Source organism: Triticum urartu, chromosome 7A, assembly GCF_056163025.1.
Source record: "Triticum urartu cultivar PI428250 chromosome 7A, HENAU_Tu73, whole genome shotgun sequence".
Classification (NCBI taxonomy): Eukaryota; Viridiplantae; Streptophyta; class Magnoliopsida; order Poales; family Poaceae; genus Triticum; species Triticum urartu.
This window is the reverse complement of record NC_141879.1, coordinates 196,812,150-196,883,734: the sequence shown is the minus strand read 5'-3', so window position 1 is coordinate 196,883,734 and position 71,585 is coordinate 196,812,150. Positions and strand designations below refer to the sequence as shown.

Below are 71,585 nucleotides of genomic sequence, written 5' to 3'. Positions count from 1 at the left end.
ATTAGGAGAATGATGTGATTGACTTGACCCATTTTGTTAGCTTAGCACTTGATCGTTTAAGTTTACTGATGTTGCTTTCTTCATGACTTATACATGTTCCTATGACTATGAGATTGTGCAACTCCCAAATACGAGAGGAACACTTTGTGTGCTACCAAACGTCACAACGTAACTGGGTGATTATAAAGGTGCTCTACAGGTGTCTCCGATGGTGTTCATGGAGTTGGCATAGATCAAGAATAGGATTTGTCACTCCGATTGTCGGAGAGGTATCTCTGGGCCCTCTCGGTAATGCACAACACTATAAGCCTTGCAAGCAATGTGACTAATGAGGTAGTTGCAGGATGTTGCATTACCGAACGAGTAAAGAGACTTGCCGATAACGAGATTGAACTAGGTATTTGAGATACCGACGATCGAATCTCGGGCAAGTAACATACCGATGACAAAGGGAACAACGTATGTTGTTATGCGATCTGACCGATAAAAGATCTTCGTAGAATATGTAGGAACCAATATAAGCATCTAGGTTCCGCTAAAGGTCAATATATTGGATGACTATGTTCGGACACCGGAAGGGTTCCGGGAGGTTTCGGACATATACCGGAGTACCGGGGGTTACCGGACCCCCCCTTGGGAAGCTATTGGGCCTTATGGGCCTTAGTGGAGAATTGAGAGGGCAGCCAGGAGGTGGCGTGCGGCCCCCCTTGCCCCAATCCGAATTGGACAAGGGGAAGGGGCGGCGGGCCCCCTCTCCTTCCTTGTCTCCACCTCCTCCTTCCCCCTTCTCCTTCTTGGAATAGGAAAGGGAGGGGGCAAACCTACTTGGAGTAGGATTGCCCCCCTTGGGCGCGCCTCTCCCTTGGTCGGCCCTCTCCTCCTCACCCCCTTTATATACGGAGGTAGGTGGCACCCCAAAGACACAATAATTGATCTGTTGATCTCTTAGCTGTGTGCGGTGCCCCCCTCCACCATAATCCACCTCTGTTATATCGTAGCGGTGCTTAGGCGAAGCCCTGCGTCGGTAGCTTCATCAATATCGTCACCACGCCGTCGTGCTGACTAAATTCTTCCCGAGCTCTACTGGATCGTGAGTTCGTGGGACGTCACCGAGCTGAACGTGTGCTGAACACGGAGGTGTCGTACGTTCGGTACTAAAGATCGGTCGATCGTGAAGACGTACGACTACATCAACCGCGTTGTTATAACGCTTCCGCTTAATAGTATACGAGGGTACGTGGACGACATTCTCCCCTCTCGTTTCTATACACCACCACGATCTTGCGTGTGCATAGGAAATTTTTTGAAATTACTACATTCCCCAACAGTGGCTTCCGAGCCAGGTTTATGCGTAGATCTTATATGCATGAGTAGAACACAAGTGAGTTGTGGGTGATACAAGTCATATTTCCTACCAGCATGTCATACTTTGGTTCGGCGGTATTGTTGGATGAAGCGGCCCGGACCGACATTATGTGTACGCTTACGCGAGACTGGTTCTACTGACGTGCTTTGCACACAGGTGGTTGGCGGGTGTCAGTTTCTCCAACTTTAGTTGAACCGAGAGTGCCTACTCCCGGTCCTTGAGAAGATTAAAACAGCACTAACTTGACAAACTATCGTTGTGGTTTTGATGCGTAGGTTAGAACAGTTCTTGCTCAGCCCGTAGCAGCCACGTAAAACTTGCAACAACAAAGTAGAGGACGTCTAACTTGTTTTTGCAGGGCATGTTGTGATGTGATATGGTCAAGGCATGATGCTATATTTTATTGTATGAGATGATCATGTTTTGTAACGGAGTTATCGGCAACTGGCAGGAGCCATATGGTTGTCGCTTTATTGTATGCAATGCAATCTCCATGTAATTGCTTTACTCTATCACTAAGCGGTAGCAATAGTCATAGAAGTAATAGTTGGCAAGACGACAATGATGCTACGATGGAGATCAAGGTGTCGCGCCGGTGACGATGGTGATCATGACGGTTCTTTGAAGATGGACATCAAAGGCACAAGATGATGATGGCCATATCATATCACTTATATTGATTGTGTGTGATGTTTATCCTTTATGCATCTTATTTTGCTTTGTTTGACGGTAGCATTATAAGATGATCTCTCACTAAATTTCAAGGTAAAAGTGTTTTCCCTGAGTATGCACCATTGCCAAAGTTCGTCGTGCCGAGACACCACGTGATGATCGGGTGTGATAAGCTCAACGTTCATCTACAACGGGTGTAAGACAGTTTTACACACGCAGAATACTCGGGTTAAACTTGACGAGCCTAGCATATGCAGATATGGCCTCGGAACACTGAGACCGAAAGGTCGAACGTGAATCATATAGTATATATGATCAACATAGTGATGTTCACCATTGAAAATTACTCCATTTCATGTGATGATCGGTTATGGTTTAGTTGATATGGATCACGTGATCACTTAGATGATTAGAGGGATGTCTATCTAAGTGGGAGTTCTTAAGTAATATGATTAATTGAACTTAAATTTATCATGAACTTAGTACCTGATAGTATTTTGCTTGTCTATGTTATTGTAGATAGATGGCACGTGTTGTTGTTCCGTTGAATTTTAATGTGTTCCTTGAGAAAGCAAAGTTGAAAGATGATGGTAGAAATTACACGGATTGGGTCTGTAACTTGAGGATTATCCTCATTGCTACACAGAAGAATTACATCCTGGAAGCACCGCTGGGTGCCAAACCCGCTGCAGGAGTAACACCAGATGTTATGAACGTCTGGCAGAGCAAAGCTGATGACTACTCAATAGTTTAGTGTGCCATGCTTTACGGCTTAGAACCGGGACTTCAACGACGTTTTGAACGTCATGGAGCATATGAGATGTTCCAGGAGTTGAAGTTAATATTTCAATCAAATGCCTGGATTGAGAGATATGAAGTCTCCAATAAGTTCTACAGCTGCAAGATGGAGGAGAATAGTTCTATCAGTGAACATATACTCAGAATGTCTGGATATCATAACCACTTGACTCGGCTGGGAGTTAATCTTCCAGTTGACAGTGTCATTGACAGAGTTCTTCAATCACTACCACCAAGCTACAAGAGCTTTGTGATGAACTATAATATGCAAGGGATGGATAAGACAATTCCTGAGCTCTTCGCAATGCTAAAGGCTGCGGAGGTAGAAATCAAGAAGGAGCATCAAGTGTTGATGGTCAACAAGACCACCGGTTTCAAGAAAAAGGGTAAAGGGAAGAAGAAAGGGAACTTCAAGAAGAACGGCAAACAAGTTGCTACTCAAGAGAAGAAACCGAAGTCTGGACCTAAGCTTGAGACTGAGTGCTTCTACTGCAAAGGGACTGGTCACTGGAAGCGGAACTGCCCCAAGTATTTGGCGGATAAGAAGGATGGCAAGGTGAACAAAGGTATATGTGATTGCTAATATTTGCAACTCGAAACAGGGACTACGGATTAAGCGAAGACTGGCTAAGGACGAGGTGACGATGCGCGTGCGAAATGGTTCCAAAGTCGATGTGATCGCCGTCGGCACGCTACCTCTACCTTCGAGATTAGTTTTAGACCTAAATAATTGTTATTTGGTGCCAGCGTTGAGCATGAACATTATATCTGGATCTTGTTTGATGCAAGACGGTTATTCATTTAAATCTGAGAATAATGGTTGTTCTATTTATATGAGTAGTATCTTTTATGGTCACGCATCCTTCAAGAGTGGTCTATTTGTGTTAAATCTCAATAGTAGTGATACACATATTCATAATGTTGTAGCCAAAAGATGCAGAGTTGATAATGATAGTGCAACTTACTTGTGGCACTGTCGTTTGGGTCATATTGGTGTAAAGCGCATGAAGAAACTCCATACTGATGGACTTTTGGAATCACATGATTATGAATCACTTGTTACTTGCGAACCATGCCTCATGGCAAGATGACTAAAACGTCGTTCTCCGGAACAATGGAGCGAGCAACAGACTTGTTGGAAATCATACATGCTGATGTATGTGGTCCGATGAATATTGAGGCTTGCGGCAGGTATCGTTATTTTCTCACCTTCACAGATGATTTGAGCAGATATGGGTATATCTACTTAATGAAACATAAGTCTGAAACATTTGAAAAGTTCAAAGAATTTTAGAGTGAAGTGGAAAATCATCGTAACAAGAAAATAAAGTTTATACGATCTGATCGTGGAGGAGAATATTTGAGTTACGAGTTTGGTCAACATTTGAAACAATGTGGAATAGTTTTGCAACTCACGCCACCCAGAACACCACAGTGTAATGGTGTGTCCGAATGTCGTAATCGTACTTTACTAGATATGGTGCGATCTATGATGTCTCCTACTGATTTACCACTATCGTTTTGGGGTTATGCTTTAGAGACGGCTGCATTCACGTTAAATAGGGCACCATCAAAATCCATTGAGACGACACCTTATGAATTGTGGTTTGGCAAGAAACCAAAGTTGTCATTTCTTAAAGTTTGGGGCTGCAATGCTTATGTGAAAAAGCTTCAACCTGATAAGCTCGAACCCAAATTGGAGAAATGTGTCTTCATAGGATACCCAAAGGAGACTATTGGGTACACCTTCTATCACAGATGCGAAGGCAAGACATTTGTTGCTAAGAATGGATCCTTTCTAGAGGAATTTATCTCGAAAGAAGTGAGTGGGAGGAAAGTAGAACTTGATGAGGTAACTATACCTGCTCCCTTATTGGAGAGTAGTTCATCACAGAAACCGGTTCCTGTGACATCTACACCAATTAGTGAGGAAGCTAATGATGATGATCATGAAACTTCAGATCAAGTTACTATCGAACCTCGTAGGTCAACCAGAGTAAGATCTACACCAGAGTGGTACGGTAATCCTGTTCTGGAGGTCATGTTACTTGACCATGACGAGCCTACGAACTATGAGGAAGCGATGATGAGCCCAGATTCCGCAAAATGGCTTGAAGCCATGAAATCTGAGATGGGATCCATGTATGAGAACAAAGTGTGGACTTTGGTTGACTTGCCCGATGATCGGCAAGCCATCGAGAATAAATGGATCTTCAAGAAGAAGACTGACGTTGACGGTGACGTTACTGTCTACAAAGCTCGACTTGTTGCAAAAGGTTTTCGACAAGTTCAAGGAGTTGACTACGATGAGACCTTCTCACCCATAGCGATGCTTAAGTCCGTCTGAATCATGTTAGTAATTGCCGCATTTTATGATTATGAAATTTGGCAAATGGATGTAAAGACTGCATTCCTGAATGGATTTCTGGAAGAAGAGTTGTATATGATGCAACCTGAAGGTTTTGTCGATCCAAAGGGTACTAACAAAGTGTGCAAGCTCCAGCGATCCATTTATGGACTGGTGCAAGCCTCTCGGAGTTGGAATAAAGTTTTGATAGTGTGATCAAAGCATATGGTTTTATACAGACTTTTGGAGAAGCCTGTATTTACAAGAAAGTGAGTGGGAGCTCTGTAGCATTTCTAACATTATATGTGGATGACATATTGTTGATTGGAAATGATATAGAATTTCTGGATAGCATAAAAGGATACTTGAATAAGAGTTTTTCAATGAAAGACCTCGGTGAAGCTGCTTATATATTGGGCATCAAGATCTATAGAGATAGATCAAGACGCTTAATTGGACTTTCACAAAGCACATACCTTGATAAAGTTTTGAAGAAGTTCAAAATGGATCAAGCTAAGAAAGGCTTCTTGCCTGTGTTACAATGTGTGAAGTTGAGTAAGACTCACTGCCCGACCACTGCAAAAGATAGAGAGAAAATGAAAAGTGTTCCCTATGCTTCAGCCATAGGCTCTATCATGTATGCAATGTTGTGTACCAGACATGATGTGTGCCTTGCTATTAGTTTAGCAGGGAGGTACCAAAGTAATCCAGGAGTGGACCACTGGACAGCGGTCAAAAACATCATGAAATACCTGAAAAGGACTAAGGATATGTTTCTCGTTTATGGAGGTGACAAAGAGCTTGTCGTAAATGGTTACGTCGATGCAAGCTTTGACACTGATCTGGACAATTCTAAATCACAAACCGGATACATGTTTCTATTGAACGGTGGAGCTGTCAGTTGGAGCAGTTCTAAACGAAGCGTCGTTGCGGGATCTACGTGTGAAGCGGAATACATAGCTGCTTCAGAAGCAGCAAATGAAGGAGTCTGGATGAAGGAGTTCATATCTGATCTAGGTGTTATACCTAGTGCATCGGGTCCAATGAAAATCTTTTGTGACAATACTGGGGCTATTGCCTTGGCAAAGGAATCCAGATTTCACAAGAGAACCAAGCACATCAAGAGATGCTTCAATTCCATCCGGGATCAAGTCCTGGTGGGAGACATAGAGATTTGCAAGATACATATGGATTTGAATGTAGCAGACCCGTTGACTAAGTCTCTTCCACGAGCAAAACATGATCAGCACCAAGACTCCATGGGTGTTAGAATCATTACTGTGTAATCTAGATTATTGACTCTAGTGCAAGTGGGAGACTGAAGGAAATATGCCCTAGAGGCAATAATAAAGTTATTATTTATTTCCTCGTATCATGATAAATGTTTATTATTCATGCTAGAATTGTATTAACCGGAAACATAATACATGTGTGAATACATAGACAAACATAGTGTCACTAGTATGCCTCTACTTGACTAGCTCGTTGATCAAAGATGGTTGAGTTTCCTAGCCATAGACATGAGTTGTTATTTGATCAACGGGATCACATCATTAGGAGAATGATGTGATTGACTTGACCCATTTCGTTAGCTTAGCACTTGATCGTTTAAGTTTACTGCTATTGCTTTCTTCATGACTTATACATGTTCCTATGACTATGAGATTGTTCAACTCCCGAATACCAGAGGAACACTTTGTGTTCTACCAAACGTCACATCGTAATTGGATGATTATAAAGGTGCTCTACAGGTGTCTCCGATGGTGTTCGTGGAGTTGGCATAGATCAAGAATAGGATTTCTCACTCCGATTGTCGGAGAGGTATCTCTGGGCCCTCTCGGTAATGCACATCACTATAAGCCTTGCAAGCAATGTGACTAATGAGTTAGTTGCGGGATGTTGCATTACCGAACGAGTAAAGAGACTTGCCGGTAACGAGATTGAACTAGGTATTGAGATACCGACGATCGAATCTCAGGCAAGTAACATACAGATGACAAAGGGAACAACGTATGTTGTTATGCGGTTTGACCGATAGAGATCTTCGTAGAATATGTAGGAACCAATATGAGCATGCAGGTTCCGCTATTGGTTATTAACCGGAGACGTGTCTCGATCATGTCTACATAGTTCTTGAACCCGTAGGATCCGCACACTTAAAGTTTTGTGATGATCGGTATTATGAGTTTTTGTGTTTTGATGTACCGAAGGTAGTTCGGAGTCCCGGTATGATCATGGACATGACGAGGAGTCTCGAAATGGTCGAGACGTAAAGATCGATATATTGGATGACTATGTTCGGACACTGGAAGGGTTCCGGCAGGTTTCGGACATATACCGGAGTACTGGGGGTTACCGGAACCACCCCCCCCCCCGAAAGCTATTGGGCCTTATGGGCCTTAGTGGAGAAGAGAGAGGGAAGCCAGGAGGTGGCGCGTGGCCCCCCTTGCCCTAATCCGAATTGGACAAGGGGAAGGGGCGGCGCCCCCCTCTCCTTCCTTCTCTCCACCTCCTCCTTCCCCCTTCTCCTTCTTGGAATAGGAAAGGGAGGGGCAAACCTACTTGGAGTAGGATTGCCCCCCCCCCCTTGGGCACGCCTCTCCCTTGGACGGCCCTCCCCCCCCCCCCCCCCCGCTTTATATACGGAGGTAGGGGGCACCCCCAAAGACACAACAATTGATCTATTGATCTCTTAGCCGTGTGTGGTGCCCCCCTCCACCATAATCCACCTCGGTTATATCGTAGCGGTGCTTAGGTAAATCCCTGCGTCGGTAGCTTCATCAACATCGTCACCACGCCGTCGTGCTGACAAAACTCTTCCCCGAGCTCTACTGGATCGTGAGTTCGTGGGACGTCACCGAGCTGAATGTGTGCTGAACGCGGAGGTGCCGTACGTTCGGTACTGAAGATCGGTCGATCGTGAAGACGTATGACTACATCAACCGCGTTGTTATAGTGCTTCAACTTAACGGTCTACGAGGGTACATGGACGACACTCTCCCCTCTCGTTGCTATACATCACCATGATCTTGCGTGTGCGTAGTTTTTTTTTTGAAATTACTACGTTCCCCAACACAAACCGCCTCCGCGCTCACCTTGTGCACCGCCATCTTCTTGGCCTTCCTCGCCTCGCTGGTCTTGTTGCTGCTGCGCCCGCCCTAGGTCGGAGAACGTGGAGGAGGAAGCTGTGAGGTGTCCACGGACATGGCTAGAGGAGTGCATGCACCGTCCGGCATGACCACATCCTCCAGGTCCGAGAGCCCCTTGTCCACCAAACACACCGGGGAAGAGATCACCGAGCCCAAGTTAGAGCCGTATTGGTTGGGGATCGACAACTCCATCCCGTTGGACTGCCCTTCTTGCAGCGTCGCATCAGCCAAAGCCGCCTGCCGAGGGGGGAGCGCTGCCCCGCCCTTGTTCGTGATGCCAAGCTTCTCCCATGCCGTCATGTCAATGGAATCATCATCGATGCTTGCGTCTTGATACTTGTCACCGTGCCGCCCCTCGCCGCCCTGGTCTGGGCCCTTGCCGTTGTTGGGAGGGGAAGGGTAGGGAAGGGCAGGGCAGGGGCCCCTAGACGAGCCTGGTCGAGCTTCGGCTCCACTGACATGTTGAAACACGCTCCATTGAACCAAATCTGCACTGAGCCCCGAAGCTTGGAAGGATTACGGCAGGCAAAGCACATGCGGACAGGCCCCGGACGGATCAGCGACTCCTCGTCGACCAAGAGAGGCCTGCTGAGCATCGTCGTGGCCGCCATGAGCCGGTCCATCCGCCACTGTTTGAGTGGCACCCCCCACAGCTTGACCCAAACCGCAGGCATAGCCTCTCCCTTTGGCGCCTCACGGATGGCGTCGTGGATGTCCGCCGTGATGTTGTTGAGGGAAAGGAAGAGTTTGCCGTTGCGCGTGGCCATCCGCAGCATGGCTGGGTCCGGAAACACCACCGAGAACGAGCCGCCGTCGAGTTGAGTAATCTGCCAGCCCCATGACCCCTCGAACAGGTGCGGCAGCTCCATCTCCAAGATGGCCTTCGAGAGCGCACCCGGGGCCGCGGATAGCAGGGCCGCGTTGGCCCCAAGAAGGTCCTATGGCTCATCCTCCGAATCTTCAGCATACTGCAGGCAGTAGAATCCTTCACCGGAGATGGCGTGCCCCATGGTCTGGAGCAGCAGCGGCTTCTCGCGGGAAGGGCATTGGGCAGAAGTGTGCCCTCCTGGGTGCACACCACACACAGCGGCTTGAAGGTGCACTCGTTTTGGTAGTGGTCGGCACGGCCGCACTTGAAGCACTCTGGGCCATCTGCTTATTCAACGGGGATCGGCTCCGCTGCCGTGTCCTTGGAGGAGGGCGGCACCTCAGATTTCTGCAGGAGGGGCGGCTTGGAGGCCGCCGCCCCACGGGCTTGAACTTCTGCTTCTTCGTGAATGGATCTCCGGCGCGGTCACCGCGGTGGGGCAGCGGCATCCCCTTGCACTTGAGCTCGAGTCCACGCTTGTTGCACTCCTCCTTCTTCTTCTTTTTCCTTTCCTGCTCCTTGAGCCGCCAAGCAAGCGGTGGCCCCCAGCCTCCCTCCTCGCCGGCATGCTCCGCCCACTGCGCCGAGGGGTGCTGACGCCGCTCACAGTCGTGGTCCTGCGGTGGCTCTATGGCCCGCTTCTCCGCCCGTTGATCTGCCTTGGATCACATCGCCACCACCTCGGCGAAGGAGCGCGCGGGTGGTGGAGGAGAAGGGATGGGGAAGAGAGTGTGGGCGGAATGACTGAAGCGTCGCACCTCCGATCTGGTGGCTGGAAACCCTAGTGAGGCATCTAGGGTTCCCCGGCGCAACCGCAGCCACTTATATGGCTTTGCTGTCGGGCCTGGGCTGGACTAGGCCTGAGGGGCGAGCTCACACGTAGGACCCGCCTCAGGCGCAGGTGTCGGTGTCAAAACCGGCGGATCTCGGGTAGGGGGTCCCGAACTGTGCGTCTAGGATCGATGGTACCAGGAGACGGGGGACACGATGTTTACCCAGGTTCGGGCCCTCTCTATGGAGGTAATACCCTACTTCCTGCTTGATTGATCTTGATGAATACGAGTATTACAAGAGTTGATCTACCACGAGATCGTAATGGCTAAACCCTAGAAGTCTAGCCTATGTGGGTATGGTAATGAGTAAATGTGGTGTCCTTTCCGGACCATCCCCCTCGGTTTATATAGACACCGAGGGAATCTAGGGTTTACATGGAGTCGGTTACATAAGAAGGAATCTTCGGTCGCCAAGCTTGCCTTCCACGCCAAGTAGAGCCCAATCCGGACACGATGCAGTCTTCGGACTTCATGTCTTCACAGCCCATCAGTCCGGCCCATGGATAACAGGTCGGACGCCTGAGGACCCCTTAGTCGAGGACTCGCTCAGTAGCCCCTGAACCAGTCTTCAATAGCGAGGTGCTTAGCACACATATATTGTCTTCGGCATTGCAAGGCGGGTTCCCCCTTCAATGATCTCCAAGTAATGTATTCGGCCATTGATCCAATGTCGCCTCCTTGGCTTCTGCGCATTGAATAATCTTTGTCCTCCACGTGTCGAGTGAATGTGGAAAGTTAGGGTATTTTTGCGAATAACACCCCATCCATGCGAGGAAGAGCGCCTACTTAAAGAGATTGGATCCCAGATCCATTCAGCGCTACATAGAAGAAACCCCCAGAGACTGCTTAGGAGAAACCATTCCAGCATGGCTAGTGCTCCCAGCTCCTCCGCTCGTCCTGGCCCAGAGAAAGGCGAGTGGGAGAGGTGTTCCGTGTCTCATAGCCGATTGACGAAGTTGCAAATGCAGGGATTCCTTCCCCATGCAGATCTAGTCCCTGTTCGATCGGGGCTAGCTTTCTTCAATGAGGGGACTCATGCAGAGGACTTCCCCAATCCGTTCGGGGGAGAGCGAGTGTGTTTTGTCCCCTACCTTCTAAGAGGCGTTGGATTTCCAATCCATCTGTTCCTCCAAGGGCTTCTGGAATACTACGGCCTCCAGCTGCACAACTTCACTCCGGCCTCTATTCTGCACATTGCGGGTTACGTCGCTTTATGCGAACTTTTCCTGGGCGTCGAGGATCATTTCGAATTGTGGAGGAAGTTGTTCTGTCTCGTCCCGCGCAATCACGAAGGGTCAATATTTGAAGTGGGTGGAGCCGAAGTATGGCGCATCGTCGATACCGGATATCCATCCGGCACACCAAGGAAGGCACCCGATGAATGGCCCTCTAAATGGTTTTATATAGAGGACGTTGCGCTTCCCGACCCGATTCAAAAGGGTCTTCCTGAATTTGTGCGCGTCCCGCTGCAGAAACGCCACAGCTGGCATACCCGGAGTCTTTAAGAGGAAGATGGCGCAGAGGTTCGTCAGCTGATGAGCAGGATAAAGGAGCTCACCCAGTCCGGACTCACAGTAATCGAGGTTATGGCGATTTCCATAGCGCGAGGGGTTCAGCCGCTCCAATACAAAGGGCTTCCAATGTGGCACTGTCATGGGGAGGACGATGCCTCTCGCTGCGGCCGGAAAGGTCCTGATACCCCTGCCGCTTTGGCTAAGATATTAGCCGAACTGTTCAAAGGGGAGGAAAAGGAATTTCTCCACATTAAATTTAGGGATGGGTATTCTATGTATAACCCTCTCAGGTGGGTAAGGCCCGACCCCTCTGTTTTTACTCCTTCCATCTCCGAATTGCCTTTGATAAACTTATAGCTTGTTTGCTTATGACAGCACTGGCGAAAGGTCACCGAGGGATTTTATAGTCCCGCCCCACAGCCGGAGGACCACAAGCGGGAGCTCGATCCCGGGTTCGAAGAGGATCCGGACATATTTGTGGTGCTTGCGGAGGGGGTGTTTTACCAGACGAGCTATGACGGCACAGAAGTGGCCATCATCGCCAATTACCCCGGTCTTCTTCCAGCTTCACACGTAAGTGATCTGAACACCCCTTATTCAAAAGAGATCTCTCCTTCCTTCTTACCCACCGCACTGTCTTGTGCTCAAAAGGGGAAGGGTTCGGCGCGCCGTACTACTCCAAGGGTACCTCCGAAGAGAGCGTCCCCCACTCCGGGCGAGCCTTCCAAGAGGAAAGCAAACGAAGATACGGCCGTGCCGTCATCGAAGAGGTGTGAATTCGCCAACCTGCACCTGAGTAGTCACATCCAACCGTGACCTTCCTGTTATCCATGTGTCAGGAGAAAGATGCGCCGGACCATATCCGGAGGTTCAAGCGGCCATACTTCCCGCAGCTAAGATTCAAATCCTGCCATGAAGACGGGGGCTGATGCGGAGGCACAGCCGGACAGTCCTCCGGCCGAGGACTCGGATGATGTATCCGTCACCAACTCGGAAGTGGAGAGTGCGATGAATCATCGGCGCCGCCGGGCCATTTTACAAGACCCTGGTTTTTACAAGAGTCGTTTAACACCTTCAACTTGGCCGATGCGTACATTCGAGCTGCTCGAGATGGGATTAACAGGGCCACAAAGCAACATTTGAAAGATGTGCAGGTAAATTTATTTTGTCTGACTATGATAACCATATGCCAGTAGCCCCGAGACTTAAAGGAGTTGAAACAACTGATTTAAGGATCAATGTATGACCAGGTGCTTACGGAGAAGAACACCCAGCTAGCTCAGGAGCTAGAAAAGTGTCAGCGTCGGCTGCTTGCTGCCAATGCCAAACTAGAGAAATACAAGGCATCTCCCAGTAAAGTTTCCTTCTATCAAAAATTCATAATGATACACTGATAGTGCGAATCTGGGTGCTAATCCTTGTGTTCGATCGTTAGACCAAGTACGAGAGCAGTTGGACGCCGCTCGAAGCGAAGAACACGGAGCCAAAAAGCTACTAGCAGCGGGCGAGCGTGTATTGACAAAAGTCATTCAAGAGAAAAAGAAACTCCAGGACTCGAACTCCAAACTGGGCGAAGAACTGAAAGATGTGCGAGCTCAGCTAGCTGACTCTGTGAAGGAGAACAAGAAGCTGCGAGGCGGCATATTCAGTATGTGGCCACTTTTGTTTTATAACAGATTTGGAGGAAACGGTAGCTGATATAGCTGTAATTGCAGGTGTCTTGACGAACCGCCCCGAAGAGGAGGTGTCCGGATCATCGAGTGATCTTCTGCAAGGGCTGTCGCAGTTGCACGAGCAAGCTCGGCAGGCGATGCGGAGTGTAGCCAAGGCTTTATGGCCATCTGACCCCCCTCCGGGAAGCATGGAGAAGCTGGTAGAGTTGTTCAAGGGAGTGCGGCGGCGTATCCGGCTATGGAAGATATCGGCACGCCGAGAGGGTGCGCGAGAGGCCTAGGCCATGGTGAGGACGCGATATACCAAGCTGGATCCTAATCACATGGCTCGTGTCGGACCGCTAGGGTCGAATGGGGAAGAAATTCCGGTTAGTTTAGTGTATGACCAAGTAGAGGTGGCCGCCAAATATTCCCAACAGGATTGTAAGTTAGACTGCATGTTGGAAGGTGTAGAAGAGGAGGTTTTCGAGCCCAAGTGACTGTGTACTTTCCTCATCTAACTGAATTGTATATCATTTGTCATGGGAGACCTTTTCGCTTCAACCTCCGGTCCCGAAGGTGCGGAGTGTTTCCGAATACCGTCACAGCCGAATAGGCCGGGGTATGCCTGGAAAACTAGGCGTAGGGGTCATAGTTGCTTGAACAGACAAGTTGTATCCGGCTAGCTATGTTATATTACATTGATATCGTAAGAAACATCTTCCGGAGAGAATAGTTCCGTTAAGGGTTCCTTTCCCTGGGTGTGCATGCATTTAATGCGCATGTCCGAATTGTGGTGTGAGCACCACGGCTTGTATAACTTCTGGGGTGCACAATGGAGTGAGTTTAAAAAAAACATCTTTAATTCACCGACCGAATATTCCCTTAAGAACGCTAGCTTTCGGCTTCACCCAGTCTGAGGTACACATCCGGATGACACGGTAGTAACAATCGCAGAGGTGTTCCCTTTATGCCCTAGCCGAACTAACGGGAACGTAGGGCATAAGCACAGGAGCCAGGCAACCCAGCTTGGCCAAAACTTAAGTCATATCGATGCATATAATGGCAAAGAAAAGGTACATATGGAGAAACTCATATGTGAGGAGCTTGATGCTCAAGGAATGGCAAGAACTTCTGTCCGAGAAGCCCCCAGGTACTAGTGGCGTACATGTTTAAAGATGTATGTGCCAATGGTGTGCAGTCTAGCCGCACCAAAGCTTTAAAGCGAGAAAGAAGAAAGTAATCGGAAAAGAGAGAAAAAATAATGGAAACTACAGGGGAGGAGGCGACGAACAAGGGGTTTAGCGCTACGCGTAGAATCTCTGGAGTCTGGCTGCGTTCTAGGGGTTCGGCTCGAGGCGATTATCTGATGCATCGCGAAGACGGTACGCTCCTCCGGCGAGAACTTCGTCAATTATGAAGGGACCCTCCCATTTGGGCTTGAGTTTGTCCTTTTTCTTCTCCGGGAGGCGTAGAACGAGTTCGCCAATGTTGTAAGTCTTGGCCCGTACTTCTCTGCTTTGATATCTTCTAGCCTGCTGTTGGTAAACTGCTGAATGGGCTTTTGCGACATCACATTCCTCCTTCAGGGCATCTAGGCTGTCCTACTGATCGAGCTCGGCTTCTCTCTCTTCGTACATACGCACTCTAGGTGAGTCGTGAATAATATCGCAGGGAAATACGGCCTCTGCACAATACACCATGAAGAAAGGTGTGTACCCGGTAGTACGGTTGGGCGTGGGCCGCAGCCCCCAGAGTACGGAGTCGAGCTCCTCAACCCAGTGCCTGTCTGATTCTTTCAAAGGCCGCACTAGTCTGGGTTTGATGCCGCTCATAATAAGACCATTGGCGTGTTCGACTTGACCGTTGGTTTGTGGGTGGTAGACGGAGGCGTAATCTAGTTTAATGCCCAAATTAGTACAACAGGTTTTTACCTCGTCAGCTGTGAAATTGGAGCCGTTGTCAGTGATGATGTTGTGTGGGACACCATAACGGTGCACAACATCGGATATGAAGTCTATTACCGGGCCGGACTCAGCCGTTTTGATCGGTTTAGCCTCTATCCACTTAGTGAATTTGTCCACCATAACCAGCAGATATTTTTTCTTGTGGCTTCCCCCTTTAAGGGTTCCAACCATGTAGAGTCCCCAGACCACAAAAGGCCAAGTGATGGGGATTGTTTGTAGGGCAGTGGGGGCGTATGGCTTTGATTGGCAAAGAGTTGGCATCCGACGCAACGTTGGACAAGGTCCTGTGCGTCCGCTCGGGCCGTTAGCCAATAAAACCCTATACGGAAGGCCTTGCTAACAAGGGCCCGAGCTAAGGCGTGGTGGCCGCCGAGTCCGGCATGAATTTCAGCCAAGAGTTGCCGCCCCTCTTCCTCGGATATACATTGTTGAAGTACTCCGATGGCGCTTTTCTTGTAGAGATCTCCATCATGAACCTTGTAGGCCTTTGAGCGCCCGACAATGTAGTGGGCCTCATTCTGGTCCTCATGAAGCTCCTTCCTATTAAGGTAGGCCAGGAAGGGTTCGGTCCATGGGGCAATGACTGCCATGATGAGATGCACCGATGGTGTTATGTCGGTGTTTCTGGGATCTGGGGTTATGTTTCATTCCGGACTAGTATTGCCGTTTTCCCCCTGCCACACCACGGATGGCTTAAAGAGCCTTTCCAGGAAGATATTAGGTGGGACGGGGTCGCGCTTAGCGCCAATACGAGCAAGAACATCCGTCGCTTGATTACTTTCTCGAGCCACATGATGGAACTCGAGCCCCTCGAACCGGGCCGACATTTTTATGACTACGTTACGATACGCTGCCATCTTCGGATCTTTAGGTAAAAATCTCCATTTATTTGAGATATTGCAAGGTTTGAGTCCCCGCGCACTTCTAGGCATTGTATGCCCATGGAGACAGCCATCCGGAGACCATGCAATAAGGCCTCGTATTCGGCTGCATTATTGGAGTCTGTGTATAGTATTTGGAGAACGTACTGGACGACGTCTCCGGTAGGGGACGTTAAAACGACACCCACTCCTAACCCTGCCAGCATTTTGGAGCCGTTGAAGTGCATGACCCAATTGGAGTATGTGTCATACTCTTTAGGGAGTTCGGCCTCTGTCCATTCGGCGATGAAGTCGGGCAGTACTTGGGATTTGATAGCTCGACGTGGTTTATATATAATGTCAAATGGCAGGAGCTCAATGGTCCATTTGGCAATCCGGCCCGTAGCATCGCGGTTGTTTATAATGTCGTTGAGTGGTACTTCGGAGGCCACCGTGATCGAACACTCCTGGAAGTAGTGACGGAGCTTTCGGGATGCCATGAAGACCGCGTATGCTATTTTTTGATAATGAGGGTACCGGGATTTGCATGGTGTAAGGACAGTAGATACGTAGTATACTGACTTCTGAAGCGGGAATTTGTGTCCGTCCTGTTCTCGTTCGACGACGAGTACGTCGCTCACCACCTGATGTGTTGCCGATATGTATAATAACATCGGTTTGCCGGCGTTTGGTGCGGCCAAGATTGGATTGCTCGAAAGAAAGGTTTTTATTTCTTCCAGTCTTGCTGTTGTCGCGTTCGTCCACTCGAAGTGGTCGGTTCATCGTAGAAGGCGATAGAGTGGCAGTGCCTTTTCTCCTAATCTGAGATAAAGCGGCTTAGAATTTCCACGCAACCTACGGGTTTTTGAACTTGTTTAAGGTCTGTTGGCTTAGCCAATTGTGACAAAGCTCGGATTTTGGCTGAGTTTGCTTCGATTCCCCTATTGGAGACGATGAAGCCCAGCAGTTTTCCAGCGGGGACGCCGAAGACACACTTTTTCAGGTTGAGTTTGATGTCATACGCCCTGAGGTTGTCGAATGTAAGACGTAAGTCGTCTATTAGTGTTTCCACGTGTCTGGTTTTGATGACGACGTCGTCAACGTAAGCTTCTACTGTTTTGCCAATCTGTTTCTCCAGGCATGTTTGGATCATGCGTTGATATGTGGCGTCGGCGTTCTTGAGCCCAAAGGGCATGGTATTGAAGCAGAATGGCCTGTATGGGGTAATAAATGATGTTGCCGCTTGATCGGATTCCTTCATTTTGATTTGATGGTATCCGGAGTATGCATCGAGGAAACACAGTGAGTCGTGTCCTGCGGTGGCGTCAATGATTTGATCAATGCGGGGAAGGGGAAAAGGGTCCTTAGGGCAAGCCTTGTTGAGATCCTTAAAATCGACACATAGGCGCCAGGATTTATCTTTCTTTGGTACCATTACCAGGTTTGCCAGCCAGTCCGGATGCTTGATTTCTCTGATGAATCCAGCCTCGATGAGCTTGGCCAGCTCCTCCCCCATGGGTTGTCACTTAGGTTTGGAAAAGCGCCGGAGTGTTTGCTTGACTGGTTTAAATCCCTTTAATATGTTGAGGCTATGTTCGGCCAACTTGCGTGGGATCCCTGGCATATCCGAAGTGTGCCAGGAAAATATGTCCCAGTTTTCGCGCAGGAATTCTCGTAGTGCGGCGTCAACTGTTGGGTTCAGCTGAGCTCCGATGATGCTGTCTTCTTCGGGTCCGTTGGGTGGACCTAGAATTTGGTTATTTCTTCTGCCGGTTTGAACGAGGTGGATTTGGGGCGTTTGTCGAGGATCACATCGTCCCTGTCCACTGTGGAGCGTAGTGCGGTTAATTCTTCGGCCGCGAGGGCTTCGGATAGCGCCTCCAGGGCCAGGGATGCGGTTTTGTTTTCAGCGCGGCGTGCTATGTCCGGATCACTGACGAGAGTGATTATACCGTTTGGTCTGGGAATTTTGAGCTTCATATATCTGTAGTGAGGTATAGCTTGGAAGCGTGTAAAAACATCCCGCCCCAACAGGGCGTGATATCCGCTGCTGAAAGGGGCCACTTGGAAGGTTATTTCTTTGGACCGATAGTTCTCTGGTGATCCGAATACCACGTCAAGTGTGATTTTGCCCGCGCACCGCGCCTCCCGACTAGGAATAATTCCCCGGAAGGTTGTGTTACTTTGTTTGATGCGGCTCCTGTCTATTTCCATTTTATGGAGTGTGTCCTCATAAATGAGATTTAATCTGACACCGCCGTCCATGAGGACCTATGTGAGTCGAAACCCATCCACAATGGGGCTGAGGACTAACGCGGCTGGTGCTCGTACTATTTTGTACTTTGGTTCGTCACCGGCATTGAATGTTATAGCCGTGTCGTTCCATGGGTTTATTACAGCGATTTGGCAGACTTCGTTGAGCTCGCGAAGTGCCCTTTTGCGCTTGTTATTTGAAGCGAATGTCTCAAAGACTGTCAATACTCTTGGGTCGTCGTCTTCTGGGGGGTGTTGTTCTAGGGCGTCCTTGATAAGGATGTCCTCGCCGCTCTTGGCTACCTGTCGTAGTATCCAACATGCTCTAAGGCTGTGGGTTGCCACGGTATCTGTTGTTGTATGTATTTTGCATGGGCCATCGAGCCACCCTTCCAGAACAGTGCTGTGTCGTATAGTGGCTTTGTGTTTTTTGACTGTTGGATTGGGCGTGCCACGAGGGTACGCCCTTTTCGCCTGTAGGGGAAGTTGGGTTGGGGCTGGTGGTTCCCAGCGAGCTGCCTGAGTTTCCCAGGTGCTTTCCATCACGCAGTATTTTTGTATGATGGTCGCTAAGTCAGCAAATTTTAGTATTCAGCGGCGATTGATGGCGTTGAGGATTCCTTCGTTCGCATAGTTTTTGCAAAACGCTGATATTGCGTCCTCGTCACGGCAATCTTTTACCTTGTCCTTGACAAGGAGGAATCTGGCCCAAAAGTGGTGGACCTTCTCCTGAGATTGCTGTTTTATGCTCATGAGAGCCTCTATGTCCGGGTGGGTGGGTGGAATTAAATCCGAACCCCGACCTAACCGGTTGTCCGGAGTCCGACGACCTTCCGGACTAGACAGTCCGGGTTTCGGAATATCTTCTGATTGTTTGGAACCGTCGTCCGATGCTATGTTCGGAGGTCTGGTCGCGTCCTTTCGCGGGTGAGTATCCGGTTCTTTATGAACGGTGACCCGAACAAAGTCTGTCTTCAATATAGAAGAAGACTCGCCGTCCTACTCCAGGACTGCCGCGGTCTGGTGGGTGACCGGTGGAGTTTCGTTTTCTCCCTGATCGGTTTTAGGCCCGATCTGATTGTAATCTGTGACGATTCCCAAAGCGGCGATGCGATCTAGGAGTTCGTTTAAGGACGAAAGCTCAACCGGATCCATCTACTTGGAGTGCTCGGAGTAGATGCGAAGGGGATTTTCGATGGTCCGAGAGGTCATCGTCGGCTCCGCGGCCGAACGTGCGATCATAGTGAAGTCGCCCAGCCAGAGGGCTTGGCCCGAGGCCAAAACTACCCCTGCGGTAATGTTGTCTTTAATGACAAGGCGAGCCATCGAGCCTTTCATCGACGGCACAGTGGAACTCTCAATGAAAGCACCAATGTCGGTGTCAAAACCGGCGGATCTCGGGTAGGAGGCCCCGAACTGTGCGTCTAGGATCGATGGTAACATGAGACAGGGGACACGATGTTTACCTAGGTTCGGGCCCTCTCTATGGAGGTAATACCCTACTTCCTGCTTGATTGATCTTGATGAATACGAGTATTACCAGAGTTGATCTACCACGAGATCGTAATGGCTAAACCCTAGAAGTCTAGCCTATGTGGGCATGGTAATGAGTATATGTGGTATCCTTTCCGGACCATCCCCCTCGGTTTATATAGACACCGAGGGAATCTAGGGTTTACATGGAGTCGGTTACATAAGAAGGAATCTTCGGTCGCCAAGCTTGCCTTCCACGCCAAGTAGAGCCCAATCCGAACACGGTGCAGTCTTCGGCCTTCATGTCTTCACAGCCCATCAGTCCGGTCCATGGATAACAGGCCGGACGCCCGAGGACCCCTTAGTCCAGGAATCCCTCAGCAGGCGGTTGTACCACAGCACTTGTAGGCCCCAACGCTAGGCCGCAGCCCACTTGCACGACCGGGCCCACTGGCCCAGCGGGCGTCGCCTCCCCAACCCTAGGCAGGGGAGCCCGAGCTTCCGCCGGCGCCGCCGCCGCCGCGGAACCAACCGTTCCCGGCCAGATCGGCCCCGGGCAAGGGAGGAGAAGCAGGCCAGCCTCCTACAACAGCTCCGGCCGCCCACGCCTGGTCTCCCCCGCCGGCACCGCACGAGGCGCATGACGAGCCACCGCAGCAGCCCTCCTAGGCCCGTGGCCGCCGGGCGGCCGGGCGCGAACGTGCTCCACCGCCCGACCTTGAAGGAGCCCCCAAGCTCCTCCGCCCGCGCCACGAAGTCGCCGACAAAGCACACCGTCCGGCCGCGCTCCGCACTCACCTCAGCACCGCACGCCTCCTCGTCGTCGTCGTTGTCCGAACACTCGTCGGCGAGGGCCCAGAATCTGCTCCTCGGCCAGCCGTGCACGCATGGCGGTGGAGAGCCTTGCTTCATGCCCATCACCGGCTGGACCGCAGTCCACGCGCCCCCCTCGGTGAGGGCACCCGCGGAATGGGCGCACGAGGCGGAGGAGGGCGTGAGATCACCGCCCTGGTCGCCCTGGCCGTCTATCCGTACAGGAGCCGTTGGAAACCTGTAAACTAGCTATTGCAATTCGAATACTGAAGCAATTCCCCTCTCAATCCCCTTTTCTTACACTTTTTGATTTCTCTGTCAGCTCTGCGCGAACTTGTCCTGAAACTCAGATCTTTTATATACTTTTGTTTAATAAAGAAGATGCATGCATTAGTCAGATGTAGAGGACGGGGATAATCCTTCTTTCCTAAAAAAACCGGCAATAGCGATGGCGGCGTTGTCCACCAGAGCACCAGCACCAGAGTTCTCAGCGTCAGCCGGATCCGACCCCTCAGCACGCTCGTCGGCGATAGGAGACACCGCGGCCATGGGCGCCGGTGGGCTAGACACCTCGCCGGTAGAAGCCGACGCCCTAGCACCTGGTGAAGAGAAGACAGCCTGCGAGCTCTTGCTGGCTGGCGCGGCACCAGGCCCGTCGGCGATAGGAAACACCACGGCCATGGGCGCCGGTGGGCTAGACGCCTCGCCGGTAGAAGCCGACGTCCTAGCACCCGGTGAAGAGAAGGCGGCCTGCGAGCTCTTGCTGGCTGGCGCGGCACCAGGCCCGTCGGCGATAGAAAACACCACGGCCATGGGCGCCGGTGGGCTAGACACCTCGCCGGTAGAAGCCGACGCCCTGGCACCCGATGAAGAGAAGGCGGCCTGCGAGCTCTTGCTGGTTGGCGCGGCACCAGGCCCGTCGGCGATAGAAAACACCACGGCCATGGGTGCTGGTGGGCTAGACGCCTCGCCGGTAGAAGCCGACGCCCTAGCATCCGGTGAAGAGAAGGTGGCCTGCGAGCTCTTGCTGGCTGGCGCGGCAGCAGGGCCGGACTTCCTCGACGCCGTGGCAGACGCGGCCTTCTTCGCGACCTCGGGCGCATTGGCAGGAGCGGAGGCTGCGGGCGCCTTCGGCGACTCTGCAGGGGCCTGCGTCGTGCTGGAGGCTGCGACGGCGAGGACAAAGAAGAAGATTGCGACCGCGGCGCGCGCCATTTTGTATGGTTTTTGAAGTGTTGACGGGCGCACCAACGGCGAGGATTGGTGGGGGTCGGGAAGGATGGCTGTGTAGGTGTGTTTCTGGCTTCATTGGGGTGAACTGGAAGGGCGCACGAGGTGAGAGGAATTCATAGGGTGCCATTTCTGCTTGTGAGAGAGAGGACGGGAAGAACTCCCGGAGGGTTCGTGGTCCAGATTGGCATCCTCAGACGTTGGCTGCCCAGCTGTTGCGCGCCGAATTTTGAAACGTTGTGTGTTAGATGGCCGGTTCAGTTTTTGTGAATAGTTCGAGTTCAGCCAAACTGTTCACCAAAACGAACAAATCAAATGTTCGCCGGCACATTTGAATCGTGTCGAGGATATGGATAGAGGAGCCGGCCATCCTACCGGAGTCATTGTATGTCTCTTTTCTCGGAAAAACTGAATAAAAGTAAACCAAATGTCATTCTCCGGTCATTTCGACAAATGCATCTAGATCAATAGCAATTTATCCATACATTTAAATCTAAAACTACCGGGATGTTCAACAACTTTCTAAAATTCATCGACCCGTGACCCGCTCCATGGATTCTGGCAAGTTGTGTCGTGTGTGTTTTTTTATGTGTGTGTGTGTGTTTTCAGGGCTTGTTGAGTTGTGCCCTCAGGTTTAACCCCATTTGATACTCTGTGTGTGTGGACTTTTTGTCTGTGTATGGTGTGAACCTTTGTTGGATGCTTGGCTCGGGTGGTTTGCTTTATATATAAAGCAGGGCGAAAGCCTTTTTTGATAAAAATTCGTCGACCCCAAAAACAAAAGAACCGGTTGTCGAACCAAAGACCACATTGTGCTATTCAAGAGTGGTCTTCATCTCAAGCTTTCTCTTCTCGAAGTTGAACTTCTTCATGGGCACATGTTCTTGATGCAGACACGCTGTTGCTATGCTTATTTGGCTCTGTGTGAAGGGCTTGCCCTTTTGTTATGTGGTAAATCGTGCACGGGCGTTGAGGCTAGACAATGACGTGATCAGCAAGTTGCAACATTGAGCAAAACAATGAAATGGCCAACACATAGAGCAACAAGAAGCAAAACTTACGAGCTCTTCAAGTAGCGTGCCCCTAGGCCACCTTATTTGCAGTTGCGCATACACACCGCAATACTTGTTGATGGTCTTTTGAATGGCGTGTCACCGATAGAGTAGCGACTTTGCACCACGACCATGGATCACTTTCATCTTGTAGGGCACGTAGTGCTTGTGCTCATGAAACCAAACTTGCACATGTTGACGAAGTGCTGCTGCATTTTGCTACATAGCTTGAAACTACACACTCATGGTCAACCACGCCTCACACAACAATTCATCATTCTTCATCGAGAACGTTGCCATCATGTTTGCTTCAAAGTAAACAACGAGAACTTAAAATTTTGGCAATGTCATTTGGCCGAACAGTTGCCGGATGGAGTGTCCGTCATGGACAGCATTGACGGGAGCGGAGGATACCTGGGCTGAGGACCGATCCGGGTTAAACGGCGGCTTAGTCCGGGAGAGCCAGGCGGTGGGTGGGGCAGCATATAGGGTGGTACAGTAGCAGTCTCAACCTTCGAGGGTGCGGATACAGAGCACACCGGGGGAGGGTGACGGAGTGGTGGGAATGGCTCCAGACGGGGTATTTTGGTGGGCCAAGGGTGTTGAAGTCCGACGTGGCGAACGTCCGAACACCCCTATACCTCCCCAGGTTTAGTTCCGGTTAGTGGAATTTTCAACGTCCAGAGCCGTTAGGAAAATTTTGGTGACCGTGGGTGGATGAAAGAAAAGGTCAGGACCGTTCGATCAGGACATGTAGAAGTGATTTGGCGATCCACGTTGGAGTTGCCTCACGAGACAACCATGTGCCATGAGAGACGGGCCTCTGTAATAAATAGGCCACGGAACTTCGAGATGGCACAACCATGCAAGGGAGCTCAACTCAAACCGACACCATGACCGAACCATGGGTTAGAAGAGCACAACGTGGAGGCACAAACTAGCTCGGAAAAGTCGGTCTTCTGAATCACTCACCGATGGACGTTGTCCATCACCAGAGGAGCCCCGTCCGTGCAGCAAAGAACTGATGCCCCAACACCATGCCGGATACACTCCGAGCCGCACAAGCAAGCCCTACCTAACACCACCTGCCGCCGCACGCTGCCCTGGAGGGGAATAGCACACGCCGCCAAGGCCAGGAGCAACGGCCTTAGCCAGATCCCCCACCAGCCGAGCGCCCCCGTGCGAGCTGCTCCACCCACACCTATGTGACGCCACTACATTGCGTCCACACACCTTCACCTAGCCGTCATGCCGTCGTCGGCCGCCAGATCAGGACCACACCCCCATGCGCTTGAGGCCCCATGGCCCAGAAAGACAAGCGGGGGATGAAGACGCCCCGCCGCAGCCGCAGTCACACGGGCTTCGCCCGTCGGCGAGCGCTCGCCGGCGGCGATAGGAAGAAGGAAGGAGAGGGAAGGGAGGGGCATTGGCACTAGGGTTGACGCCCGGGTCACTCGTGGGAGCAACATGGGGCCGAGATTGGAATGGGTCAGATTCATTCTATGCATTCTTGAAAGACATTTGACTTCAGTTGATATGGGACATTTGAAAGACAAGCAACAAAGTGTGCTTCTATGAGGGAGTTCCCGTGGGACCTATCCGACGTCATTCAGTTGATATGTTGCTACATTGATGATTGGACGGGTGTCTAGTCTAGAATGTAAAAGCGACGGTGGTTCTCCAAGGAGGATCCAAAAGATGCATAGTGGCAGTGGCAACTGAGGTGTTTGATCATGCTAAAGGATAGGCACAGGTGGAGTGGCGCATTGCGAGACTACAGACTGTGCATCGTCTTCAACACCTTGAGACCAGAAAAGGTGATCAATACTGTGATATCGTTTTTGGCACAACGCCTAACGATTTGTCCGGCCAAAAAAAACTCTAATGGTCTTGTTAAAGAAAACTTCATAAAAAGAAAAGAAAAAACAGTTACCATTTTACCAGCAAGAATAAAGTTTACATACCCGCAAAAAAAAAAGTTTACATGCTGCCTTCATGCCTGCAAGGCTTCGCGTACGTGTATACAGTCACAGATACGCGTCTCTCTAGTGCTTTTGGTTAGCTTGACGTGAATCACATGCTCGTTCAATAGAGGTTTTTTTCTTTTTGGTAACTTCTCTGTCTGTTTGGCCTTTCATGGAGCGCTCCGCACGGTGGCCTCCACCTCCACGTCCGCGTACTCGCTGCCTCGCTCCCCGTAGAGGGTAATTCACGGCCGGGAGCAGCTCGCGACGTGGGCACCGCCGCGGCCACCGCGCCCGGCTCGTCACGGGTTGGCTGGCTCTCGCGGAGCACGGCCTATAAATCGTGCCCGCTCTCCCTGAACAATACATCAGCAAACACTCGGCGACACAACAACAACAACAAGCAGCACTGCACTAGCAATCATCTTTGCCTGTTGTAGCTTCTGTAGCTTTTTTCTCCTTTCGTGCACCTTCCGTCCGCGGCTGATCCATGGCGACTGTGATGGCCATGAGCTCCTTCGCCGGCGCGGCCGTCGTGCCGCGCGGCCCGGCCGGCCGCCTCGGCGCCAGGTCTCTGCCAGCGCCGGGCCGCCGCGCCCTCGTCGTCAGGGCACAGAGCGAGGGCCCGAGCGCACCACCGCCGAACAAACCCAAGGTACGTACTCCCAAAGCATGACATGTACTGTATAAGCAGCACGGCGCCGTTGCTAGACTCAGCCCGGCGGCAGGTTTCTGATATTTGCTCCTGGCACAGGCGAGCACCTCGATCTGGGACGCGCTGGCCTTCAGCGGCCCCGCACCGGAGCGCATCAACGGGCGCCTCGCCATGGTGGGCTTCGTGACGGCGCTTGCGGTGGAGGCGGGCCGCGGCGACGGGCTCCTCTCCCAGCTCGGCAGCGGCACCGGGCAGGCGTGGTTCGCCTACACCGTGGCAGTGCTGTCCGTGGCGTCACTGGTGCCGCTGCTCCAGGGCGAGAGCGCCGAGGGCAGGGCCGGCGCCATCATGAACGCCAACGCGGAGCTCTGGAACGGCCGCTTCGCCATGCTCGGCCTCGTTGCTCTGGCGGCCACGGAGATCATCACCGGCGCGCCCTTCATCAACGTTTAAAACTGAATTTGGTGTCCACCGGATAACACGTGTACTTAGCTAATAGGACTTGTAAATGATGATCATCCTCGTATTCTTTGTAGCACTGCTAATTAAAGACGGTTCACCTTTCTTTTTCTCACTCGTATTCTTTGTGGCATTCAATTCAGTACTATGATTCAAATCGAGAAGACATGGATTGGAGATCGAAACAGTTCCCAGAACTTGGGCCCAGTAACTGGTTCAAGCAGACTCACATTTGCCAACTTCAGGGGATTATTTATCCTTACTGGAGTTGCTTCAACTCCTCTTTTGCTAGCATTGATAATTTATTTCTACAAAAAGAAGCACGAGTTAACAAAGACTGTTAGACAATGAGAATCGACCAGAGGAAAGTGGAATGAATGAGGAAAATAGTGAGGCCCAATGAGGAAAATAGTGAGTCCCTACCCCCAAGCTCTAGTTTATTGGATCAACCGAGAATGTTAGGTTTTTGGGGGTCCGGTTTTCCTTATAAACTGGACCAACTCTCTTCTTCTTAATGAAATACAGGAACCCCCTGCCCCCGCAAGAGGTTTCTCGAAAAGAAAAAAATACACAACAAGCAGGCCAGGAGGAAAGTGGGCTAGAAGAACAAACCAGTTTAGAAGTAGTATCTGAGAACTGACAGACAAGCATTGTTATGCCCAACAATGGGTCAATGCCGTTTTCAGGTGTAAAAATAAACTAGCCTGCAAGTGGAACTCATCTGAAGTTCAGTACATTTTTAGCTCCCCTGTTATCTCAGCGAACTCACCTCAGCTAATATGTTCAACCCTGGAAATTATCATTATTGAGCTACATGTGTAATATAAATAGTCATTTGCGCCAGGGTTTAAACTTGTAAACAATTAGAACTGCAAAAACTCATTTTATTTGACTGGCTGCCAATCTCCTGTATTTCTCAAGTATAGCTTGGTTATACCCCCAAAGGCAAGCTCATCTAATTGGGTTCATTGTGCATCTCTAAACTGCTTCTTTATGATGCAATTTTAACAATTAATGTATGTAACCGGCGTATGTTTTTATAAGTGATGTGGTGTCATGAGATATTGATTGAATGCCACTCATCCTCTATGAGATTGACAAGTCAATAGCTTATCCAGACAGAACAGGTTATTACAGTGAGATGATAAATGATAGCATGCATCCTAGCTGAAGTAGTAACCTAGTAGATGCATACCTTCTTACAGAAACTTTAACCTTGACAGTTGAAACCTTCTAGCTTGATCAGCATTGAAGATAACAGGTATGCTACGATCAAGCAGGAGTCAGCGGCTTGGCAATCTTCTCTGTTTCTCGAATCCTTATCAGCTTTTCTACCATAACCATCCCCCTCGCTTTCAATGGTCACCTAGTGAGGGCGGAGTCGCTGAGACAATGATCTGATGTCCCAGGAGAGCACCTCCTTGATCAGATCCTGAAACTCTTCTGCTGAGGCGTAGAATGCCTGCTTTTGCTGCAACAAATTAAGTTTGATGAACTTTAAGTCAGAAACTGGATTTACGGTATATTTGACCAAAAGAACAAACAACATTTTGGTAGAGTACACAAAGAAGATAATAAAAATTTCTGAACAACCATAACACTTACTACATGCGCCCAGCAGTGGGAAAGTGAAGAAATGAAGTGCTCAAAAAGGTGGATAGATTCCACAGTTAATGCACCGTCAACCTACTTGGACAACATATCCAGCATTAGTAGATGGCAAATAATCCAGGAGTAAGCCGATTGGAACGTTGCCATAAGAGGTCCACAAGTGACCCTGCCGCCATCAAGGTTATATTGTACCAAATAAACTATATGTGATACTTTGACAAAAGCACAAAAACTGAACTTTGGCCTATAAACGCATAATAAATAAGATACATCTATTGGATTTTCAAGATACTGAGCTTCCTCTAAATAACATCAAAGTGGAGAAGTTTGTAAGATAAGAAAAAAGTGTAAAACTGCCTACAAGGTGAAGAATAAATATTTTCGGTCATGTAGGATGTTTAGGTAAGAGAAATCATCATCTGAATACAGAAGAGTAGCTATAAACATATACAATCTCGAACGCGTACCATCATGTATTTCGACTCATATACAAAATTAGCATGTTCTGAAGAACAAACAGAAAAATAAATGAGCTGTAAAGATCAAGAGAGTAATGAATGGAGTAACACGCCACATAGCATGTACCACTAACCTGGTAACACCCATCACTATGCAGAGTTCCATCCAAACTACGAAGCAAACTACAAAGACTAACCACAAAATACACCAAGACTAGCACAGACCGCTTCAGCGGCAAACATGACCAAAAGACATCCACTTCTCCAGCTTCATCTAGCCTCAGCCAACCCTCGACCCCTGAATCGGTCCTTGGCAGAGACGCAGAAGGTTGACAACATTGTTCTTGAGAATCTCTGCTCCAGCTTTTGCTCTTCAGCTTGCTCCGGCTTCTGCAAACGTGCCCGATAAAACAAAAGCGAACAAGCGGCAAACACAACATCAAAAGGGGACTTGATGATCTTTTTTCTCAAAGGTTGCTTTGTTGTGTGACGTCCATATGGCCCGACATACTGCAGCCGAACCCATAGTACAGAACTTCTCCCCACTCAGGAAAAAAACATAGCACCAAAAGTACACAAGGAATTTGGGAAGCAATCGGTTCCGAAAACAGAACCCACGGTTCTCCATACCACCCGAGCAACAGGACAAGTAAAAAAACAGTGTTGAGCTGTCTCAACCTGATCACAAAACGAACAGATTTGTGGTTGAAAAGAACCTATTCTAGTATCTCCAAATGCCATATTTGAGAGCTGACATTTTTCTTGTTTGAGATTGGGGAGCTGACATTTGAAAGGATCCCTTTTCAGTTTTCACCAATCAATAGCACAAATTGCAGGAGGGTTGCAAGGAACATGACACATACAGCCCCCTTTCTCTCTAACAGTTTCTACATATTTGCATAAATTAAGAGAAGCAGCCGCGATATACACCTAGGATAGCAGATGTGGTTTGAACTTGCCATGGAGCAGCCACGGCTACCTCAGGGAGAGGAGCGTCGGTGCCTGACGAGAAACGGAGATGTGCCCAATGCAATGTTGTGAATACACCCCTACGAGTAAGGTTGAACGCAAAACCACTGTATAGTCTGTAAATACACCGCTTTGTATCTTTTTTTTCTTAGTTAGACGGACAGTCGCCGTTCGTCTCAGCTATATTCTACTTTGAACACCGACCAATGTTTCTTGATACGTTTGACAGGCCATGAGATATGTGACAGGAAGCACCAAGCCTCAAAGCAACTAACGTACTGGGGGTCAATACACAGCCTAATACATATGCTTCAAATAAACTTCACTGAAGGTCGGGATCCCATCTCCCGGAAACGGGGCAGGTCAGCATAGGAAAACCTTCTTCAACACACAGCAGGAACAACAGGTTCCACTTGGTCTATCTTTATTGGCCGCGAACTAAAATGCGTTCCAGTGGCCATCAACCTGGCTTGGAGCTTATGCAAAAAAATCTGAGTAACTGCATACCATTCATGCATGAAAAACTTTTTTGTTTCGAAAAGGAGGATATACCCCTGGCCTCTGCATCAGAAGATGCACACTGCCATATTATTAATTACTGAAACAATGCCAAGCAAATTTAAGCATTGAGGCCGATCAAACCGATCAGAATGAGAAACCGATCAGAAGATGCATGAAAAACTTACACATGCCCAGTATATCATGTCTCCTCGTTCCATGCACCTCAACGAGTCCCAAGTGGTGGCTTCTCATTCTCTTCAAGAGGCTTGTAATCTGAGCACTCGTTAGCGACATGGGGAGCAGATACTTCAGAAATGACGTCGGCCTTATGCTCAACAAAAGAACCGGCAGGAGAGGCCAGATTATTTTCCTCCTCAGGCTGGCTGTTGCTGAGTTTGTAGTAGCCATCACGAATAACTTGGAGTACTCATCCCAAGGGATGTTATTGGGTTTCTTGTATGCAATTTGTGACCCCCATCCATCCTTAAGAAGGCGCTCACATTTAACAGGGCAGAGGAAGGCTTCAAATGGAGGCTGGCCACCACTGCTTCCAGCAAGCATGCTACAACCCTCGATTTCTTGGTCGGTTTGGGGGCAGTGTTCTGTGCTGATTGCAGCTTTAGATCCATCCTATTCTCTCAAGTTCTTGTGAGAACCATCAGGCAGTTCGAATGTTTTAGATTCGCTCGTCTCTTGGTCGCAAATGTTATGTTCATCCCACCCATCAAACCGTCTAAAGCCGTGCATGTCCTCATACGAACCAAAAGTACACACAGCTTGTTTGGTAAACACTCGGGCAGGGGAATGGGAGTTTGCACAAGGGTGTTTATGAAGGGATTAGGCATGGGAAGTAGATTTTTACTCCCATTCCCTTGTTTGACATATGATGGGAATTGGCGTGGGATAGAACTCTGCTCACGAATTAATAGGGTACCCCCTGGGAATAAATTGGTGAGAATTGGCTTCCTAAACTCCCAGACTCCTTCCCACTTAAACTCCCATTACCTCTAATCAAACAGTGGACTTTTAATCTCCTTACCCCTCAACTCCCATTCCCTATCTCTAATTCCCCCGAACCAAACACGTTGACAAGGAATTTGGGCAGCAATCGGTTCCCAAAACCGTGCATCTCCTCGTCATAACTGGAAACATATTCTCCCGTGTCCTCATCCAAATCACGAAATTTATTCACCTTGGCATTTATCTCATGCGCAGCGCTGTTTAGATACTCCTGTCTTGGCATCATAACATCCTGAGGCAAACAACAATGGTACGTAAATCCTAGTTCTTTACACACCTCTTCCACTTTGTCATCAAAATCTCTGGCATCTGGCATGATCACAATTAGAAGTCCCAGCTGTTTTCCATTGAGACATTCGTCGTTGAATTCGTGCATCTCCCGCAATGCCCATTCTATATCGGTCGGAAGAGCACAATCTGCGTGGGCGGATATCGTCTCCACCGTCGTAAAATCCATCCCAATGTCCACACATGTATTTCTCAGATCATTTATAAATATGGCCGTCTCTTCGGGACTGGTTATATTTGAGAACCTTATGCAGGCCCAGCTTCTTTTCACTCTTCCTCTTTTGACCTGTCTCATGGAGATAAAATGCTCAATCTGCTCAATCCCTGCGCTATCAGAAGAGCCACCGATATGACTTGCCTCAGGTTTCTTCTTCTTCTCTTCATGAGTGTCGTGGCTTGCCTCGGGCTCAGGAAGCTTCTTCTCCAGAGGAGTGCCTAACGATGGCAATGAGGAAAATCCAGCCACATAATCATGTTCACCCCGCTCATCAAACAGTTCAAAGTCAATCATGTCCTCAGACGAACAAAACAGACTACCTGATGATATCTCCTCATCAGAACTGGAGACACAATAATCTCCAGTGTCCCCATCCAAATCACAAAATTCTTTGGAGTCACCATCTTCACTTTTCTTCACCTTGGCATTTATCTCATGCGCAGCGCTGTTTAGATACTCCTGTTTTAGCATCACAACATCCTGAGGCAGGCAACAATGGTACGTAAATCCGAGTTCTTTACACACCTCTTCCACTTATCAAAATCTCTGGCATCTGGCATGATCACTATTAGAAGTCCCAGCTGTTTTCCATCAAGACATTTGTCGTTGAATTCGTGCATCTCCCGCAATGCCCATTCTAAGAGCACAATCTGCATGGGCGGATATCGTCTGCACCGTCGTAAAATCCATTCCGAGGTCCACGCATGCATTTCTCAGATCATATATAAATATGTGCGTCTCTTTCGGACTGACTATATTTGAGAACCTTATGCAGGCCCAGGTTATTTTCACTCTTCTTCTTTTGACCTGTCTCGTGGAGATGAGATGTTCAATCTGCTCAATCCCTGCACTATCAGAAGAGCCATAGATGTGATTTGCCTCAGGTTTCTTCTGATTCTGCTCATCGGTGTCGTGGCTTGCCTCAGGCTCAGGAGGCTTCTTCTCCAGTGGAGCACCTAACGATGGCAATGAGGAAAACCCAGCCGGGTAGTGCCTGCCCGTGACACCTCCCCCGTGTACATCCCCACCCCCGTCCCCGCCGGGGGCTTGCATCCCGCACCCGCAAGCAGCACTTGAGCGGTGAGTCAAAGACGCGCTATGGCAGGCGGCCGGAGCGGCGGCGCGTTGATCTGGTGGAGGTCGGAGTGAGCAGCGCTGGGACAGGGCGCGGCGGTCGTGGCCTCGTGCCGGCGGCGCAGTCGGGCAAGGGAAAGTTTAGATGGGCTAGGGTTTCTTTTGGGCCTTCTGAGGTTTTGTCCAAGGCGCGCCTTCTTCTTCTTTTTCTTAGGCTAGCCATGATGGGGTAACTTAAGTAGTAACTTAACATATCTCAAGACAATTTTGCTTATGTGGCAAGTATTTAATAAAGAAAAAGAGGTGCTTGTGGTAACATAATATGTTACTGTAACATAGCGCTTCCCGAGGCAAAATGAGTCTGAGCTAATAAATGAAACTATCTATGACACTACTACTTAGTTATTTTACACTATAAAGATAGTAATTTAGACTAGTGTTATGTGCATGACACTAGTATAAGTTACTCCCCACTATGACCAGCCTTATACGCGAGGAGCTACTCAGCGTGAATCAAGTGGGGTTTTGTGTCGAAAGTGATCATTTGATCCCGAGCTCACATGCTCTCTCATAAATAGTAAAATCCAAAAAAATGGTAAAATTATTTTTTTGTAAACATTAATGAATGTTTTAGCTGCCTGCATATTTGTGTAACGAAATGACATTCGTGGAGGTCTGGACAAAAACTCCATGTCTGTCATGTGTCTTCTTTTTAATGGCACCTTAATTTATGGGGACTCGGCAGTGATGAATCGATTGAGTTGGCGTCATTGCCAATCATTCGATGGTGCGCGAGACAACAATCTCCCGTCGTGTAGCCTTTGCAACAAGGTCTGTTTTGCGCTTAATATGAACCATGTTTCGATAACATATGGACATGGCCTCACGACATCGGACTTGTTGCAGGGCCGCTTGTCTCTGCAGCAAAGCTCTTGTCTGGCAATGAGCCATGCTTATGCACGTGACATCCATCCATGGAGCCGAGGGTCTCCAAATGAAACTCCATCTCCGAGTTGGTCCATGGGATGAGATCTATGTGGGCAGAGAAGAGGGGCGCTGGGGAAGAGGATGCGTCAAGGGATGAGGCGTTGTGGGTCTCCACTCGAGCTCTCCCGCCTGATATCATCCATGGTACTAGCAGGAGGACAAGGTTGAGGAAGAAGGGATGCGGTGGATGAGGACCCGTGAGACACGTTCATCCGATTGAGGCGGTCGACAAGGCATGAGTAATCCGTCAGGTGATTATAAGTGTTCCCCTTAATTCATTTTAACATAACAAAATCTGGAGGGAGGGATACAATCAATTTGGTATAATTATTGTCATGATATATATATATATATATATATATATATATATATATATATATATATATATATATAATACAACAATATTAGCACGTCATAAGCCATTCGGTAGTGACCATTGTGGGGGCACACTGGACGTCCTCGATTGAAAAGCTCATTTGGATTGACACCAGATATGGACATGTTCAGCTTGACCGTGGCTCTGACCCTGTCCAATTTGTAAAGCCAGAAATGGGGATTTGGATTCTTTCTCACTGCATATGCAATCAAGTTTGCTGAGATGAGTGATCCTCCCAACACAGTGGCCAACTCTTCCACTATGGTTAGTAATTGCGGATGGTTCATCGGGTTTGCGCTTCCGAACGCCAGTGCCTTGAACAGGTACTTGTACTCCTCGAATGGGAGACAATTAAAAGAAATAGGTTTGGTGGTTCCAAATTTCTTTAAGTTTTCATTCCGACCTAGGATTATCATCTTGTTTCCTCTGACCATGCTCATAATAGATGAATAAAATGTTGCCCAATCATTATCATCTACATCAGAAACAAATTCGACAACTACCAGTGTCCTCTCTTACAACCGTTCTTGATCTATTGTTTTGAAGAGATCATCTCCATTCATGCTAGAATAAGGTTCTCCCCACCTAGCCCTGGTTCCAGTGGCGCGTCTAGCAGTGTCGGTGGACATGTGGAGGTGTGTCTCCGCCGGATTTATCTTTGGTGGGTTTTCTTGGAACTGGTCGTCATTCATCTACGTTCGTGTCTTTAGGTTGGATCATTCTGATCTACGATACTCTTCATCATTCTGTTGCGCTGGCCCTATGGGGTCTTAGCACGACAACTTCCAAGTTATCTACTAGAACAAGTTTTGTCTAGCTTTAGCAAGGGAGAAGCGATGATAGCTAGGTGATTTACGGAGCTTGATGTAACTTTTATTATTTCTGTCATGATTGAAGATGAATAGATCGAAAGTTTTTCTGCAATAAAAAAAGAACACAACTTCTCATCATCGCATACATGTGCAAGGGCCAGGCATGTAAGGACGTTGCAGCAAGAAGCTGGTGATCTGCTGCTTCTCGACATGCCAACCAAACACGAAGGGGCCGACGTGAAGGTAGGCGTCATAGGGGGGGTCTAGGCAAGATGCGCTCGGCTCGCATCTGCCCAAGAGTATGAAAACTCCTATCAAGGCCCAGGTCAATGACACTGTCCCAAACGCATGAGTTTGCTGAATTTTCAGCAAAAGGGCGCCGAAATAGTCGGTCACTAGCCACACAAGAGATGTGAGGAGCTCCAAGACATGATTTTCTGGAAATTACTAGCATGGATGTGAGGAACTTTATTTTGGTTGCCAGCATAATTAAAATCAACATCGGCCATATCAAAATTATACTACTAGGAGATAAACTGTTGTGTGGCAACTCAGAGTTCTCCAGTTTCATAATCAAATGATGCAAATACTCCAATAAACTGGTACCTGCAGAAGCGCTCAAAGGCTCCATTGGCTTAATGCATCTCTACAGCATACAACCAAACAGAGCTCCACATGCAACAGACTAGGAGAAACATTTTCTTAGCCTTTCAGTGCACTGCTCGTTTCTAGCATAAATTCTTCGTGAAAAATGAAGGTCTCAAGGACCGAATGCAATTCTCTGCACCAGATCTGGCCTTAATGCATCTCTACAGTTTCATAATCAAATGATGCAAATACTCAAATAAACTGGTACCTGCAGAAGCGCTCAAAGGCTCCATTGGCTTAATGCATCTCTACAGCATACAACCAAACAGAGCTCCACATGCAACAGACTACAGGAGAAACATTTTCTTAGCCTTTCAGTGCACTGCTCGTTTCTAGCATAAATTCTTCACGAAAAATGAAGGTCTCAAGGACCGAATGCAATTCTCTGCACCAGATCTGGCCTTCTCTTGCTTGGCATCCGAAGAAGTCCAGTAATTTGGAGCTCAGTGACAGCCCTGCAGAACCGTGCTCTGGAAAATTACGTGTCAAGGATTACCTGGACTGAAATATCAGTAGAAAATTATGGACTGGTATTTGAAAATGAAAACCATGAATTCAGTTTGTCAAACTGTGGTCAATGAAGCAAAAAAAACTATGGTCAAGGATACTGGATCATGGCTCCACTCTGTTGAGGCGTGGCTTTTGATTTCTTTTTTGAGGGAGAACCAACCAATTTGCTTTTCCCTTTTGAATTGATAATTCCATCAAAAGACAGGTACCAGTCATGGAGGTTAATTACGTCACCATATTCTTGGGCTAGGTTGCACCTGCAACATAAAATGGTTTCGCATCAGCTATAAAATGTTGGCCAAGGCTTTGCTTGCCCACGATATGGCGAATGTTTGAGCCTAGGCCTAGCCTGTCAATCATGTATAAATTTACTCCATGGACTTACATTACTAATATGGCATATTATGGTGGTGCCATTCAGATTCCAAGCGTAACAGCTACTTAAATATCAGTCAGAATATTCATATCTTAATGCATGGACTTACATAACTGATGTGTCATGCAAGGATGCTGACACAGCAATTCCATTTCTGCTGCAGCAAGAGCAATTAAGACGGCTCTGTGACTTCAGGAGATCAAGCTGAACCATTCTTCTTGGGTTTCCAATTAGTGCCTAGATATGAGATGAGATGAAATGGAAATCAGAATTGTTATTAGTATATGGATTACTCTTACCATTCTAAATTAATTGAAGTTCTAGCTTTGTCCTAAGTCAAACTTCTCTATATTTGACCAAGTCTTGAAAAATGTGTTAATATCGACAACATCACATATATATAATATGAAAATATTTTTTATGATGAATCTAGTGAAACTAATTTGGTGTTGCAGTTGTTGATGTATTTTTCATTTTTTTTCTATGGTCTTGGTTAAACTTAAAAGAAGTTTGACTTAAGAACTAATTTGGAACAGATGGAGTACACAGTAACAACAATTTTTTATATGAAGGAAAAACTTACAGATTGGAGAACACCAACATTCTTGAAGCAAATGATTTCGTGGAAAGGTAAACACTCGACAGGCACCAAAAAATTTCTGTTGAATATCTAGACATTAGATGCTGAAACTTCAAATGACTTAATAATATTATAAACTGAACAGAGTTAATAGGATAAGTGACTTCTCAGTTCACAGCATAAACTTGACAATCAGTCATGTCAAGATGTTAATTACTAAATCTCATTGTATATCATACCTATTCCTAGAGGGTCTTATGGTATATCATTGTACATCTAGGCTTCATCTGGTATTGTGGTGGATTATGATAAACTGCTGATCACATTTGGCCCAGCTTCGTATATTTGGGTGTCTAGCTAGACGCTTCTCTTAATGAGGATGGAAACAAATATATTACTGTGTTTCAAACTGAGACGAAATGTTAGAGAACAAACACACTGGATAACAAAATTTATCTGATATTAAGCTAATTTACCAACCACAACATGCAAGATCAAACTGGTGCTGAGCTAATATATCCTACCATAACTTTACCTCGTAATATCATCCAATAGCATGGTAGCTTTATCGTTTAATGGCACTGTTCCAATTGCAGTACTATTTGTTGATCTCCTGATACAGCATGAAGTGATGGTCAGCCAGTTTCAGCTAAGCAAAATTTATAATATTGTATTGGAGTTTCATGGATAAGATATTCAGTCACGTCTTGCCAGTTGTCACTATTGCATTGTATGTAAAGTAAATACTATATTAGTCTGACTGGTAGCAGGTGCGTTGAATGAAACACCCCTGCTAATTACTATTCGACATTACAATCATGATCATGATTCAGTATCACAAGTCTTACATATCCATTAATTATAAATAAAAATAACTGCATGGTTATTTTGGCATTCTTAATATTTGTTTTATCAATAGAATTGCACATGAGAGATGATAAAAGGTGGTACAAACCTAGGCCACTTATCCTTTGTGATTGTCACACAATCTTCACTGGTTGTGGTTGACTGAAGCTCTTTGACCTTGGCATTAATCTAGAAAAGAATGAGCATATTCATAACTAGCGCCTCAGTGCAGCCAATACAAATATTGCGATTATTGTCTTTGGGTTTTCTGCTACAAGCCCATAATTAGCTTCTCCAATGTAAAGTGAAATTGCCGAATTTCCAGTCCATTTTGTAAAAAGATAAGTTCAGCAACCACAAGTATTCAGAAGCTACTTTAACACAAAAAACTTCAAACAGAGAACCAAAATAATATGTCCCATTTTCAGAGTATCTATCCAGATTCCATACAAACAACCTAGTACGAAAACTGGTGATGAGAAACTGGATCCACCATTTAGCAAGTGAATAAACTTGACCAAAATGACTTGATGAGAAATAATAAATTTCTCGTTACATGACTTGTACTTCTTTCACCAAAGTGTTCATCATTACAAAATCAGCAGTGAGAATACCTCATTCATTCCTTCTAAATGGATGCTCCAAACTTCAAGAACACGAAATAATGTTTCCATAGGCATGTATCTGATCCAACATAACGGATTCATCAGAATCTAAAAGACCAAATTAAATAAAAGTTTCAAAAAAGGGTATTGCCTTCAGACAAATGAAAAAATCAGCCCTAGTATGTAACCGCTGCAAAAAAAAAAACTTGTCTTTCATGGTAATTGTCAGTTGGCCATATTACTTCCAATACAATAATCATGGCCTAGTGACTCCATTAAAGAGTCTGGAGCTCTCTTAAATTATAAATTAAAGATATAAAGAAGTACGAGGAGAGTGATTGGGGAAATACTGTGCACGATCAAATACCGCAGGGCCGCAGGTTTTATATTAGCTCAACAATGCAATGATAGAAATTACAATCGGTTAGGATCTACATGTGATATACTCCCTCCGTTTCTAAATATAAGCCTTTTTAGATATTTTAATACAGACTACATACAGATATATAGACATATTTTAGACTGTAGATTCACTCATTTTGCTCCATATGTAGTCCATATTGGAATCCCTAAAAAGGCTTAGGAATGGAGAGAGTACAAGATTAGATATGCACAACTATCTATAACAGTAATAAATCAGAGACTTTGTGCATCAAGAAATCTGAAAGCAAATTCGATCATCTTACCTTACTGTATCCAATGCCTGAGCTATACATCTTCTACCAGCACCTGATTTTCCACTTGATAGATTCCCACTTGTCGGTTTAGACAGCAGTTCATTATTTGAATCATTCTGAGTATGCAGATCCGGATTGATTGCCTCGCAGAAAATATCTAGAAGTTGCACTTTGCCATGTCTTCCAGCTTCATACAAGCACTGGATGGTCATAATGTGGGAGACAAATATTCAGTATTATGGACCTACCATATTCACAATTAATCAACTAAAGAAGCTTCTGTAATTTCAAAATTGTATGGATGTGTTTTATACCATATATATACCAATGAGTAAATTACACAGTTACACTTTTCATTAGCTTTTATTTAAGTATCCTTCACATGAAGGTAGACATGTGAGCATGCAATATCTTAAGTGTTTACCACAACGCTCATTTATGTATAATGATGGAGAGCTGTCGTTTTCTCAAAGGGCTGTTAAGTGTTTACCGAGAGAACAGAACTCCAATCCTTTTGCAGCTTCATCAGCTCAGACAACCCTTCTACCAAATTGTTGCCAGGCTTGATTGAGTTATTTTCCCTGCAATACACAGTTTCAAACCTATAGAATGGGAGAAATTATTGTAACCAGATCTTATAGATGATCTTATACCTAGTGCATGAGGGTAAACCAAAAGCTTGTTTCTGAATTGCTACAGGCAGTGCACCAAATTTATCACGCCAAAAGTTCTGTAGGGCAGTAAATCAGAAGCAACTCAAACAGAGATATATATACTAAAATATAAGGGAAACTGAAGTGTAGGTTCTAGCTGGTAGTAGTAACAAAAAAATAGCAAACATGGTACTATGATGGAAATAGGAAATAGCAGCAACCTCAGAATCCTCTTCAAGCATTCCCATGCACAAGAAACTCAAAGGTTCGACGGAGAAGTGCTTACTGCATGCAAGCTATGTCAATTTTGATTAGTTTTTCCATAACAGATGGAGAAAATATATTCGATAGAATTTCTAACATGAATATAGCTTAAGTGCTTAATATGAAAAACTAACCTTGAGAGCACTAATGAATGATGTTATTGTCCCATCGTGTCTGAAAAAGTAATTTCTGAGGAAGACTGCAACTTCGTGACTGATGCAGAAACCGGCACATGGTTTAACAAGGATGGCCTCCACAAGGGCATTCATTCTATCAGAGGGAGACCCCAACGTGAGTTTACAGGGATCTAATCTTTGAAGAGCTTCCGATGAGAGCAGTTTCCGTGGTGCGTCAAGGGTAGTTGCTATCCCCATTACAAAGAAGATTGGTATCTTAATTACCCACTCACTACAATAAAGAGAAAAGTATTAGGCTTTCAAAAATTCTATGTCGAACCAAATCCACAAATGCAAGCTTCTTAATTGAAATTAATCACAGAAAGAAGAAAAACTATGTATTATGTTTCATTACTGGTAAATACATTTCTTCTAGAGAGGAGCTAAACAAGTGGCATGCTCATGCAACTACAAGAATATGTTTCATTACTACTCCCTCCGTCCCATAATGTAAGACGTTTTTTGACACTACACTCTAATGTCAAAAAACGTCTTACATTATGGGACAGAGGGAGTAGTAAATACATTTCTTCTAGAGAGGAGCTAAACAAGTGGCATGGAGCATGCAACTACAAGAAAAGGAGCAGAAGCTATTGAACAAATAAATCGATATGCTTCTTGCTATCATTGACATTGAAACTAATTAGTGTTAAGCTGTAAGGATTAAACAGTGGGCTAAGAGTTGAAACTAGTATTTATGTAGTCAGGATTTTTGCATATCTCATGGGTACCGAGATCAGAGTTTCTTCAAAGATTGCACCTACTTTTACCTGGGTTGGCGTAGAAGTGCCTAAAAGATAAGAGCAAAGTGCCTGAAGCGACTAAACATAGAGTTTACCTCAGCGTCATCAGAAGCTCTCCCAAGACATCACCGGAGCATTGCTCTAAATCATCAATTATGATAATGATAGGTTGATCGTAATTGTCGCCTTTGCAGTACCAAGATGCGAGTGCAGATACATCCGCTACCTGTTGGAGAAAAGCAGCAACAGATGAAGTTAGAGAGCCAATACACTCAAGTCTGAATCAACAATGCAGATTTAAAAAGATTTGAGCCACATTCATGTCACTCACATCTGGAACATCTGAAAGCAGCTGCCTCAACAAGCTCCTTAAACAGCCACCGACTCCATTCTTTGATGATAATTCCGTTGCCGAGAGCTTGGCCAAGTGACATCCATTAGACTCCAGATGATCCATGAGATCCCGAAATGTCGTGACATCATCAACAAATTCTGCGTTCTCTGCAAAAGTGAGAAACCCAATCCAATCAAATCAGTCGATTCCTCGTCAGTAGAAACCAATCAGTCAAACACTTGATGGCAGTGTTCTGCTTACTAGTGAGAACAAATGCCGTTGGTATCTTTCTGCAGATCACATCAGTTAAGAGAGGGTACGGTTGCTGGATTTCGGCAGGGCGGGGTCTCATGATAGAGCGGATCGCGGAGAAGGATTCCTGGACCCACCGCAGCACCTGGTCGAACAGCTTGAGGTTGATGCCTCTGAGGACCTCCTGGAACCAAAACGATACCAAGATGAGACATAGCACGCATTAAAGTATGCGCATGATGAGGAACGAGGCTGGTCGATCGGAGAGAGGCAGACATTGATGGTGGATTGGATCTTAGACCAGGTGCAGTGGAAGGCCTCCAGGCGGAGCTGCTCGTACATCTCCATGTCCGCCTCATCGTCGTCATCCCGCGGTCTCTTTGCAGATTTGGGGTTGGGAGATGACGGCTGGGAGACCTCGATTCGCCGCCGAGCCCGGGAAGTTGCCGGGGAGGAAATGGATGCGGATGCACCAGCGGACGCCTTATGAAGTACAAAGAACGGCTGCAAGAAGACTGACATGAGAGGGGGGTAAATGCAGATCACACGCAGGCTGCAACATCTGAGCAGAAACATGCCTGGATATTGTTGGCGGCTGTGAGCGGAGCTTCGCGGGATGGTGTACCCATGGCTCCGGCGGTCAGAGGGGGGAGGCGGCGGCGGCGAGGGGCACGGCAGCTGCTAATCGAGCCGGCGGTTGCTCACCCCCGCGAGGCAGCGGGCTAATTGATAATGCTCTGCCCCGGCAGACGGCGGCGCGGTTAGGGGAAGGAGGGGCGGGACGGGCCGCGCGAGGACGGGAGGGGGACGGAGGAGCGGGCGAACGAATCAGGGAAGGCGTGCGTGGGTAGTTTCGGACGGGGAGAGAAGAGAGGGGACTGATGTGATCTGACGGTCAGGGCGCTCCGAGGGGTCGGGTCGTGTGGCTGGAAATTGCCTGTTGGGACGGTGCCTTAGGGTAGACCAGTGCGATGTCTGGCTTGGCGGGAATTTGCGCGCCAGAATTGAGCGGGCCCCTGAGTCCCAAGGGCCGTTTGTGCCCGTGATATTCAGCCCACCCTGGTTGGTAGGCAGGCTTAGCTTGGGAAAAGGCCTTCTTCTCTCTAAAAAAAAGTTAATACAGTACGCACTTTGCGTGCTCTTAATTTTTTTTGTAGAGAGGCCTCAAATCAGCCCTTTCTTTTTGAACCGCAAACCGTAGGTAGAACAATTGTTCTACGGTATTTTCTCACTAATAAGGCAAATATAATACAATATTTTATACAAGAAAAACAACAGAAATGAAAAAACTGTTCTAGTGAAATAAAAAACTCAAAACTTGCAAGGTTTAACGAGCATTTTCTGTTCAATCGTCAAAACTAGCGAATTAAGTTGAATTGGCATTTGAACGGGTTTAAGGAGTCGAGTCGTCAAATAACATTCTCTCTAAGCTTTGGCTGCGTTTTTTTTTATAATAATCTCCTCCATTCAATCACAGTTGCATCATTTACAAGGAAGGGCATCATCGCATCCGGAGGCGAATCCATCCAGATACCAGGAGGAGGTATCTTTACAGCTGTACTCGGTAAACTTTGGATGTGTTTGTTTAGCCTTCCTGGGCGACTTTTCATGAGAAAAAAACTACGTTTGTTTGGGAATTGTGAGGATATATCATTAAGAGCATGCATTGGGAGTGGCATAAACCTGCTTTGGGCTGTACTTTACACTTAGTGTGGATATGATCTAGCTGCAACTGTTCTGGTAGATTCATTGCAAGATGTTTTGCTGTGTTCACAAGTTCCTCCGAAAAGGAAATTAGTGTTGTCACTATAATGCACTTACTTGCTTTCAGTTCTTCAGATGACATTATGTGATTCCACATCACCGTGAATCGTGATTGCACAAATATGACGATTCAAAGGATAATGAAAAGAAGATGCATCAGCAGTTCAAAAATTCCAATATCATAAAACTTAGCAGCAATCTGTGCCCGGACATTCAACCAAGTCTAAAAACACTAAAATCACACTAGATAGCAGCACTGCCCAGTGCTCATCATCAAAACAACAGCCAAAGTTTTCCTTCTAATATAATCCACAACGGAGAGCACAGAACCAGGTAAATGTGATCCGAAAACTAAAACAATTGTCCAGTTTCAAGTGCTCGATTGGTTACAGTCACACCGGTCACACACATGAACCAGCTCAAGCCCACAATTATAATTACATCAGTGACTTAAAATTATCGTACATACACTACAATTGGCACCCCCGTGCATCATCGTACATACACTACAACTGGCACCTCGTGCATTATTGTACAACAAGGACCTGCAGCCTTGACCGCGCCTCCGCAACTGAACTCAACTGTTCTTCGTTAGGGTTTGCTCTTGCAGCAGCAAGAGCTTCAGCATATGTAACTCTTTCCTGCTCTATCTTGTCCACTTCAATCTTGTCGATTTCACTCTGAAAGAGCAACGTTTGATGGTTACTTAAAGAGGGTAAATATGCAGGCATGACATCTTCCCAGTTTTACTTTTGTTGAAGTTTCCTGGCAGCTTTCATAGTGATCTTGCATGGCGGGGCACAGATCGCACTATTAACATATCCTAGCAGTGTTACCCTTATTATGTTGATAGCCTAAATTGTTAGCGAATTCCATTGTAGAATCCGAATCTTAAACATTACATGATTTTCAAGCCAGAAATGATAAGCTAGATTACCATACAATTTACACAGTTGACAAAAAAGGAACAATTTGGAATACTACATTGCAATTAGATCTTTTGCAGAGAATTAGTAGTACAGATAACAGCGTCATCATTGATCAGACCTGTAAAACTTGTAGGGATTCAAGGATTACTCACCACTGATTGAAGTGCCTCTAGATCATAAGATGGTATGCTACCATCGTGACAATCATCTGAAACATTCTCCGAGATTTTCTCGAATAATGTCACGAATGAACTTATCTCAAACTCCATATTGGAGACGTCCCCTTGAAGATCTTCCACCTTCTTATTTGAGGTCTTTACCTCCCATTCCAATTTTTCTAAGGATGCTTGCTTGTCTGCAAGCATAATCTACAGAAGAAATTTCAGAGAAAAAAAACATCAAATAAATGCCCTAGTATGGGCAGTTGATTTGACTATAAACCAAACATTTAATATAAGAAACGAAGGGAACAGAACACCCACTCTGTTAAACTTTACCGAAATTGAGCTATGCTGTTATCATCTGGTAAGGGAAATGTATATGAAATAAACATGCTTTATTCAACTGCATTGCAAAAAGTGGAATTGCGTAAATGCACAGATCAATTCTGTGCACGAGAGCAGGGCCACAGTTCAGTTTGCACTATGGCCAAAATGAGGATTAAAACTTTGGACCGGATAGCCTAGTAGTGGAAAAAAAAACTAGGCTGCAGAGATTCGAAATTCACTAATAAAGCCTGGCACGAGGATTAAATGCATTGCAATCCAGATTATAACTGGAAAGTGGAAACTGCTGCATATGGCCTGTCTGCTATTCGTACCTTAGTTTCTTCAGTTTAAAATCAACTTGGCATATTGTGAACTAAATGGTGGTGAACATAAGCATATCATTCCCTAATTTTATGTTGTAATTGCAAGAAATGTTTGATGAATCTTCTAGGAATTGGCCACATGCTCTTTTCAAAGAAATTACCATTTTGGCTGCTTGGAACATATGGAAGATTAGAAGCAGATGCTACTTTGACAGGATACCTGCCTCCTTGGTGGACTGGCTGAGACTACTCCAATCTCACCTCAATATTTTGAAACTGAGGGTGCAGCCTAATATAGCCGAATTTTTGACTAGCTTTAATGATAGTCATGTAGTGTCACTTTTCTTTCTTCTTATGGCCTTTGTATAATTCTGGATTTTGTTTCATGACTCTGTAAATATTCTTTATTTAATTTAAATAGCAATAGGAGCCTCTCCTGCTGCTCTAATGGTTAAAAAATGTATTTTATGTGTTTGTTAGGATCATTGTGATTTGAACACCAAAAATATAAAACGTAGCAAGTAGTGTGCCATTTGTAGAACAAAATTTAAAACGATAACGACAAATAAGCTTCAGAACAAGAGAGGAAACTCTGGCTCACTGAAGCAGAATATAGCACAATTTCCACTAAAGAAATATATATAGCACAATGTAATTGCAGGCAGGCGGGCAATTCACCTTTGCATTTTGTAACTGAGAATTAGCATATTTGATCAAAGCTTCTTTCTCAGCAACTTGGCGTTTCAACCCATCAACTGTCGAATACACCGCATTCATCTCACTCACAGTACTCTCGGCAGACCTCAATGCCTCCTCTTTTTCGACAAGTTGCTTTTGGAGCTCATCGACCTGCTCACGCAGCAAGCCAATCTCATCCTTGTCTTTGGGTTTATTTTCTGCTCCCGATTGAGTCATCGGGGCAACGGAGCCGTTCTCTCCATTTGAATCAGGTGTGCTTTTATTTCCTGTGTCTCCAGGATCCCTCCGCTTTTTTGCCGACAAGGTTTGTGGTGTCTTTGCGCTTTTCAAATCACCACCCTATAAGAAAAAATCACGCATCCCTTCACCGTTACAAAAGCTCATGACAGTAACAAAACAGATTTATCAACGCCATGCCATCTCAACAAGGCTACAAAAGCTTAACAGAAACCGACAGACTTGCGAGATCTACCCCTGTAAACCATGCAAATGACAATGAAATTCCCTAATCTGAACTTTCTTGCACAGCCTATCTACCGAAGCACGACATCTGAACCACTCCCGGGGTCGCAATTCAGAAAAGTACACAGGGAAACCGAAACATCAGCAACTGTCACTATAGCTTTTTTGTTAATGCAAAAAATCCCCACATCCAAGGAGCAAAGCGCCAAAAGACGAAGAAAGAAGCGTGTCACCTTCTTGGCCGGCGCCGGCGTGTACACCAGCGAGGCGCGCCGCGAGTACGACGGGTTCGTCCTCCGATCCTGCATCCAGAGGCAAAGCAAGCCCGATGGTTAGAACGACCCGAATCTACAAGCTCCGCGAGAGGGATCATGAAATCCCTCCAGCCCCGGCGAGATCTGCGCCTCGGCTCGCCCACGCGCGCGCTCACCATGAGGGACTCGACGAGCGGCACCATGTCGACCAGGTCCTTGAAGAGGACCCGATCCACGTTCCCGCGGACCTCGCCGGGGCCGGCCGCGCCGGCGCCGGCCTCCGCCGGCCGGAGGGACCGGTCGAGCATCCCTTTTGTCTCTTTTCAAACCGAATCGGGAGGGCGACGAGTGGGAGTGGGGCGGAATGGAATCGGGTTGGGAATTTGGGAACGGGAAACGGCTGGGAATAGACGAGAGGGTCGGGCGGGTGGTTGGATCGGGGTTTAAGGCCGCGCGGCTTCTCCGGGTCGCTGGGTTCCGTCGTGGTGTTGATTCCGACCGACCGGGCCGCTTTTTAGGAGGCTTCTTGGTGCGGTGCGGATGGAGTCCTGGCTGGAAAATGCCTGCTTTGGGAAAGGGAACGAGGGGGCCAAAGAGGCGTCACGCTTTGGCTAATGATTCTGTTGTGTGGTTCATGCAAGTGGAAACTAGTACTACTATATGGAATTGGCAGATGGAATTACTTCTTCTTCCAAGGGGATCTTATCTTCTTTTTGTTTTTAACTAGTCAATGTGTACCTGCAATACATGTTAATTTAAAAGTATATTAAGTGTGTGTGAATATTAAGTAGGATATTATTTGCATGTTATTATGTGATCAACATTATATTTGGCATTGCCGCAAAAAAAACATTATATTTGGCTTGAAACTAACTGCACGCTAAACGCGTTGAGCGCTCGACATTGAAGCGGTCTAGGTCGTTGGATTGACATGATTTGATGTCTGAAATTAATTAGATCTGCCACTTTGGGTCTTTTTATATTGGTATAGATATAGATAATGTACTCCCTCCGTTCACAAATATAAGATGTTCTTGATATTTCAAAATGAGCTAACTATGGATTGAAATGTGTGAACAAACACACTAAAACGTGTCTTGTACATTTGATTTCGGAAAAAAATAGAACATCTAAATGTGTAGGGACTACTATTCCATGCTGCTCACTCCACCCTTATTTATAAGTCTAGAACACCGCACACATTTCGGTAGAAAAAAATGACCATGGATTTGTTCAATAAAATATTAGTTATATGTCGTAAAACCTATATCATAACGGGGAAAGTATTTAGTGCTCCCAGGCCTAGGGTGCTCCCGGTGCTCCGATGCGGAAAACATTTTTTAAAATGTTTAAAAAATTCTGAAAAAAATGCAGCACATCGATGGAACATCGATGTCTCTTGTCAGAAAATTTCAAATCAAAATTCGAAATATTGTTCGAGATACAAAAATGACAAATTTGACATCAATGTGATAATGGGCCAAAACTAAAGCCCAACTTATGTTATGTACAAAAATTTATCATTTTTGTATCTTGAGCAATGTTTCGAATTTTGATTTGAAATTTTGTGACAAGAGACATCGATGTTCCATCGATGTGCTGCATTTTTTCAGAATTTTTGAACATTTTAAAAATGTTTTTCGGACATTTGGAGCACCGGGAGCACCCCAAGCCTGGAAGCACTAGATACTTTCCCTATCATAACGTTCAATTCCAAAGAAAGATTTCAATGGTGTGTTTTTTGTTGCATATAATGTATATTTTATAGACTAAATTAATGGTCAAGGTTAAAATATGCTTGAGACTTATAAATCAGGATAGATGAAGTAGTGGAAATGAAAGGAGACAATCTTAAGATAAAGAGTCAATATGGGCTACCTGATCAAGGCGTGGGCCGAATATTAAGTGTAGCTAAATGATCTATGGCAACAAATATGTGCACGAGTGCCTCCGTTTCACGGGATACGCTCTCCACCAGATGCTCCACCAGGTTATGGGTCATTAGATTCAAAATCAAAGGACAAGATCCATCTGCAAGGGGAGCTGCTGGTGTATTTGCAAAACAGACCTTCAAGTCTAGCTAAACAGATAAGATAGAACTCCCAAGCCCAGTTTGTCTATCGCCCTTCCTCAGTCCTGTCTTTGCCCCGTCCTGTCTCCTGTGCCCCCCACCACCTTGGCATGGGAGCTGAGGTAGGGTTTGAAAAAAAATCACCCATCCTGTCTCTTTCCCTCTCCAGCAGAAAGTCAGGATCTCCGCCATAGAAGCTAAACCTACGCAACGAACTGTATTGTGGCGCTGGCTCATGTTCTAGTTTTGGGACGTCGATGGTACAAAGTGACACAAGAGTTGATAGTCTGCTGTACTTCAAGGATCAAGGTGTGTTGTCTTCTTCCTTTACCCATGTGTTTTGGAATGAGTATTATCTACACCGAACCGATGTATGATATATGCAACTAGAAGGGTAAAAATTGTATCTTCAGTTTCAGTTGCTACAGTAATAAGATTACAAATACACAAACAAGATGCTTTTGTTTTATTCCTTCAAAATTTATAACATTTTTTTCATGTGCAGCACTATGCATGATTGTGAGTACTTGTATATGAAGAATCAATACTTGGGAGTTGTGAAACCATTACTAGTTGTTCATGCTCCTAATTTTATTTTTCTATGATCCACATTGTAGCGATGCTCTGAAGGTAATATCCTTAATGTGTGTTGCTTGTTAGCATGTTAGTGAACCAAAATTAATGTTTTGAAAACTCACCAGTGAACTCAAAAGGCATGTACCCACAAAAAAACTCAAAAGGCATGCAAGGTAGAACATGCACATGTTACTGATCGGGAATGACATTAGCGTGATGTGAGTGTCGTCTATATGCATGAGCTGCAAGTATGATGGTAATTTTTATCCCCTGGTTACAACACTTAAAATATAAATAAACAAAGAGATTTGCAAGACCGCAATTATTCATTTTCTTACGCAAATTTGGGAGCTTAGTGGGTTTTGTAAAATGAGAGGACATAACAACAGATATCAAACTGCTAAATTTACTCCTTGTACTCTTCCTGATTGTGCCTAGTTGTCCTAGGCTCTGGCTTTTCTAGCACCATGTATTCATCAAGAATGTAAACCTGTGAAACTAACAATGTAAGCTTTTTATTCTACTTTGCACTTAAGATGGACGGTTGTTGAACAAATTATGTGCATTCATACTATGAAACACTTGTGCTGCAATGCAAGACCATTGATGTTATTGCATTGTACTCCCTACCAGCTAAAGATATCGTGTCCATAGAGCTGCAACGAGATGCCTCATGATGTAGATCTGGGCGCTGGTGTTTCAAAGCTGGAAGCCAAAGAGGGAGAGGGAGAGAGGTGATTCGCCCCATTTTTTTTAACCCCAGATCAGCAAGGCGACCTAGAGCAGTGGCACACAACATTGGAAAATGTAGGTAGACGAACTGGGCTTCGGGGGTCTATCTGATCTGTTTAGCTAGATTGAAGGTATGTTTTTGCAAATGTACCATCATCTTCCCTTGCAGATGGATCTTGTCCATTGATTTCAAATCTAATGGCCCATAGCATAGCGGAGCACCTGGTGCACGAGTGCCTCCATTTCACAGGATGCGCTCTCGCATCTGGTGCACGAGTGCCTCCGTTTCACAGGATACGCTCTCTGGTTGCATATGCCTTGCCCCTGCTTTGCAACACGTATTGTCACGGGCGCCTAGAGCCCATGCCAGGGTTACCAACAGACCAGGGAAGGTTCTACCATTTGTCATTGTAATCTTATGCCCAACATTGAGTGCCTCCATGGATTTTGAGATTCCCAATATCGGCTAGCTCAATTTAAACTAATTCTATGAGGAATTTATGTGCACACTGAGTTCGCCCCTTTGGACATATTGACAGTGTTCCTTGAGTTCAATCCTCCTCGAGTTCGCCCAATATCAGGCTTCGATCCTCCTCGAGTTCGTCCGTTTGGACATAGTCGACAGAACTCCAACATAGATTCTCGATGTCTCCTTGAGGCAGTGAGGTTAGGGTTTCTCGTCATGTGGCGATAATTGGTGTTAGATGGTTTAGATCTATGCAAGAGTTCAGCGACGACGACTGGGGCTCCAATGTGTCGGTCCTTGGAGGCACGTGCAGGAAGACTTCTTGACTGTCATCGACAAGGTCAAACCTGCTCCGGTAAAGAAGCAATGATAGCGATGCGTCGGTAGCTCATTATGGCGGCAGTAACGGTCGTTCGATAGCCTCGGAATCTCAATGTATTTTTTATTTTGTTTGAGATGCTTTATACTTCCAATGAGCTTTTTATAATATATCTTGATCTTTTTCAAAAAAGAAACACCAAGAGATAATTTCTTAGTTGAGACATGCAAATCTATTTCAACTTTTTATTGTTCTTAAGTCAGTGGATTTTTGTTTCTTAGACACAATACAATCAAAGAAGCTCATATACACGAGCATACACTCACCTCTATGAACACACACACGCACACCTTACCCTGTGAGCATCTCCGAGAGACTGAACCGACATAGCATCTTAAGATTTACGAAGGCACCACAGTAGTTTATCCTTTCAAGTCAACAGTCATCTTACGTGACTACACATAATAGAAGCTCGGACCACCTATATATGGGTGAAACCCACATTTCCCATTAGAGCAGCTATAACCGGAATTGTCTAATCCGGATCCCTATACTCCCATGGACGCGCCCGAGCCGGGCATGTCCTCATTTGGCCCTCTCCACAACCACACTTTCCTAATCTCAATACTCAAATCCATGCAAATCCATGCATGACGATCATACAACGCAAATTCATCATATATTCTATGATACAAAGATAGTGTAGCCCAAATAAATTCAGTACATGTCAAAATAAAATTCAATAGTTCATATATAGATAAATGATACACAAATGAATCAAATCTTCACTCCTCACGGTAATTGGTCCTCTTTTTCATACGAAGCAACCACTTCGTCCCTTCATCATCCAAGGGGTTGATGTCCTGCAACATGATCCTCAACTCCTACGTATCTCTCGCAAGGCGCAACCTCTCTTTCTCGAGGTCAAGACCACGCATTGTTACTGTTTGCTCAAGCTCCCATTTGGCAACCTTCTCTTGCCTCTCCAATTCCACCTTGTCCTTCTCCAAGGCAAATCTCTCCCGATCAAACTCCATCTTCTCCCTTTGCACAACAATGAACAACTTGTACATATCCTTCTTCTTCACCTCCTTTCCATAAAAAATGCCCATCCAAGTGGCGCATATTTTGCTTGCCGCACCTTCACGCGCCACCCTTTCCTTCTCCCACTTGTTTTCCATCACTTGTTGGTTTCTTTTTGGCATGGTTGGTTGTAAGTCGGATGCACCATTTTCTTCTCCTTCCTCTTCCAACCCAATTGATTGAGCCAAGCTTGACCCGTCATTTTTCTTCATCTTCTTTGGGTTGTTTTCAATTTCCTTGAGGACAGTCCGTCACTTGGGTTTTCCATTCAAATTTTCAACCAACAATGAAAAAAAGTGAATGGCTTCTTCTTCACTTGACGGTACAGAAGCCGCCGCCAAAGTGGCATAGGTTTGAACTCCGATGCCACTTTGGTTCCGTCCTAGAGCTTGTTTGAGATAACCAATAAATTTTCTAACGACCTCTTAGATGGCCGGACATCTATGTTGAAGAGAGCATTGGGTGTGGCTTCATGTAGTGTTTTTACTCGTGATAAAGTTTTCAAAAAATCCCAATTTTTCTCGCCTTTTTGCCCGGCTCCACAAATCAGATCCATGCTAGTTTTGCACCAACTTTCACATAACAAAACATCCTCAAATTATGTGAATGTCGGACCCCTAGGCTTCGCAACTTTCGCAAGTTTTTCTTCTTTTTAGTGTGTGATGCTTTCTCAACTTCAAACATCTAGGAATTGGTATCCTCCATAGTAAATTTGTAAAGACTCTTGACCATGATTTATCATGTCATGCAATATTTGTTCCTACTATATGCATCGCAATTTAACTATCGTCCTACTAATACGATCCGATGATATGTGCAACCGAAGAAACTATGAAAAAAATGTGAAAGGGTCACAAATTATACTAAGACTTGGTCGGGCATTCCATCGAACACGAAGTGGGCATGATCGGAGCTGGCATTGCTCGAGCACGCCCGATGTAGTTTGAGCTCCGGCGAGTCGGCCATCATGTCTGCCTTGGGGATGGCTTGTTTTTTTTTTTGAAAAGGAGGATTACCTCGACCTCTACATCTGGGCGATGCATGCAGTCATTTTATTAATTATTCACAAAGATCTTATAAAGTAGTACATCAGGTAGTCTGAAGCCACCATCCTAGCAACAACTGTCGCTACTCCTATCCACCTGATGACGGGGTGCCGATAGTCCGAGCCTAATACCAAACAGACATCGCACAAATGCCTAACATCTAAAGCTAGAGGCCCCAACCAAGCCACATACCGGGTTTGGGGCACAAGCTGGTCTGACGCACTCTCTGTGTTGTCGTCACTATCTTCCATCAATCCATCTTCAGAGCAGAAACTAATGCACCGACTTTGCCAGGCCTCTCTGCCATCGACGCCACCATGACGCTAGACAGCACCCTGCCGAGTCTCCACAGCGCCATGCCCTTGTGAAAAGCTCAAATCCGGGATGCCCGTCCACTTGGAGGGCATGACGGGGTCGGACAACAACGACAAGTTTATTGTCTCCGTGGCCACGACCGACAAATTTGGTGGCGGCGCGTTCATATCCTCAGCAGCGGCCAATAAGGCCGCGTCCGTAGCTGCCTTCGTTGCCGCTATCTTCTCCGCCGCCTCATGCTCGCACTGCCTCCGGCGGCGCTCCTTCCGGGCAAGGTTCTCCGCCTTGCAAGGATCCAAAGCCAAGCATGGGACCTCGACTGATTCCGCCGAGGCATCATCTGTGGCCGTGGAGGCGGGCACGATCGTCGGTGACAATATAGGCGAAGGCGGGAGAGGACGACTAGTAAGGATGGGGCGGGCGGCTGCGGGAGAAATGGAGGAGGGAGGAAGGAGGCTGGAGGAGTTCGATCGATGCGGAGAACTAGTCAATTTGGTTCTGATTTGGGATGGATCCGCCTTGACAGAGCCAACACGGCGGATGTGTCTGGGCGCTTCCGTGCCTCCCCGTATCTAGCCTAGATATGAGCCAGATATGAGGTGTGTCGATCAGTCCCGGTGTTTGAGGCGGAAATGGGGCGCCCGGTTGGGTGGCATTTTTTCGTCCGGTCATTGACCCGGCAGCCCGTCCAGGCGTTTGGGACGGATTGGGGGTCTGGTTGTAGATACTCTTATGCATGCTTTTTCTAGGGTAATATACATAGAGTACAATGTACAGAACAACTGTTCATCCGGTACGCTCGAGAGAGAAAAAGGTTTCCATCGAGCGAGTACATTAGAAGGACCATCGCCCTGTACGTGGTTGCATGATTCCAAAGTGGTTACCGAGACAAAAGCCTTGTACACTACTCCACCTTCGAGACACTCTGGCGATTAGTAGCGCTCTTTTTTCCTGATTGGCACTAACACTTGTCTTTTTTCTTTTTTGCGGCAACTAACACTTGTCTTCTTTCTCTCGAGAGTACAGTCTACACCGGCCTGATACGGGACAAGTATAAATACACAACAAACCAAGAAGAAAAATAGCAGCCGGACGGTCGTACCGGGCCACCAGTTGGAGGCTGGCGCGACACTCGCCGGCCGAACAGCCATTGAGACGTCGTGCCGTCCCAAAACAGTTTTTGTCAAAAAAGAAAGTCTGACAAAGACGGAAATAGAATTTGTAAGGGTTCATTTGGTTCACATGATTCTAAAACCGTAAAATATAGGATAAAAACACAAGAAGGAATGCATGTGCAAAATAGAGAGTTGGTAAATATAAGAATTATGTCAACCTTACTATGAACATGGTCAAATGGAAGTTAAACCACATGAAAGTGAACAATTAGAATATTATTATTCTCTGCTATTTAAAAAAATAACGTTTTGTCGTCTAACTTCTTTTTCGTCCAACTTTACATACGTTCTCTCTTTCCTTTCTTCGTTTTAATCCTTTTTCTTTATATCTCTGGTTTTTCATCGGTTTACCTTTAAAACCGCCTTAACTAGGGATGAAAATGGAGTGGAAACTTTCCGTTTTTCCGGAGGAAAAATGGAAACAGAGAGGAAATATGAAAACGGAAATGGAAATTTGCAAAACAGAAATGGAAATGGAATTTTTTATGCGAAAACGGAAACAAAAATGGAACGGTGTTTTCCGGTGGAATATGCATGGAAATGGAACTTTCCGTTTCCGTGAATATGGAATTTCTGTTTTTACTATAGATCTATAGCTGCTTTGTAGCCCAACCACTAAAGAGAACACAATGACACAATTAGTAGAATGCATGTAAGGCCCAACTTCTACTACCACACATGTACTCAACTTGACCCTATACGCAATTGTCCGGTACTATTACAATACTACGCTAAGTTGCTAACATAATGATATTATTTTGTAGCCATGTTAACAACTCATTAAATTTGTTTGTTTTTGTGTGCATTTCTCTATGATTTAAGGGGTTTTTAAGTTTCGATCAATGCCTATTTCTGTTTCCGTATCCGCATTGTATTCGCTCCGTGTCCGTTTCCAGTAGTATCTGTTTCCGTATTCATTTCCGGAGATTCTGTATTCGTTTCCGCTTCTGCAAAAAAATATGAAAACAAATATGATAGCACTCAATTTCGTCCGTTTCCGCTCCGTTTTCATCCCTAGCCTTAACTGCCTCGTCTTCTATTTATTTACCAAATAAATTTTTTTATAAGCCAATAAGTGCTTACGAAATAAGTTTTTATCAAATAAAACGTTTATTTACACAATCACAATAATATGGACATGTAAATCACATGCTAATGTACTAAAATATGTATACCCCTTTCAATTCACGGGTAATTATCTAGTGTCACTTAAAAAATCTTATTCTCATTCTTTATGCATAGAAATTTGAAGAATAGGTCCAAGTGGATGTCAAATTTTATGTGTTTTCATCTGAAACTGAGATAAAAGAAAAAACTCCTTCATTTTTCCTCTGCCTGATTCTTCTGAACCAAAGACATAACAGTGGTGCCATAGAAACCCCAGCGTTGTACAGGTTGTAGATAGGCCCGTCCCCCGCATCGCTCTCCTCTGGCGACACGGGGGAAACCCCAGCCGCCGCCGCAAGGTAACCCTCCCTCCGCCTACTCCCGCTGCACCGCCGACGGAGGGCCGGCCGGCGAAGCCGTGCCGCGCCCCGGGATGATGGCGGCGGGGCGGATCGGTTCCCCTTGCGCATCCCCACCCCACCCCACCCCAAGCTCGAGATCCACCAGCCGCCGCCGCCAGGAAGCTCCCCCTCCGCCCGCCTCTGCTGCGCCGCCGTCGGAGGGCCGGCCGACGAGACCGCGTCGCGCCCCGGGATGGTGGCGGCGGGGCGGTTTTCGTCCCTCTCACGCTTTCCCCTGCCCCGCGTCCCCGATTTCTTCGCGCACCGCGGGCGCCCTCCCTTCCAGCTGCTGCAACTCCTGCCGGTCCGGCGTCGGACGCAACGTTCTTGGCTCCGGCCTCGGCGTCCTCCCTGCAGTCCGCCCACCCCCTGTTGCAGCACGGCCCACCCCTACTGGTGCTGCTGTTGCCCGTGGGCTGGGCGCGAGACCTGCGGCCGGCTGCGGGGTTGTTCTTTACCCGCCTCCGTGCAGGCGGCCCCCCGTTTCCGGCGGCCCTTCCTCCCCTCCGCGAGCAACGGTGATGGCTAACGCGCAGAGGCGACGAGGCTATAGTGCTTGTGCAGTCATGGTGCTTCTCTAGGCGGGTACTTTCTGGTGCTGCTTTGGCCCCGACGAGCTTGGGCCCGCGTCTCTCCGGTGCCTACGATCGCCGGTGTCCTTTGCTGGGCAGCTCCGCCCTTGGTGACCCAACAGCTGCGTTCCTTCCAGCTCGCTTGGCTCACCGATGTTTCGATGGCTATGGCCACGACAGATTGGATCTGCGTCCCTCCAGTCCTAGCTTGCCGGCGTTGCTGATCGCCGTCGCCCCACCCTCCTCGTGGTTCACTCCGCGCCTGTCCTGCCTTGTACATCTCAAAAGCCTCCCCTTTGGTCAGATCCAATGCTCGTGGGTCCGGAGGTGGTGCCACCCTCCGACGGCAGGTGCATCCCGGCCAACCGCCTCCCGAATAAGTGGCTCTGGCTAGGGACGGCTTCCTCATCTTCGACTCCAGATACGGTGGCTATGGGATTGCTCAACCTATGGTCGGAGCGAAATCTCTGCCCGGCTTGCCGGTGCTGGCAGCGTCGGCGTCTGCGGATGTCGTTTCCTTCTTGGAGGCACTTTCAAGGCCCTCGGCTGAGCCCCTCCTCGAGCACAGGGGAAACCCTAGGTCCTCCGGACCGGATGGCGATGGCGTCTCGGCGTCGTCTTCCTTCTTGAAGGCGCTATCTTGCTCGCTCGTGGTGCCCCCGGTTTTTGGTTTTCGCGATGTTGGTATTCTCGCTAGTTTGGCTTTGCCGCTTTTGGTTCAGGCTTGGTAGGTCTAGCTGTGTTCTATCCTTGTTCGGGCCGAGCATCCCTTGTCTCCCTGCTTCGGGCACCATGTTTACGCCTGCCTGTGTTCGTGTCATGTGATGTATCCCCTCTGTACTCATTATATTCCTTCTAACAATGCAATGATACGCAAGCTTTGCGTATTCACGAAAAAAAAGAAAAATTTCCTATTCCTTCATTTCCCCCCTTTGAAACAGAGGAGCACTCAGGTTTTTACCACATCTTGCCCGCACAAATTATTTATCTTATGAGTGTTTGTATTGGTTAAGATAGTCGGCCAAGACATAAATAGAATAGTTGGGTGATAATGTTATTATCACGTATACACAATGTTGTTTTAACCATTAAGACGTCGCTTCTAGGTGGGAATGTATCCGGTGCATCTGCACTTGTGGTGCTACCGATGCACCAGATGCCATAGAATATTTTTTAAAATCTGAAAAAATTCTAGTATCTTAACACAACATCAGTGTATCATGTCACAAAATTTCGTATGAAAATTTGAAATATTTTTTGAGATACAAAAATGAAAAATGTGATATTAGTGTGATACTGTGCCAGATCTAAAGCCCAAGTTATCTTATGTACTATTCAGTGTTTTGTCATTTTTGTTTTTTGAATTATGTTTCGAATTTTGGCTTAAAATTTTGTGACAACCTACATTGATGTTGTGTGAGTATACTAATTTCTTTTAGAATTTTTTAAACAATTTAAAAGCACAATGTGAGTTCGGTGCACCGGTAGCACCATAAACTCCGATGCACCAGATATTTTCCCGCTTCTAGGTATCCACTATATATAAAATGGAAGCACATTCTTAGAGGTATTAAAATCGAGTATCTTAGGAGCAGTACAATTTCACGGTTTGGTCACCACTGCCCGTTGGAAGTGGACGCCTAAACAAACCGGTCTCCACTACATGAGCTTAACATTCTAAGAGCATCTCTAGCAGACCCCGTATAATATCGACCCGCAAAACTTGTTTACAGTTCGCTGTAGATGTGATTTGCAGGGAGAATTCGTGCGCTGCCGATCAGGCCTCGTATATGAAACTGTAAAATTGAAAAAAAAACATTCGTGGGAGAAACTTACAACGACATTGATCATATATTGTTCATCATCATACTACATTAGTCTCATACATAGTTCATCAACATTGTACTAGTAGGGGGGTGCGGGTCCGAGCCTACGCTAACAAAATTGACGAGCTCGCGGCAGCGACGACGCGGCGGAGAAGCCCAGTCCTCGTCGGAGTCAAGGTCGATGAAGACCTTGGCCTGTTCCACCTTCATGACACGCAGGTCCGCCTCCTTGGATGCGTGCGCCTGCGACGCCCTGCTCGAGGAAGTTCCGCTCGTAGTCGAGCTTGCGGCGGCGGAGCGCGTCAGCCTCCTCGAGCTCCCTCGCCGAGCGCTCCATGATGACGTGCTCTAGGTGCTCCTCCTACCCCGGGGGGAGGTAGTCCTTGGAGCCGATCACTCCTCGACGCGGCGGCGCGTCGGCCTTGAGCTTGATGGCGGGCGGCCCGAGCTCCTCCGGCTATCTCTTGACCGGTGTGAGCCACGAGCTCGAGGCGCCCGTGGATGAGCTCTCCGCGGCAAAGGAGCCGGAGGAGGCATGGCGGCGGCGGGCGAGCTTGAAGGAAATATGCCCTAGAGGCAATAATAAAGTTATTATTTATTTCCTTATATCATGATAAATGTTTATTATTCATGCTAGAATTGTATTAACCGGAAACATGATACATGTGTGAATACATAAACAAACAGAGTGTCACTAGTATGCCTCTACTTGACTAGCTCGTTAATCAAAGATGGTTATGTTTCCTAACCATAGACATGAGTTGTCATTTGATTAACGAGATCACATCATTAGGAGAATGATGTGATTGACATGACCCATTCCGTTAGCTTAGCACTTGATCGTTTAGTTTGTTGCTATTGCTTTCTTCATGACTTATACATGTTCCTATGACTATGAGATTATGCAACTCCCGTTTACCGGAGGAACACTTTATGTGCTACCAAATGTCACAACATAACTGGGTGATTATAAAGGTGCTCTACAGGTGTCTCCAAAGGTACTTGTTGGGTTGGCGTATTTCAAGATTAGGATTTGTCACTCCGATTGTCGGAGAGGTATCTCTAGGCCCACTCGGTAATGCACATCACTTAAGCCTTGCAAGCATTACAACTAATGAGTTAGTTGCGGGATGATGTATTACGGAACGAGTAAAGAGACTTGTCGGTAACGAGATTGAACTAGGTATTGAGATACTGACGATCGAATCTCAGGCAAGTAACATACCGATGACAAAGGGAACAACGTATGTTGTTATGCGGTCTGACCGATAAAGATTTTCGTAGAATATGTGGGAGCCAATATGAGCATCCAGGTTCCGCTATTGGTTATTGACCGGAGACGTGTCTCGGTCATGTCTACATAGTTCTCGAACCCGTAGGGTCCGCACGCTTAAAGTTTCGATGACGGCTATATTATGAGTTTTGATGTACCGAAGGTTGTTCGGAGTTCCGGATGTGATCACGGACATGACGAGGAGTCTTGAAATTGTTGAGACATGAATATTGATATATTGGAAGCCTACATTTGGATATCGGAAGTGTTCCGGGTGAAATCGGGATTGTACGGGAGTATCGAGGGGTTACCGGACCCCCCCGATGGATTAATGGGCCATAGTGGGCCTTAGTGGAGAAGAGGAGAGGCGGCCAGGGCAGGGCCGCGCGCCCCTCCCCCTAGTATGAATAGGACAAGGAGAGGGGGCAGCGCCCCCCCCCCTTCCTTCCTCTCTCCCTCCTCTTTCCCCCCTTCTCCTAATCCAACAAGGAAGGGAGGGAGTCCTACTCCCGGTGGGAGTAGGACTCCTCCTGGCGCGCCTCCTCCTGGACGGTCACACCTTCCCCCTTGCTCCTTTATATACGGGGGCAGGGGGGCACTCCATACGGACAACAATTGATTTGATCTTTTAGCCGTGTGCGGTGCCCCCCTCCATCATAGTCCACCTCGATAATACTGTAGCAGTGCTTAGGCGAAGCCCTGCGTCGGTAGAACATCATCATCGTCACCATGCCATCGTGCTGATGAAACTCTCCCTCAACACTCGGCTGGATCGGAGTTCGAGGAACGTCATCGGACTGAACGTGTGCTGAACTCGAGGTGCCGTGCGTTCGGTACTTGATCGGTCGGATCGTGAAGACGTACGACTACATCAACCGCGTTGTGCTAACGCTTCTGTTTTCGGTCTACGAGGGTACGTGGACAACACTCTCCCCTCTCGTTTCTATGCATCACCATGATCTTGCGTGTGAGTAGGAATTTTTTTAAAATTACTACGTTCCCCAAAAGTGGTATCAGAGCCTGGTTTTATGCGTATATGTCATATGCACGAGTAGAATACAAGTGAGTTGTGGGTGATATAAGTCATACTGCTTACCAGCATGTCATATTTTGGTTCGGCGGTATTGTTGGATGAAGCGGCCCAGACCGACATTACGCGTACACTTACGCGAGACTGGTTCTACCGACGTGCTTTGCACACAGGTGGCTAGCGGGTGTCAGTTTCTCCAACTTTAGTTGAACCGAGTGTGGCTATGCCCGGTCCTTGCGAAGGTTAAAATAGCATCAACTTGACAAACTATCGTTGTGCTTTTGATGCGTAGGTAAGAACGGTTCTTGCTAAGCCCGTAGCAGCCACGTAAAATTTGCAACAACAAAGTAGAGGACGTCTAACTTGTTTTTGCAGGGCATGTTGTGATGTGATATGGTCAAGACATGATGCTAAATTTTATTGTATGAGATGATCATGTTTTGTAACCGAGTTATCGGCAACTGGCAGGAGCCATATGGTTGTCGCTTTATTGTATGCAATGCAATCGCCCTATAATACTTTACTTTATCACTAAGCGGCATCGATAGTCGTGGAAGCATAAGATTGGCGAGATGACAACGATGCTACGATGGAGATCAAGGTGTCGCGCCGGTGACGATGGTGATCATGACGGTGCTTCGGAGATGGAGATCACAAGCACAAGATGATGATGGCCATATCATATCACTTATATTGATTGCATGTGATGTTTATCTTTTATGCATCTTATCTTGCTTTGATTGACGGTAGCATTATAAGATGATCTCTCACTAAATTTCAAGATAAAAGTGTTCTCCCTGAGTATGCACCGTTGCCAAAGTTCGTCGTGCCCAGACACCACGTGATGATCGGGTGTGATAAGCTCTACGTCCATCTACAATGGGTGCAAGCCAGTTTTGCACACGCAAAATACTCAGGTTAACTTTGACGAGCCCAGCATATGCAGATATGGCCTCGGAACACTTAGACCGAAAGGTCGAGCGTGAATCATATAGTAGATATGATCAACATAGTGATGTTCACCATTGAAAGCTACTCCGTTTCACGTGATGATCGGTTATGGTTTAGTTGATATGGATCACGTGATCACTTAGAGGATTAGAGAGATGTCTATCTAAGTGGGAGTTCTTAAGTAATATGATTAATTGAACTTAAATTTATCATGAACTTAGTACGTGATAGTATCTTGCTTGTCTATGTTGTTTGTAGATAGATGGCCCGTGTTGTTGTTCCGTTAAATTTTAATGCGTTCCTTGAGAAAGCAAAGTTGAAAGATGATGGTAGCAATTACACGGACTGGGTCCGTAACTTGAGGATTATCCTCATTGCTGCACAGAAAAGTTATGTCCTAGAAGCACCGCTAGGTGTACCACCTGCGCCAGCAACTGCAGACATTATGAATGCCTGGCAGTCGCGTGTTGATGATTACTCGATAGTTCAGCGTGACATGCTTTATGGCTTAGAACCGGGACTTCAACGATGTTTGGAACGTCATGAAGCATATGAGATGTTCCAGGAGTTGAAGTTAATATTTCAAAAGAATGCCCGGATTGAGAGATATGAAGTCTCCAATAAGTTCTACAGCTGCAAGATGGAGGAGAATAGTTCTGTCAGTGAGCATATACTCAAGATGTCTGGGTACTGCAATCACTTGATTCAACTGGGAGTTAATCTTCCGGATGATAGCGTCATTGGCAGAATTCTTCAATCACTGCCACCAAGCTACAAAAGCTTCGTGATGAACTATAACATGCAAGGGATGGATAAGACGATTCCCGAGCTCTTCGCAATGCTAAAGGCTGTGGAGGTAGAAATAAAGAAGGAGCATCAAGTGTTGATGGTTAATAAGACCACCAGTTTCAAGAAAAAGGGCAAAGGGAAGAAGAAGGGGAACTTCAAGAAGAACAGCAAACAAGTTGCTGCTCAAGAGAAGAAACCCAAGTCTGGACCTAAGCCTGAGACTGAGTGCTTCTACTGCAAGCAGACTGGTCATTGGAAGCGGAACTGCCCCAAGTATTTGGTGGATAAGAAGGATGGCAAGGTGAACAAAGGTATATGTGATATACATGTTATTGATGTGTACCTTACCAGAGCTCCCAGTAGCACATGGGTATTTGATACTGGTTCTGTTGTTAATATTTGCAACTCAAAACAGGGACTACGGATTAAGCGAACACTGGCCAAGGACGAGGTGACGATGCGTGTGGGAAACAGTTCCAAAGTCGATGTGATCGCCATCGGCACGCTACCTCTACATTTACCCTCGGGATTAGTTTTAGACCTAAATAATTGTTATTTGGTGCCAGCGTTTAGCATGAACATTATATCTGGATATTGTTTGATGCGAGACGGTTATTAATTTAAATCAGAGAATAATGGTTGTTCTATTTATATGATTAATATCTTTTATGGTCATGCACCCTTGAAGAGTGGTCTATTTTTGATGAATCTCGATAGTAGTGACACACATATTCATAATGTTGAAGCCAAAAGATGCAGAGTTGATAATGATAGTGAAACTTATTTGTGGCACTGTCATTTAGGTCATATCGGTGTAAAGCGCATGAAGAAACTCCATACTCATGGACTTTTGGAACCACTTGATTATGAATCACTTGGTACTTGCGAACCGTGGATCATGGACAAGATGACTAAAACTCCGTTCTCCGGAACTATGGAGTGTTGGGGAACGTTGCAGAAAACAAAAAAAATTCTCTATGTTTCACCAAGATCTATCTATGGAGTCATCTAGCAACGAGAGGGGAGTGCATCTACATACCCTTGTAGATCGCGAGCGGAAGCGTTCAAGAGAACGGGGATGATGGAGTCGTACTCGCCGTGATCCAAATCACCGATGACCAAGTGCCGAACGGACGGCACCTCCGCGTTCAACACACGTATGGAGCGGATGACGTCTCCTCCTTCTTGATCCAGCAAGGGGGAAGGAGAGGTTGACGGAGATCCAGTAGCACGACGGCGTGGTGGTGGATGTAGCAGTGAACGCAGTAGGGCTTCGCCGAGCTTCTGCGAGAGGGAGAGGTGTAGCAGGAGAGAGGGAGGCGCCAAGGCTTGAGGTGCGGCTGCCCTCCCCCCCCTTATATATAGGCCCCCTAGGGGGGTGCGTCGGCCCTAGGGGATGGGATCTCCTAGGGGGGGCGGCGGCCAAGGGGGTGGAGTACCCCCCAAGGCAAGTGGAGGCGCCCCCTCCCCTAGGGTTCCCAACCCTAGGCGCATGGGGCCCAAGGGGGGGCACGCACCAGCCCACTATGGGCTGGTTCCCCTCCCCACTTCAGCCCATGAGGCCCTCCGGAATGGGTGGCCCCACCCGGTGGACCCCCGGGGCCCTTCCGGTGGTCCCGGTACAATACCGCTGACCCCCGAAACTCCCCCGATGGCCGAAACTGCACTTCCTATATATAATTCTTCACCTCCGGACCATTCCGGAACTCCTTGTGACGTCCGGGATCTCATCCGGGACTCCGAACAACTTTCGGGTTACTGCATACTCATATCTCTACAACCCTAGCGTCACCGAACCTTAAGTGTGTAGACCCTACGGGTTCAGGAGACATGTAGACATGACCGAGACGACTCTCCGGTCAATAACCAATAGCGGGATCTGGATACCCATGTTGGCTCCCACATGCTCCTCGATGATCTCGTCGGATGAACCACGACGTCGAGGATTCAAGCAACCCCGTATATAATTCCCTTTGTCAATCGGTACGTTACTTGCCCGAGACTCGATCGTCGGTATCCCAATACCTTGTTCAGTCTCGTTACCGGCAAGTCACTTTACTCGTACCGTAATGCATGATCCCGTGATCAACCACTTGATCACATTGAGCTCATTATGATGATGCATTACCGAGTGGGCCCAGAGATACCTCTCCGTCATACGGAGTGACAAATCCCAGTCTCAATTCGTGCCAACCCAACAGACACTTTCGGAGATACCTGTAATGTACCTTTATAGTCACCCAGTTACGTTGTGACGTTTGGTACACCCAAAGCACCCCTACGGTATCTGGGAGTTACACGATCTCATGGTCTAAGGAAAAGATACTTGACATTGGAAAAACTCTAGCAAACGAACTATACGATCTTGTGCTATGTTTAGGATTGGGTCTTGTCCATCACATCATTCTCCTAATGATGTGATCCCGTTATCAATGACATCCCCATGTCCATAGCCAGGAAACCATGACTATCTGTTGATCAACGAGCTAGTCAACTAGAGGCTCACTAGGGACACATTGTGGTCTATGTATTCACACATGTATTATGATTTCCGGATAATACAATTATAGCATGAATAATAGACAATTATCATGAACAAGGAAATATAATAATCATTTTATTATTGCCTCTAGGGCATATTTCCAACAGTCTCCCACTTGCACTAGAGTCAATCATCTAGTTACATTGTGATGAATCGAACACCCATAGAGTTCTGGTGTTGATCAAGTTTTGTCCTAGGGAGAGGTTTAGTCAACGGATCTGCGACATTCAGATCCGTATGTACTTTACAAATATCTATGTCTCCATTTTGAACATTTTCACAAATGGAGTTGAAGCGACGCTTGATGTGCCTGGTCTTCTTGTGAAACCTGGGCTCCTTGGCAAGTGCAATAGCTCCAGTGTTGTCACAGAAGAGTTTGATCGGCCCCGACGCATTGGGTATGACTCCTAGGTCGGTGATGAACTCCTTCACCCAAATTGCTTCATGCGCTGCCTCCGAGGCTGCCATGTACTCCGCTTCACATGTAGATCCCGCCACGACGCTCTGCTTGCAGCTGCACCAGCTTACTGCTCCACCATTCAACATATACACGTATCCGGTTTGTGACTTAGAGTCATCCAGATCTGTGTCGAAGCTAGCGTCGACGTAACCCTTTACGACGAGCTCTTCGTCACCTCCATAAACGAGAAACATTTCCTTAGTCCTTTTCAGGTACTTCAGGATATTTTTTACCGCTGTCCAGTGTTCCTTGCCGGGATTACTTTGGTACCTTCCTACCAAACTTACGGCAAGGTTTACATCAACTCTGGTACACAGCATGGCATACATAATAGACCCTATGGCTGAGGCATAGGGGATGACACTCATCTCTTCTATATCTTCTACCGTGGTCGGACATTGAGCTGAGCTCAATTTCACACCTTGCAATACAGGCAAGAACCCCTTCTTAGACTGATCCATATTGAACTTATTCAATATCTTATCAAGGTATGTGCTTTGTGAAAGACCTATGAGGCATCTTGATCTATCTCTATAGATCTTGATGCCTAATATATAAGCAGCTTCTCCAAGGTCCTTCATTGAAAAACTCTTATTCAAGTAGGCCTTAATGCTGTCCAAAAGTTCTATATCATTTCCCATCAAAAGTATGTCATCTACATATAATATGAGAAATGCTACAGAGCTCCCACTCACTTTCTTGTAAACGCAGGCTTCTCCATAAGTCTGCATAAACCCAAACGCTTTGATCATCTCATCAAAGCGAATGTTCCAACTCCGAGATGCTTGCACCAGCCCATAAATCGAACGTTGGAGCTTGCACACCTTGTTAGCATTCTTAGGATCGACAAAACCTTCCGGCTGCATCATATACAATTCTTCCTTAAGGAAACCATTAAGGAATGCCGTTTTGACGTCCATTTGCCATATCTCATAATCATAGAATGCGGCAATTGCTAACATGATTCGGACGGACTTCAGCTTCGCTACGGGTGAGAAAGTCTCATCGTAGTCAACCCCTTGAACTTGTCGATAACCCTTAGCGACAAGCCGAGCTTTATAGATGGTCACATTACCATCCGCGTCTGTCTTCTTCTTAAAGATCCATTTATTTTCTATGGCTCGCTGCTCAACAGGCAAGTCAGTCAAAGTCCATACTTCGTTTTCATACATGGATCCTATCTCGGATTTCATGGCTTCCAGCCATTTGTCGGAATCCGGGCCCGCCATCGCTTCTTCATAGTTCGAAGGTTCACCGTTGTCTAACAACATGATTTCCAAGACAGGGTTGCCGTACCACTCTGGTGCGGAACGTGTCCTTGTGGACCTACGAAGTTCAGTAGCAACTTGATCTGAAGTTTCATGATCATCATCATTAACTTCCTCTCTAGTCGGTGCAGGCACCTCAGGAACATTTTCTTGAGGTGCGCCACTTTCCGGTTCAAGAGGTAATACTTCATCAAGTTCTACTTTCCTCCCACTTACTTCTTTCGAGAGAAAATCTTTCTCTAGAAAGGATCCATTCTTGGCAACAAAGATCTTGCCTTCGGGTCTGAGGTAGAAGGTATACCCAATAGTTTCTTTAGGGTATCCTATGAAGACGCATTTTTCCGACTTGGGTTCGAGCTTTTCAGGTTGAAGTTTCTTGACATAAGCATCGCATCCCCAAACTTTTAGAAACGACAACTTAGGTTTCTTCCCAAACCATAATTCATACGGTGTCGTCTCAATGGATTTCGACGGAGCCCTATTTAAAGTGAATGCGGCAGTCTCTAAAGCATAGCCCCAAAATAATAGCGGTAAATCGGTAAGAGACATCATAGATCGCACCATATCTAATAGAGTGCGATTACGACGTTCGGACACACCATTACGCTGAGGTGTTCCAGGCGGCGTGAGTTGTGAAACTATTCCACATTTTCTTAAGTGTGTGCCAAATTCGTGACTCAAGTATTCTCCCCCACGATCTGATCGCAAGAACTTGATTTTCCTGTCACGTTGATTCTCAACCTCACTCTGAAATTCCTTGAACTTTTCAAAGGTCTCAGACTTGTGTTTCATTAAATAGACATACCCATATCTAGTCAAGTCATCAGTGAGGGTGAGAACATAATGATAGCCACCGCGAGCCTCAACACTCATTGGACCGCACACATCAGTATGTATGATTTCCAATAAGTTGGTTGCTCGCTCCATTGTTCCTGAGAACGGAGTCTTGGTCATTTTACCCATGAGGCATGGTTCGCACGTGTCAAATGATTCGTAATCAAGAGACTCTAAAAGTCCATCTGCATGGAGCTTCTTCATGCGTTTGACACCTATGTGACCAAGGCGGCAGTGCCACAAGTATGTGGGACTATCATTATCAACCTTACATCTTTTGGTATTCACACTATGAATATGTGTAGCATTACGCTCGAGATTCATTAAGAATAAACCATTCACCATCGGAGCATGACCATAAAACATATCTCTCATATAAATAGAACAACCATTATTCTCAGATTTAAATGAGTAGCCATCTCGAATTAAACGAGATCCTGATACAATGTTCATGCTCAAAGCTGGCACTAAATAACAATTATTGAGGTTTAAAACTAAGCCCGTAGGTAAATGTAGAGGTAGCGTGCCGACGGCGATCACATCGACCTTGGAACCATTCCCGACGCGCATCGTCACCTCGTCCTTCGCGAGTCTCCGCTTATTCCGCAGCTCCTGCTTTGAGTTACAAATGTGAGCAACTGCACCGGTATCAAATACCTAGGAGCTACTACGAGTACTGGTAAGGTACACATCAATTACATGTATATCACATATACCTTTCATGATGCCGGCCTTCTTGTCCGCTAAGTATTTGGGGCAGTTCTGCTTCCAGTGACCACTTCCCTTGCAATAAAAGCACTCAGTCTCGGGCTTGGGTCCATTCTTTGGCTTCTTCCCGGTAGCTTGCTTACCGGGCGCGGCAACTCCCTTGCCGTCCTTCTTGAAGTTCTTCTTACCCTTGCCTTTCTTGAACTTAGTGGTTTTATTCACCATCAACACTTGATGTTCCTTTTTGACTTCTACCTCTGCTGATTTCAGCATTGCAAATACTTCAGGAATGGTCTTTTCCATCCCCTGCATATTGAAGTTCATCACAAAGCTCTTGTAGCTCGGTGGAAGCGACTGAAGGATTCTGTCAATGACCGCGTCATCCGGGAGATTAACTCTCAGCCGAGTCAAGCGGTTATGTAACCCAGACATAGTGAGTATGTGCTCACTGACAGAACTGTTTTCCTCCATCTTACAGCTGAAGAACTTGTCGGAGACTTCATATCTCTCGACCCGGGCATGAGCTTGAAAAACCATTTTCAGCTCTTCGAACATCTCATATGCTCTGTGTCTCTCAAAACGCTTTTGGAGCCCCGGTTCTAAGCTGTAAAGCATGCCGCACTGAACGAGGGAGTAATCATCAGCACGTGTCTGCCAAGTGTTCATAACGTCTTGTTCTGCAGGGAGAGCATGTGCTTCACCTAGCGGTGCTTGTAGGACATAATCTTTCTTGGCAGCTATGAGGATGATCCTCGGGTTCCGGACCCAGTCCGTATAGTTGCTGCCATCGTCTTTCAGCTTGGTTTTCTCTAGGAACGCGTTGAAGTTGAGGACAACGTTGGCCATTTGATCTACAATACATGTTGTAAAGATTTTAGACTAAGTTCATGATAATTAAGTTCATCTAATCAAATTATTCAATGAACTCCCACTCAGATAGACATCCCTCCAGTCATCTAAGTATAACATGATCCGAGTTAACTAGGCCGTGTCCGATCATCACGTGAGACGGACTAGTCAACATCGGTGAACATCTTCATGTTGATCGTATCTTCTATACGACCCATGCTCGACCTTTCAGTCTTCTATGTTCCGAGGCCATGTCTGTACATGCTAGGCTCGTCAAGTCAACCTAAGTGTTTGCATGTGTAAATCTGTCTTACACCCGTTGTATGTGAACGTTGGAATCTATCACACCCGATCATCACGTGGTGCTTCGAAACAACGAACTGTCGCAACGGTGCACAGTTAGGGGGAACACTTTCTTGAAATTATTATGAGGGATCATATTATTTACTACCGTCGTTCTAAGTAAACAAGATGCAAAAACATGATAAACATCACATGCAATCAAATAATAGTGACATGATATGGCCAGTATCATATAGCTTCCTTTGATCTCCATCTTGGGGCTCCATGATCATCTTGTCACCGGCATGACACCATGATCTCCATCATCATGATCTCCATCATCGTGTCTCCATGAAGTTGCTCGCCAACTATTACTTCTAGTACTATGGCTAACACGTTTAGCAATAAAGTAAAGTAATTTACATGGCGTTTCTCAATGACACGCAGGTCATACAAAAAATAAAGACAACTCCTATGGCTCCTGCCGGTTGTCATACTCATCGACATGCAAGTCATGATTCCTATTACAAGAACATGATCTCATACATCACATATATATCATTCATCACAACTTTGGCCATATCACATCACAAAACACTTGCTGCAAAAACAAGTTAGACGTCCTCTAATTGTTGTTGCAAGTTTTTACGTGGCTGCAATAGGGTTCTAGCAAGAACGTTTTCTTACCTACGCCAAAACCACAACGTGAATTGCCAATTTCTATTTACCCTTCATAAGGACCCTGTTCATCGAATCCGATCCGACTAAAGTGGGAGAGACAAACACCCGCCAGCCACCTTATGCAACTAGTGCATGTCAGTCGGTGGAACCGGTCTCACGTAAGCGTACGTGTAAGGTTGGTCCGGGCCGCTTCATCCCACGATGCCGCCGAATCAAGATAAGACTAGTAACGACAAGCAAATTGGCAATATCGACGCCCACAACTATTTTGTGTTCTACTCGTACATAGTAACTACGCATAGACCTAGCCCATGATGCCACTGTTGGGGAACGTTGCAGAAAACAAAAAAAAATTCTCTACGTTTCACCAAGATCTATCTATGGAGTCATCTAGCAACGAGAGGGGAGTGCATCTACATACCCTTGTAGATCGCGAGCGGAAGCGTTCAAGAGAACAGGGATGATGGAGTCGTACTCGCCGTGATCCAAATCACCGATGACCAAGTGCCGAACGGACGGCACCTCCGCGTTCAACACACGTACGGAGCAGATGACGTCTCCTCCTTCTTGATCCAGCAAGGGGGAAGGAGAGGTTGACGGAGATCCAGCAGCACGACGGCGTGGTGGTGGATGCAGCAGTGAACGCAGCAGGGCTTCGCCGAGCTTCTGCGAGAGGGAGAGGTGTAGCAGGGGAGAGGGAGGCGCCAAGGCTTGAGGTGCAGCTGCCCTCCCTCCCCCCTTATATATAGGCCCCCTAGGAGGGTGCGCTGGCCCTAGGAGATGGGATCTCCTAGGGGGGCGGCGGCCAAGGGGGTGGAGTACCCCCCAAGGCAAGTGGAGGCGCCCCCTCCCCTAGGTTCCTAACCCTAGGCGCATGGGGGCCCCAAGGGGGGGCGCACCAGCCCACTATGGGCTGGTTCCCCTCCCCACTTCAGCCCATGAGGCCCTCCGGAATGGGTGGCCCCACCCGGTGGACCCCGGGGACCCTTCCGGTGGTCCCGATACAATACCGCTGACCCCAGAAACTCTCCTGATGGCCGAAACTGCACTTTCTATATATAATTCTTCACCTCCGGACCATTCCGGAACTCCTCGTGACGTCTGGGATCTCATCCGGGACTCCGAACAACTTTTGGGTTACTGCATACTCATATCTCTACAACCCTAGCGTCACCGAACCTTAAGTGTGTAGACCCTACGGGTTCAGGAGACATGTAGACATGACCGAGACGACTCTCCGGTCAATAACCAACAGCGGGATCTGGATACCCATGTTGGCTCCCACATGCTCCTCGATGATCTCATCAGATGAACCACGACGTCGAGGATTCAAGCAACCCCGTATACAATTCCCTTTGTCAATTGGTACGTTACTTGCCCGAGACTCGATCGTCGGTATCCCAATACCTTGTTCAGTCTCGTTACCGGCAAGTCACTTTACTCGTACCGTAATGCATGATCCCATGATCAACCACTTGATCACATTGAGCTCATTATGATGATGCATTACCGAGTGGGCCCAGAGATACCTCTCCGTCATACGGAGTGACAAATCCCAGTCTCGATTCGTGCCAACCCAACAGACACTTTCGGAGATACCTGTAATGTACCTTTATAGTCACCCAGTTACGTTGTGACGTTTGGTACACCCAAAGCACCCCTACGGTATCCGGGAGTTACACGATCTCATGGTCTAAGGAAAAGATACCTGACATTGGAAAAACTCTAGCAAACAAACTATACGATCTTGTGCTATGATTAGGATTGGGTCTTGTCCATCACATCATTCTCCTAATGATGTGATCCCGTTATCAATGACATCCCCATGTCCATAGCCAAGAAACCATGACTATCTGTTGATCAACGAGCTAGTCAACTAGAGGCTCACTAGGGACACATTGTGGTCTATGTATTCACACATGTATTACGATTTCCGGATAATACAATTATAGCATGAATAATAGACAATTATCATGAACAAGGAAATATAATAATCATTTTATTATTGCCTCTAGGGCATATTTCCAACATGGAGCGAGCAATAATTGTTGGAAATCATACATACAGATGTATGTGGTACGATGAATGTTGAGGCTCGCGACGGGTATCGTTATTTTCTCACCTACATAGATGATTTAAGCAGATATGGGTATATCTACTTAATGAAACATAAGTCTGAAACATTTGAAAAGTTCAAAGAATTTCAGAGTGAAGTTAAAAATCATTGTCACAAGAAAATAAAGTTTCTACGATCTGATCGTGGAGGAGAATATTTGAGTTACGAGTTTGGTCTACATTTGAAACAATGCGGAATAGTTTCGCAACTCACGCCACCCGGAACACCACAACGTAATGGTTTGTCCAAACGTCGTAATCGTGCTTTACTAGATATGGTGCGATCTATGATG

At 46.7% G+C, this 71,585-nt stretch overlaps 4 protein-coding genes across 4 annotated transcripts; 1 reads left to right on the top strand and 3 right to left on the bottom strand.

Annotated features, from left to right (window-relative positions):
• Positions 1-20,899: 20,899 nt before the first annotated feature.
• LOC147958971 (uncharacterized) lies at positions 20,900-21,890 on the bottom strand. The gene has a single exon (XM_087537283.1). It carries the CDS (start codon positions 21,778-21,780, stop codon positions 20,956-20,958), a length of 825 nt encoding a protein of 274 aa, XP_087393409.1. The 5' UTR covers positions 21,781-21,890; the 3' UTR covers positions 20,900-20,955.
• Positions 21,891-25,168: 3,278 nt separating this feature from the next.
• LOC125524753 (low molecular mass early light-inducible protein HV90, chloroplastic-like) lies at positions 25,169-26,040 on the top strand. Its single transcript, XM_048689783.2, has 2 exons — positions 25,169-25,466; positions 25,566-26,040. Exons 1-2 carry the CDS (start codon positions 25,302-25,304, stop codon positions 25,917-25,919), a joined length of 519 nt encoding a protein of 172 aa, XP_048545740.1. The 5' UTR covers positions 25,169-25,301; the 3' UTR covers positions 25,920-26,040.
• Positions 26,041-34,825: 8,785 nt separating this feature from the next.
• On the bottom strand, positions 34,826-41,800 carry ORC3 (origin recognition complex subunit 3). The gene is made up of 17 exons (XM_048684793.2): positions 41,481-41,800; positions 41,179-41,406; positions 40,912-41,086; positions 40,648-40,817; positions 40,412-40,542; positions 39,532-39,805; positions 39,355-39,429; positions 39,134-39,210; positions 38,971-39,061; positions 38,490-38,680; positions 37,813-37,882; positions 37,308-37,387; positions 36,888-36,965; positions 36,356-36,431; positions 35,882-36,009; positions 35,495-35,653; positions 34,826-35,356 (listed from the first exon to the last, which is right to left on the bottom strand). Exons 1-17 carry the CDS (start codon positions 41,529-41,531, stop codon positions 35,251-35,253), a joined length of 2,160 nt encoding a protein of 719 aa, XP_048540750.1. The 5' UTR covers positions 41,532-41,800; the 3' UTR covers positions 34,826-35,250.
• Positions 41,801-42,939: 1,139 nt separating this feature from the next.
• MPB2C (movement protein binding protein 2C) lies at positions 42,940-46,250 on the bottom strand. The gene is made up of 5 exons (XM_048684845.2): positions 45,998-46,250; positions 45,801-45,869; positions 45,085-45,444; positions 43,748-43,963; positions 42,940-43,346 (listed from the first exon to the last, which is right to left on the bottom strand). Exons 1-5 carry the CDS (start codon positions 46,127-46,129, stop codon positions 43,194-43,196), a joined length of 930 nt encoding a protein of 309 aa, XP_048540802.1. The 5' UTR covers positions 46,130-46,250; the 3' UTR covers positions 42,940-43,193.
• Positions 46,251-71,585: the final 25,335 nt, after the last annotated feature.

Bases quoted from the DNA above. Each gene is read 5' to 3' on its own strand.
- LOC147958971 (XM_087537283.1), bottom strand. From the start codon at position 21,780: ATGGCGCGCGCCGCGGTCGCAATCTTCTTCTTTGTCCTCGCCGTCGCA.
- LOC125524753 (XM_048689783.2), top strand. From the start codon at position 25,302: ATGGCGACTGTGATGGCCATGAGCTCCTTCGCCGGCGCGGCCGTCGTG. The intron at 25,467-25,565 runs GTACGTACTCCC...CTCCTGGCACAG, and splicing joins CACCGCCGAACAAACCCAAG to GCGAGCACCTCGATCTGGGA.
- ORC3 (XM_048684793.2), bottom strand. From the start codon at position 41,531: ATGGGTACACCATCCCGCGAAGCTCCGCTCACAGCCGCCAACAATATC. The intron at 40,543-40,647 runs GTGAGTGACATG...TTTCTCCAACAG, and splicing joins TGCTTTCAGATGTTCCAGAT to GTAGCGGATGTATCTGCACT. The intron at 35,357-35,494 runs GTATCCTTGACC...GTAATTTTCCAG, and splicing joins CAGAGTGGAGCCATGATCCA to AGCACGGTTCTGCAGGGCTG.
- MPB2C (XM_048684845.2), bottom strand. From the start codon at position 46,129: ATGCTCGACCGGTCCCTCCGGCCGGCGGAGGCCGGCGCCGGCGCGGCC. The intron at 45,870-45,997 runs GTGAGCGCGCGC...CTCTGGATGCAG, and splicing joins CGCTCGTCGAGTCCCTCATG to GATCGGAGGACGAACCCGTC. The intron at 43,347-43,747 runs GTGAGTAATCCT...TTGCTCTTTCAG, and splicing joins TAGAGGCACTTCAATCAGTG to AGTGAAATCGACAAGATTGA.